This window comes from Trachemys scripta, chromosome 5 (genome assembly GCF_013100865.1).
Source record: "Trachemys scripta elegans isolate TJP31775 chromosome 5, CAS_Tse_1.0, whole genome shotgun sequence".
Lineage (NCBI taxonomy): Eukaryota > Metazoa > Chordata > Testudines > Emydidae > Trachemys > Trachemys scripta.
The window spans coordinates 23,330,360-23,402,276 of record NC_048302.1 but is presented as its reverse complement, the minus strand read 5'-3'; the positions used below and the strand labels follow the sequence as shown (position 1 = coordinate 23,402,276).

Here is a 71,917-nt window from a genome sequence, read left to right as displayed (position 1 = left end):
GCTAAGGTGGGCTCCCTGCCTGCCCTAGCGCCGCACAGCTCCCAGAGCCAGCTGCCAGTTCCTTGTGGCCCCTAGGTGCATGGGCGGCCAGGGAAACTCCGTGTATTGCTCCCTCCCCTAGTGCTGCCTCCGCAGCTCCCATTGGGCCGGAACTGCGAGGGCAGCATGCGGAGCCTCCCTGGCCACCCATGCGCCTGGAGGCTGCTTCCTTGAAGCCATGGTAAGCACCGCTGGGACCCTGCACCTCTTCCTGCACCCCAATCCCCTGTGCCAGCCCGGAGTCCCCTCCTGCACCGAAACCCCTCCTGTACCTCGCACCCCCCCAACACCCTGCCCCAAGCCCCCTCCTGCACCTCAAACCCCTCATCCCTGGCCCCACCCCAGAGCCCACACCCCCGCCTGGATCCCTCACCTGAACCCCTGCCCCAGCCTGGAACCCCCTCCTTCACCCCAAACCCCTCATCCCCAGCCACACCCCCTCACACACTCCAAACCCCTCATCCCCAGCCGCACCCCAAAGCCCACACCCCCATCTGGGTCCCTCACCTGAACCCCCTGCCCCCGCCTGGAATCTTCTCCTTCACCCCAAACCCCTCATCCCCAGCTGTACCCCCTCCCGCACTCCAAACCCCTCAGCCGTACCCCAGAACTCCCTTCCGCACCTCAAACCCCTCATCCCCAGCCCCACCCCAGAGCCCACACCCTCACCTGTGTTGCTGGCACAGGGGCCCGAGGACAGCAACAGTGGGGTTCGTTGCCCGGAGTGCTTCGCGCCAATAAACATACCGGGGTGGAGAAACAATCAAAGTTTATTTGAGATCTCAAAGTGGTGCAAGGAGACAGGCAAGTCTCAAATCGAGCACACCAGCAAAAACAGTTTCTCTCTTCTTTATACATTTTACAACTAAGCCCCCACTCTCTCCCCCTCTCTACCACCTCCCCTCTACCACCTCCCCCTCTACTCCCCCTCCCCTCTCTACCGAAGGCATGTTTATACATTTAAGCAATTAAAATCATTCTAGGGCTATAAATCTAACTTGTTAGTAACTTCTCCCTAAACAGTTATTTGGTTCTGTTTACCCTTAGTTTATTACCCCTTCCCCAGCTAGAAACATGCAAACCTCATCATTAGCGTTTGGTACCTAGTATGAACAAGGTCCTAATTGCTAACTAGCTGTTTACACATTCCAATTCCTGTCCTTGGTTGTTGAGGCCGATTAGAGTTAAACATGGAAGGATAGAGTTTAAACATGGAAGAACTCTGGCTCAGGCAAGCCTAGTAACCCCAACACCTGAATCCCTCACCTGAACCCCCTCCTTCACCCCAAACCCCTCATCCCCAGCCACACCCCCTCCCGCACTCCAAACCCCTCAGCCTCACCCCCAAGCCCCCTCCTGTACCCCCAAACCCCTCACCCCAACCCCACCCCCTCTTGCACTCCAAACCTCTCAGCCGCACCCCAAACCCCTCATCCCCAGCCCCACCCAAGAGTCTGCACCCCCAGGCAATCATCTCCCCCCTGCACCCCAACCCCAGCCCACAGCCCTCTCCTGCACCCCAAACCCCTCATCTCCGGCCCCACCTGGAGACTGCACCCCCAGCCAGAGCCCTCCCCCTCCGAGGGTGGGGGCGAGCAAGCGAGCGACAGAGAGAGGGGGTTGGAGTGAGTGGGGGCAGGATTTGGCGAAGAGGCGGGTCGGGGGGGGTGTTCAATTTTGTGTGATTAAAAAGTTGGCAACCCTATTGCGGAGTAGCCCCGGGTTGTGGCCCCACAGCTGCATGGGGGCCGTGTACACATGTGCCCTGTGGCAGAGATAGGTGCGCGCTGGCCCTGGTGCACAGCACTTCCGCAACGCCCCAAGTGTCTGTACAGGGTAGATCACACACCGCTGGGACTATTTTTCTCTCAATCTCGGCGGCACACCTCCAGCCTAGAATGATCGCGGAGGGATCTCTACTGCGAGGCTCCAGCAGGCCAGGGCTGAGAAGGAGTGAACGCGTGCGCATCTCCCTACCGATGCGGAGAGCGCAGCCAATAGGAAGGGGTGTTCGCTACTCTGGCCGTGGGACTGGGAGGAGTCAAGCGCCGTCAGGTAGGGAGCAGGTAGCACGTCACAGCGGCTCGCGCGGTAGGTGCAGACGCGAGCGCCGGGGGGAAGCGGCAGCCAATTGCTGCCCTATCGTCGCGGTACGGAAGGCGCGAAGGTCAGGAGCAAAGCAGCTGACTTTTACCCGCCCGCTTCCGGATGTGGGGCTGTTCTCCAGCCAGAGCGAAGCTGGTGAGCGACGCCTTTCTCGTTTCCATGGCAGCTGGCCTGGCCCAATCGGCTGCCAGAATGAGGCTTGATTGACGCGGGCATTGCCCTATCGCTAGCGGAGTTTCAGCGCGAGGGGATGGTCCAGGCTAGTACCGCCTCCCTCTGAACCTGGCGGTGGGACGGAAGGAGGCAGCCCGCCTAGCCAGGTGGTAAGAGTCTCTCCCGGCCCGGCCCGGGGCGCAGGGGGAGTCAGCCGGGGAGCGGGGTGATTCCCGTCTTCCCTTCCGGGCCTGCACCCGCCCCCTGGGCCCCGGGGGGGCTGGGGACTAGCAACATCCCCGTGCCGGGCAGCTGGGCCCGTGACCGCGGTGGGCTCCCGGTCACTGGCGGTCAGGGGCGGAGGTGTTCCCCTAGGCGTGACTGTGGGGCGGCGTTAAGCAGGCGGGCAGACTCGATAACGGCACAGGCTAGCTGTAGACCCGAGCGCACAGCACGCTGCTTTGGTGTGTCTTGGCCTCCAGAGGCTCTTGCCTGTGTCAGCCTGTGGGGTTCTTGTAACGCTCCCCTCCTTTCCCCCAGTGGCTTGTAAGGCATTGGCTGGCGCCACTGCTCTCTTGGATGGCTTCTGAATTGTTGGCAGGGAGTCTAGCTCTAGGGATGGGGTCCTGCTCTTTTAGAGCCAGAGCATGTGAGTTGTATCCTTGCTGCATCTGGATTCCACGCGGCCACAGAAGGTTACCACATAGTGACAGCTGCCAGGTTCCTGGGTGACTGTGAATTTGTTAAGACTTTCAAAATAAGCAATTAAAGGAAACACTTGCAGGTCATATGGTCTCTCAGATAAACATACACAATGTGATAGTTTATCTGTGCCAAAAAACAACTTAAGCTCTGCCTTCTTCTTCTTCTTTTTTTTTTAAAGGCACCCTTAAAGACAGGTTGAGGAGTTTTGAAACCTACCAAAAACTTCTAGCTTATACCCTGTAGTAATCTTAAAAAAACAAACAAAACCAAAAAACCCCCACCACTTTTCCTTTGGATACTTATAAGGGGAGTGAACCTAGTGTTCAAAATGGAACCCTAGTTTTAACCTTTAACTATAGAGCTTGTGCATAGTGGCCCTGTTCAGGTTAATTCTTAATGATCTGCAACTCAAAAACAACAGTTTTTTTTTCTGGTATCCCATCTATTAATATTATGGTTTTGCAGGGTAGTGGAAACACCAGTCAGGAGCCACTTTGCAATTAAGGCACTACGATAAACATAATTACTAAATAATCCTGACAGACCTGCACAGCAGGGACTAGAATTGTGGTTCTTCACCTGTAAAAATACATGCCTTGAGCTAAAATAAAACCTCAGTCACATTGGCGAAGTACAGACTGACACTTGGACCTGATTCTCCACTGTCTTGGACCTTGCATAGTCATGTATACACATACATAGTATGTGTAAAATATTACCAGATCAGAATAGTCCTATTTTATGCCCACTTTGCACAGGAATAAATGATTACCCAAGGTCCAAGGCAGTTGTTTCCAAGCTTTAGCCAGCAATGACGGGGCACAGTGCTATCGCCCTGATCCTGCAAATACTTCATGTATGTACTTTTTTCATGTAAGTAATGCATGGTTAAATTTAAGCACACGTGTAAATCATTGCAGCATTAGGACATGTAACGCATTCCAATTAGATAAAACAATAATTAATAGCTTAGTCTTCAATTAAACCTTCTGCATGTGTTTTCAAGGAGATTTACCAGTGGAAAGGAGTAAAATAAGGCACTTTGATCATTAAATGTTATGCAGCCACCAGGTAGTTTGTTAGCACAATTCTGTTTGTTTAAATAGAAGATTTAAAATGTAGTTTTAAAATTGTTGGATCATTTGTCTAAATCTAGTGTGACTTCACTCAAATCAGTAGAGTTGCACCTCTACAAAACTGGAATATGTAAGAGTACAATCTGGTTTACTGTTTCTTTGTTTAGGATTCCCCCCCCCCTTCCAAAGAATTCAACTTAAGTTACAGAATAAATTATATGGCTGTTCCTTGTAGGGAGTGAGGCGGACAGGACGACACATCCTGCAATCAAATGTTTCCTACTTCATCTCCTGACAGTCCAGGTCACCGCATGGCTGTTGGGCACTGTGTTCTGGGGAGGCATAGTTTCCTGTGAGCATCCTGCATGTGATGGCAAGGTGGTGTCTGGCCCGGACTGTTACTGTGGTGTCCCTCACTGTAACTCTGTCTGCTGTTGGTGTCAGGTACCCTAGCTGCCGACTCCCTCACCCCCTGCTCCATCCCTTCAGAGAGCTTGCCTACAGGTATTTAAATTATAACATAGCAGTGACATAACCCTGCTACTTCTCATAAACGATAAAGCAAGGTTGAGGTCTAAGGCCTTGATCCCGCAACTATGTATGTGAGTGCTTAACTTTACATATATGAGTAGTCCCACTGAAGTTTCTCATGGGACTATTCATGTAAAGTTATGTATGTTTTGGCATCATCAGGGCTTATTTACCCCTGTTATTTACTTATTTACCCCTGTTACACTGCCACTCCATCAAAAGTGTATTTCAGATATTAAAATCAAAATTCTGCCATCAGATCTGTTGAACTCGGAGTTGCAAATATGTGAGTTGCACATACATATCCTGTGAGTGAATTTGGCGCTTAGTATGGTACATAGTTTTGGTAAAATCCCAAAAAGCAGCAGATGATTTTAATCCTGTAAACATGTATGCAAATATGTAAGTTTGTCACAAGTAGTTACCGTTAGAGACAAGTTACTCACTTGCATATGTTTACAGTTTTGGGCTTATATAATTTTACTGAAAGTCATGACAGTCTTGATGTATTAATTTTTCATACTTGTAGAGAGGAATTAATTTTACCAAATAATGGGAAATATAGCTAGGAAAAGAGATCTCGGATGGAAAGGTTGTGGGTCTAGTTGAGGAATGGGGCAATATTATTGCCTATTTATTCATTACACTTTTATAAATAAAATAAAAAGAAGTAATGTGACAATTCCTGGTGTGTGTATTCATAATACTTATGTAACACTATAATGTAATTCCGATGAGCTGAACTATGCTGTAATTTTGGAATGTCACCACTTCCTTACTCAAAAAGTATTTTTGGGCATGTAATGAGTTGTTATAATCATTTGAAGAATTATGCTGCAATTTTGCTCATACCATCTGATTTTTTTGAGGTTCTTTGGTTTCAGTAAAAGTGCGTTGCTTGGCTAGGGCTGAAAAGGTATCCAATATTCAGACCCTGGGAGTAGACAGATCAGAGGAAGAAATTTCTCTGGTTTACTCAACTACAGATAAGTCATTGGACGGGTGGGACTGGGTGTATATTTTTAGGCTTAATATGTTACTACTTCTTTAAAAATTTTAACACCATGTCTTTTTTTCTCTCTTTACAATCTGGAGTTGTAAAACTTGGAATTAAATAACTTCATTAATATTTTTTCAGGAGTATAACACTTACTCTTTTCCCCCCCCCCCCTCAATAGCTCAGTTCCAGTACATTGGTTTCATTTTTACCCTGTCAGCATGCTGAGCTGTTACAATCCAAATGAAAATGTCCAGAACAAAGCTCACACATCCCCATATCCAGGGTCAAAGGTTGAGCGCAGCAAAGTACCTACTGATAAAGTGGGCTGGCTAGTTGAGTGGGAGGATTACAAGCCTGTGGAATACACTGCAGCCTCTGTCTTGGCTGGACCCACGTGGGCAGATCCGCAAATCAGGTAAGCGGTGTCTGGCCAAAAGAAATTGTGGGTTCTTCTAGATAAATGTGGTTCTGCTGTAGAGAAAGGAAGGAATTTGTTTTGAATACGTCGGACAGAGAGAAGTTTGATCTACTTCTGCTTTAAATATCTTTCCTAAAATTACATGTACACCCGGTGCTTATGAAAGTGAAGGACTTAATAATGCTGGCTAGAGTACTGTATAACTTGGATAGGCTCCGTAAACCGTCCACACATCTTCTACTGCACTGCACCTGTGACTATGGATAGGTAGTAATTTTCTTCTAGAATGAATGGGATACCAGGCACAGCCGGATAGTCAAATGAAGCTAGTTCTGTAACATATGCCCATTTCTGTGGCAATGAAAGCGGTTAGTAACATGATGAGAGAGCTTTACTTCTGCATGGAATAAAGATGAGTAAAAACTCAGTCTTGCTACACTGTCCTTTCAGACATTATTGACATCAGGGCTAGAATGCTGCAGCAGCAGCTATATGGAGGTAGAGAAAGTGTTTAATAATATGTACGTTTCCATTTGTTTATATTGGTATATGAAATGCAAACACACAGTAATAATACACTGTTAGAATTCTAGAATTGACCACTTGGATTCAAGAAATGCAGAAGTTAAGGTTGAGTGCCCAGCTTTGACTCTGCTTGCTTGTACATGTGTATATCAATCCGGTTTAATGTAATTGTATATCATTTCTTAAAGAATGCAATCTACATGTTTTACAACACTAGATATGTATGTGTCTAAGATACCTTGTGATCCTGTATTTAAACTGTATGCGAACACGTGCACAAAAGGGGCAAAATAAAGTTAGTGCTTCAATCTTAATTTTCATGTTTCCTGACTTTCCATTAATATTTGATCGCATTTATTACTTATTATATTATTATTTGCATAGCATCTAATAGCAAGGGCTCTTGAAAGACTTAGGGTAGAAATGACTATATTGTGCTAGTGCGAAGTAGCCGTAGCACGGGTATATTCTCCCTCTAAATGTTCATAATTCTTAAAAGTGCTGATCCAGATGCTAGGTGTCAGTGCAATCTTCGAAGCAAGCCAGGTTTGAAGAAAATTGGGTCAATGGTTGTAAAGTTATGAATATTTGATGAAAAAACCTTTTGAAATATGCACATATGTCTGTCTGCATGCTCCTCTATAGACTCTTGGGGTGATTTTCAAAGGCACTCATAGGAATTAAATGCAAACTCCTACCAAAAGTCAGTGATGTAATTGGAAAAGTGTTTAGTATGTATTTTTCATATGCTCATAACTTTGATAAATCACAGCCAATTAAAGGTCTCCTCAGGGATTGTATCTGTGTCAAGTTTCAAAGCTTGGCTATTTTGTCCTCTAGACCTGGCTCAAAAAAAAATTGGTTAAAAATTTATAAAATGGGAAAAATAAATGTTTGCCAGGTTCAAAAGTGGACAAAGGGATTTTGTTCAAACTTTAAAACAAACACACATTTTTGGGCCGGAATCAGTAATGGACAGTATCATCCCCAAAGGTGGATATTTTAGAAACTTAAAATGTCAAATCCATATATCACCTGTTAGAAGTATTGAGAGATTCTGCAGTTTGCAAATGCTGACATTTTAATGGGGGCAGGAGCAAAGCTTAGAAAAATAGGGCTGCAATTCAGTTTTAGACTTTTTGGTGAACCAAGTGCCATCCCTGAGACATTTGGCGTTGCAGATCCTTTGGATGGCATTACAGCCTTTATAATTAACAGCTATTGGTTACTTAGTAACTTACTCTATACTACTCTTCCCTAAAACAGTGCCAAAAACTTTTCTCCCAAATTCAATGAGAAGGATGGACAAGTGGAGAGGAGGAGTCTGAGTGGCTTGTATGAGGTTGAAAATGGAAGGCCCAGGTAGGTATTTTTGCTCCTTAATCTTCTATGACAGTGTTGTGACACTGCACCCCATATTTGTCATAGTAATATTATGATATGATTGTGATTTAATTATGGTGCATTTTGAACAAGATAAGTCACATGAGATGTCATTGAAAAAGTTATGATTTGCTGAATATGATTAACATATTTGTATGCATGTATCATTTTTGTAGCTGAAGTTATGAATATTGACTGTATCTGTATTTCAAATGTAGTTACACCTGTGTAATGCCCACTAGACAAGATGCTTTCAATCTAGATTGCCCTGAATAGGCCCTTCCCAACCAGCTATGAGCCATTAGGGAAGACAATAGGCCTTAGGAGAAGCTTATCTCCTACCTGGTGAGCCTTCCTGAGAACACTCCAGACAGCCTGTAAATAACGGCTGCTATGACTCTACAAGGACATGTGACCCAAGCCACATAATTCTGGACTCCATCTTGAGATGTCGATATTTTTCCACAAACTGGTCTGGGAACCAAGTTTTGAAGCAAAGGGTTCCTGCCATAGCTAAAGCTATATAAGGCAGGGAGTGACCTCATCTGGGGTTCTTCACTCCCCACACAAGATAACTCCTGGAAACACCTGAGGAACAAAGACTGAACTGGGGGAAGTGTTGGACCCAGGCTAAAGGGATTTCTAGCCTGTATATGAAAGACCTGGGGATTCCAAGCTGTAAGGCAAGTGCAGCTTGTCCCTTAAGAATCTGCAGGCTGCTTGTATCATCAGCCAGGGTGAGAATTTGCCAATTCATGTCCTATCTTCCTAATATCTTAGATTTAGTTTGTGTTTTTGTTTATTTACTAGGTAATTTGCTTTGATCTGTTTGCTATGACTTATAATTACTTAAAATCTATCTTCAGTTAATAAACTTGTTTTTGCTTTATCTAAACCAGTGAGTTGGAGTGAAGTGCGTGGGAAATTGTAGTTCAAGGGGCAAAGGCTGTTGCATATTTCTCTCCACATTGAGGGGAGGCGGGGCGAACTCTGAGCTTACTCTGCACAGTTCCCTGTGCAGCGCAAGACGATATAATTTTGGGTTCGTACTCCAGAGGGGGTGTGTGCCTGGGTTGCTGAGAGTTACCTTGGCTGTAGCCTTTCTATTGTTGTTTCGTGCAGTGGCTAGGCAGAGAGCCTGCATGAAAGCTGATGGGTGTGTCTCTAGGGTGTATGCTGGTGGAAGTGTAGGACCGGGAGCATTCTGCAGCTTGTCACAACAGCACAGTGTGAGAGGGAGCCCAGGTTGGTGGTCAGAGGGCTCAGTGGTACCCCAGTTCCAGGTGGCACCCTGGGGGGAACTCCTCACAAATTTCATTTGAGAAGGTGTGGTTTTTAATGTTTTTTGTATCTGATTTAGCATGTGTTACATACTAGACCAGAATAGCACATTGTCTGTGCTGACTTAACTGGTGCAAAGTCCCACACCAGAAAGTTTGCTTAGAAGAGGACTGTAAAGGAGCAATATAGTGGTGGGCCTGTAGCTAACACAGCCCCCAAGATGGGAGGATGTGTTGGGTGTGGGAGAATGTGCTGTAGGGTGTGTTGCATCTGCTTTAGCGTCTGCTGGCAGAACTTCTAAGGAAACACCACCTCCCTCCCTGAGGTGAAAGTCTCTCAGTCTGGATGCAGCAGTTCTCATTGACGCAGGAAGGTACAGTTTGTACCTCTCTGCAGCAGAGGTGAATCTAGCACACTATATTTAAACTGTTTGTTTATTCTCTATAGATTAGTGTGTTTCACACATCAGAGATGAGATTGGAAAGCTGATTATCAAGCTGAGGGCAAGATTGTGACCTTCCCCTACTTGCTAGTATACAGTGTCTCCTTTCTCTTCTATATGGACTACCCACATAGCCAGCCCATGTGTGAGGCTAGAGAAGACTGTGAAGGGCTGCTACTTCCCCCCCCCCCCCAGCAAAATGGGGTTGGGACCTTGACCCCCATGCCCTGGCATGTAGAACTGCTCTTGCAAACCAGTCACAATTCCTTCCCTAGACTGCTCCTGGGATGGTGCAGCTATGTGCTCCATCCTCCTCACCATTTATCTTGGAGTAGGAACAATTTAGAACCCTCAGGAGAGTTGTAGTCATGATCTGGAGGTGAGACTACTTTAATTCTTTGACACCATTTCATTTTTCCCTGTGTTTGGTTATTTAGATCCCAAGGTAAAAGAACAAACCAAAGAATGTCCCTCCAAAGTTCCAGGATCTCTTGCCATATTTTGTAAACTCCTGTAATACTGTATTTTAAAAGAAAGTTTTGTGGTTTTACTTTTGTATCGTATTGTCAAATTTAGGAAATGTAATGGAGCTTGATCTCACTAAAATGTTTAATAATATTTTCTGTCCATACCTTGACAGAGAGGGAATGAGGTACATGTCAACACTAAGAACTTGACCAAATATACATTGTTATCTTCCTCTTTCCTCCTTCTGTCATTGCTTATTATTTGAATGAAGCTGGGAGTATTTGTACATATTGGGGATTTCATATGTACCACCTTCTCTTTCAGAAATCCGTCTGGCAGGACGGGATTGGTGGGTCGAGGATTATTAGGGCGCTGGGGACCAAACCATGCTGCAGATCCTATAATAACTAGGTAAGGGAGACAGGATCAGAGGATGATATGCCAGCAGAATGGAAAAATGTAGAACTTGCATTCATGTGTACATGTCAGGTACCTGTATCAAAATATAATCAAAATTTGTCATATACATTTATCTATTACATGGATGTTACCTATGTGCAATTAGGTTAATGAAATATTAGGCAAATGCTTTATTTTCATCTTTGGAGAGGTGAATGGGAAGTCATCAGTCAGGATAGACCATCACTTAAACTGGGGAAGCTGGTTTAAAAAAAGAGGAATAATGCAGCTGGTAAACCACTGTAGGAAAGTATTAACAAGATGACATATGGTAAAAACATCTGAAAGCACAATGGTGTTGCAGAATACCTTGCATGATTATCATCATCATCATATGCCAACAGGCCTTTCCAGTGCCCTGTGTAAAATTACTAGTTATCTTTTTTTAAAGATTGTAGGTTTGAAATTCACAACTGGTAATAACTGAAATTCAGCATGGCACGTTGCGAGATGTGTATTTCCACTGTACTGTTTGAGATGCTGTCTGATTTTAATGCCTTATATGAGGAGGTGCTCTCTCCTGTTCAGGTCAAAATACACAGCAATTTTATGATACTGTTGCATTCAAATTTAATATATATAACATTGCATACAAAAACACATTAAAGATTGTTAGGTGGCAAAGTCAAGCACTCAAAAGTTAGATGTCAGAATTATGGTTGTCTGTGCAACCTTAATTGGTCCTCCTTGGGCATATACATTGTGATAGTCTTTAATAACATGATCATATACCATTTTTTTAGCATCATACCATTGCCTAATCCAATTTACAGGATGGGTAGTCCTCGGGAAATGAGGCAACAGATCAATATTTCTTTTTATGGTCATGATTCAGTGTGTGGCCCTGTAGCTTATTTATTGCATACCATCCAAACCCGTCTCTAAGTACAAAATTATTACTTTTTTCTCGGGCTTTTTATGCTGCTCATCACCATATTAGGGTTATACTATCTGAATACTTCAGAAACATTGACCTGCACATGGAGATAAGAGAGCATTTTTATCCCCATTTCACAGATGAGGAAACTAAAATAAGGACATAGAAATTTATCAGGAAACACAGTGAATCAATGGAAGAACCAGGATTAGAACTCCCCGATAAGCAGTAACTAGCTCCCAAGCCTTTACTCATTGCTCCAGACCACGCTTTCTTAATTCCAGAGTGTCTGAGCAACCACAATTCCTATTGACTTCAGTTGCAATTGTGAGCACTAAGCACTCTTGTCTCAGGTATCTAAAAGTGGGCACCTAGAAAATAAGGAACGCACAACTTGTGTGAAAAGTTTTAAGTGACTTGCCCATCATCACCTAGGAACTCTGGAAAAGGCAGGGATTTAATCCAATTCTCTAGGGCAGCTTTCAGCTGCCTTATTACAAGACAATCTGTTCTGTTTTACAGTCCTCGGCCTCATTCACCACACCACACCTTCCAACCTCAAGAGCAAATAATGCAGGGGCAGAAACAGTCTCATTCACTTGACGACCTTGATTAATTCCAAAGAATGGAAAATAATTTTCCTTGTTTGTCATTCCCTGCAGGTGGAAGAGAGATAGCAGTGGCAATAAAATAGCTCACCCAATCTCTGGCAAGAACATTTTACAGTTTGTAGCAATCAAGAGGAAAGACTGTGGGGAATGGGCCATCCCAGGGGTAAGAACCAAAGCACGAAGCAGACATTACAATTACTGTCTAGTAAGACTATGAAAATGTAATTGATATTGATTTGATAGCTAGTGTGCATATCCTCTGAATGACATCCTCTTGTGAGGCACATGAGGTACTTTAGAAAGCATCAAGGAAAACTAAAATATTGTTTTACCAAAAAGCCATTAAACTTCTGTTTTCTTTTTATTGCCATGATACAAGACAGTATTTGCTTCTAACTAGGACTATTCTTTCTGACTTCATTTATTTACAGATGTCACACTTCTTTTATTATTGCTGATTACTGTTGGTGTCCATAACCCTTTACAAGTGCATTGTAGCTCCTTGAATGATTTACAGTCTAACACAGACCAATAGAACATACAGAATGAAGAGCAGATGGAATAATGAGAGCAGACAGGGCCTAAGAGGGATATCAGTATAGGGTGTTTTTGTTTTTGTTTAGGGTATGGTAGATCCAGGAGAGAAGATAAGTGCCACACTGAAACGAGAATTTAGTGAGGAGGCCTTAAACTGCTTACAGAAATCCAGAGCAGAGAAGGAAGAGATGGAGAAGCAAATGAATACACTCTTCAACCAGGAACATTTTGTGGTAAATCTTTTTCCTTCTATGATAATCTTGTATGCTTTTAAAAAACATACTCAAACATCAATAGAATTTATAGGGGACTGGAAAAAAAACAGTAGCAGAATGACAGGTTTCAGAGTAGCAGCCGTGTTAGTCTGTATCCGCAAAAAGAACAGGAGTACTTGTGGCACCTTAGAAACTAACAAATTTATTAGAGCATAAGCTTTCGTGGGCTACAGCCCACTTCTTCGGTTTCATCCATGGCGCCACTGCGTTCTACTGTGGGAGTGGATTCTACTTGGGTCCTTCCTCTCTTGGAAATATCCTTACAACTGAGGATTTCTGAACTTTAATATGTGGTTTCCTAGCAGGGAATTTTGCTTTCGTACCAGTCAGGTGCACGTTTGGGTGTAGAATCGTAGCATGAGAGAGAACTGGATAGAGTCCTGCTTATCTGGGATCTACACTCTGGAAAAGGCATATTCTGGAAAAGGTCAATTACATCCTCAGTTTATGTATCATTTTCTCAGAGAGACTTATGTGTTGTTTTGATGGCCAAGTAGAGTTACTGGAGGTAGGAGCCCCTGTGAATCTTTTGGCTAAAGCTTCCTTAAATCCTTGTCTAATGAGGGTAATTACAGTGCACTTACACCACATTCTGTGCCAGTGCATGTAAATAAATTGTTATCATTACGGTTCCTCCTCAGTTTTGCAGTAAAGGCTGTTTTGCATTGCTTGGCACCTCTGGAATGGAGATGGGGAATTGATAGGAAAGAGAGTTTGATAGTGATGCATTTGTTATGCCTCATCAACTACTAGTCTCTCAAGAGATAAATATCACTCTAGATGTGGAAGAACGCCCAGGATCATGGATTATTTTTCTCAGGAGACATTACATGGATTATAAAACTTAAATAATGGAGAGGGATCACACAAGAAACCATTCAGTTCAAAGGCCAGCAGTCAAAGCAGCTATCGAAAAAGAACTGAGACTGTTAACTGGAACTAGTTGTAATGTTTATAATAATTTAACCCCCCCCTTTCCCCCTTTGCAAATTTTCCCTGGAATTTTGAATTTCAGTGAAAAATGGTTCAGAGCTTTCAGGAAAACTTCCTTTAGGTTTTTCAGATTTTTAAATGTTTTGACCAGCTCTATTAACTTTTATGCCTCACCAATAGAGAGATGCAGACTGCTGCAATCATAGCGAGTCTGTGAAACTTGTTTAGAATGCCATTCTATTGAGCATTCCAGTCTTTATCCTGTGGATTAATTACCTTCCCGCGAACAATAATTAATGTGTCTGACTCAGTGGGTTCTAGTGATTAAATGATGAATACGATTTATTATTGTGGTAGCACTTAGGAGCCCCAGGTTGTGCTCGGCACAGAACAAAAAGACAGCCCCTGCCCTGGGGTGCTTACAATCGAAGCATAAGACAAGAGACACTATGGATACAGACTCGGGGGGCATAAGGAAACAATGAGAAAATATTGGTCAGCATGATAGCTGGTGTGCTGAGACCATTGCCTATGTAACTCAAGATTTTGTGTCAGTATTATGGGAAAGGAGTGTTTTAAGGAGGGATTTGAAGTAAAACAATGAAGTGGCTTTGAATGTTATAAGGAGCTCCTCCTCTGAGGGGCAGCATGGGAAAAAGCACACAGATGTTGTTTGCAAATTTAACAGGAAAAGCTTTTGAATGTGCTGACTCATTTGGGGGAGCAGATCATGTACTCCTCCAGAGCATTGCAAACTAGTACAATTTACAGTCATTCTTAACCAGCGGTGAAGCCTTTTAAGATTCTGCCTCATCTCATATAATGTTGTGGCCCTCAGCTTAGGCTGTCTGTCTTCTGCTTAGGTGTATAAGGGATATGTGGATGATCCTCGTAATACAGACAATGCCTGGATAGAGACAGAAGCTGTGAACTACCATGACGAACCTGGTGGGTATCCCCATTTTTACCTTTTAGCAGTTGCTCCCCTAAATATGCTGTTACAAACTAGGGGGAAGATGACAGAAAGGTGCTACAGGTTACTCAACTGTCGTCAAGTGTGAAAATTAGGTGTTAATCTATGGAACAAAAGTCTGTGGGTGAGGTTTTTTTCTCCCTAGAGCGGTTCACCCATGGCACATAGTAATCTTTCTTCTCCAGCTCAGCCTCTTCCAATAAATATTCACAAAGGTTAGTTGGCTAAATTATGTTAGGAAAAATAGGTGCTTTGGGAGGATATCTATTTCAATCAAAACATATTGGAAGAATCATGAAAATTTAACTTAATTTTTAAAATTATATATAGTATAACTTATTGGATAGAGTCCAGACATTTAGCTAAGCCTTGTTCTTGCTACAGTATCTCTTTAAATTTGGTTTAATCTTCTGTCCTGTCATGAAACTTGGGAAGAGAGATTTAAATTTTTCAGAACTATTCCAGTAACTAGCCAATGCAAAGGACTTGTTGCTTGTTTGAAGGTATTGTTTTTGGTGAAGCCCTATAAAGGCATCCAATTATTGTTGTCTTCACTCTTCATTATAGCATGGGATTAGGCCATTGGTATTTTCAGGTACCCTACTGAAATAGTAGTATCAGAATCTGGTTTACCTCCTGGTGAATGACACGTGAGATGGAAAGTTTCCAACCATCAGCTATATAAAGGGTATAAAAAACTGGAGTAATAGGGGCAGAGGAGAGCAGAGATCAGTTGAACCTAAAACTTATTTTAGCAGGAAGACAGTGCATGTAATCACATTAATTTTACTAGCTAGCCATGGCACTTGTGAAACTACAACAATGGTGACACAAGGGTTTAGGCTATCTATTCTGTTTCCAGCTAGACAGTATAATGTCAGTTATAATAATATAATGGAGATATACCTGTCTCATAGAACTGGAAGGGACCCTGAAAGGTCATCGAGTCCAGTCCCCTGCCTTCACTAGCAGGACCAAGTACTGATTTTTGCCCCAGATTCCTAAGTGGCCCCCTCAAGGATTGAACTCACAACCCTGGGTTTAGCAGGCCAGTGCTCAAACCACTGAGTCCCTCCCCCATTATGCATGTAAGTATGAGAGGTAATTGTAACACAGAGGAAGAATGTGCTTAATGTCCTAACTGCTGTTTAAAAACCTGACTGCTATTTTTATGGCAGTAGTTGGAGTGAAACTGGCATGAACAGGCCTCCTGCAGCAGAGAGTAATGGAGCATGTAGGATAGTGAGAGGGCAGAAAAGAAGATAAAATACTGTCTTAAATCTTTTGTTTGGCAATCAGGTGAGACAATGGATAACTTGCTTCTGGAAGCAGGAGATGATGCTGGGAAAGTGAAATGGGTTGACATCAGTGAGAAACTCAAGTTATATGCAAATCATGGTGACTTCATCAAACTTGTAGCTGAGAAATGGGGAGCACACTGGAATGAAGACCCTGTTCCTGGCTACCATAAATGATGCTTCTGGAATCCAAATATAAACTGAAAACCGATGTAAGTATAAAAAAGAAAAGAACATGTTACTTTATTTAGAGAGAGGCCATCTTTTGTATCTTCGGTTTTGTTAGTCTTCAGTACTAAGAATAAATTGGTACACTAATTGCCTTTTGGTCAGAAATCCGTGCTGTCCATGGGACATAATGGTAAATACATCAGACATGAGGGGCAGAAAGCATATAGAAGTTCTCCAGTTAAAGAGCAGGAATATTTTATGATTGCAGTTAGGCGTGGCCTAAACCAAAGCATCTATAAGACTTTCTCTTCACATAATTCTAGTATCCAAACTGTGATGAACTCAGACTAAAAACAAACTGTGCTATCACGTTCTCCATTGCCTTCTCCTTAGTGATTTCCATTCAGCTCTTAACAACTGCAGACAGACATGGCAGTGTTGAGATTCTAAATTGTCTTGATTTTTATACTAATTTGTAGGCTTGGAATTTAGTTTTGTGTGCATTTGTGATACCTGTCTGGAAGAGAAACCTTTCAGGTAGGCATGAGGTTTAGTGTGATGAACTAAGTGATTTATTAATTGTGATTTGAAAGTTATATAATAAACCAGAAACTAAATGAATTCACTTTAGGAAACCACTGTCCAAAAAAAAAGTCTTGTCTGAGAAATGAGTACTCCTGATGTTGAGTATCATGAGTATTTTGCTAGACTGAATTGTTGTGTTATTCACTCATGAACAAATCCAAGAATGAATTTGAGTTGGGAGGAACCTCTAACACAAGGTTGCCCAAATATTATGACACAAAGGGTCAAACTGCTAATTTGCCAGGAAGCCAAGGGTAGGATCCAATATGCATGTATTTTGTTCTAAGACACATTTATAAGTGCACATAACCAGAATATTTGCTTGTACTTGTGCCTTCCTTGATAAGAGAGACAAATGTTTGGTTGAATTTGCCAGCAACTTAAGAACCTGCCTCTGATCTGCTTGTATCTTCCTGCTGTTACAGCATGAAAATGGCTTTCTGGGCTATATTTTAGGACTTTGTGGGCTGAATTTTACTCTTGGGCTACTCTTCAGGCAACTTTTGCTATGAATCATCTCATCTTTCCCCGTGCACTGTGGTAGAGCTGATCTTTGTTTTCTTTTTTAGATCCTCCATAGACCATCCCTGATTGATGGGTATCGTGTCTGGCTAATTGAATATCTCCAATAATGCTAACCCTGATAATGCTGCATTTGGTTGCTGACAATCTCTCAATGTTGAGTTGCAGTACTCTCAGGGATAGCCTGATGGCTCCAACATTGGGGAGCGGAATTGCATCAAGAATGTCTGCTTGCAAGTGACTGAGATTCAGCTCTAGAAAGGACGTTGAATGTGGTCTGCTGATAGGACACACAATTACATTCAACCATGAGCATCATAACTGAGACAATTCGACCAGCCCAGTACCATGGTTCCCCGTGTTATGCAACATCACTCCTCCACACATCCATTGTGAGGATGCTATAGTCTGAATGGTTGAGAAGATCAGGGCAAAACTGAGCCTACCAATATACACAGACATCTTTGACCACCCAACAGTATGTTTGTTGTCAAGGCACCTGTTGTGGGCCCACTTGTCCTGTCCAGATTTCTCTGTGATGTTGATGTGGTTTGAAGAATGGTCTGCAGCTGATGTCAGAAACCATTCTCTTATAACTGACCCGACCATGTGTGTACCCAGCCTTGATTTGCCACACTTGCTCATGTGTTCTTCTGAACCAATTTCAAATGGGCCAGGGTAAATATGCCGCCAGCCTTCACATCTTAGCTCTTTTAGTATTTCATCACCATCTAGCTCTTTATTTTCATCTGAACTTTACTACAAGTACAGTAGGGAACAATTCTGTATGGGTAGGGAGATGGTCTGGATGTTCCATCTCCAACTTCTATGGATTGTGTCCTATTGCCACCTTTCTAGTTGTTTGGTGCCCAGTACTGAATACAATGTCCTTATTTCATTTCATCTGGAAACTAGTCATGCCACAATTACGTTAATAGAAAATCAAGGACAATAAGGAAGTGAAAATGTTTTGATTTAAAAAACAAAAACGAGGAAGGCACAAATTGTGGCTCAGTCATTTAAGCTTTCAAATAAAAATTGCTTATAAATAGATCTAGGTGTACATTTCTTATTGAGTAGGTGTAAGTTTGGCTCATCTTTAAGAGCAGTCCTTTAAACAAACTCGAAGTCAGAAAAGAAAATGTTCAGTCAATGCTCAGTCTCTATTAAAGCAAAATGACGTGGAACATATGGTTTGGATGAGTAGAATCATCTACTGTTAAGGGGTTAGGCAAAGAACACAGATGAATGTTAGAGGCATGTATAGGTGTACTGTTATTTATCTCCAGAATTTTCAGTGCACCAGTAACATTAAAGATGTGTGAGAGAATAATAGAAATTCAAACAAACAAAAATAACCTTGTTGACTGGTTAGAAGTAGATAAGATGGATGGAGGACATCGTTAAATTCCCAGTGTCATCTGCAGAATGAGAAAACAGAATCTCAGATGAGAATTAACAGCTGTTTCCACTGTTCTTTATCGTTAAATACATTAAATAGAGCATAGGTTAAGTCATAGCAGTAGCCGTGAAGTAAACTATTGTAAATTAATGACCACACGAGCAAAAGCAGGTCTCTTATTTATATCAACGGGAGATGGTTGAGGAGCAGCTCCATACATAAAATATGAATGTACTGTAGTATTGTTTAGTAACTTTAACAGAGTTATTAACATTACAAATAACAAAATCCATGCTGTTTTCATAGAATTATAAACATTTCACAAAGTATTCATTAACCAACAAAACAAACAATAAATACGACAATGTGATTTACCCACTCTGAACAAGGGTGCTGGAACCTTTGTAGAAGTGGGGGGGCCAAAGCCCAAGTGGATTCCTATGTCCCTTCTCCCCTATCCCTGCACTCCCTTGTGGCCCTAGCGCCCTGTGTCCTCTACCCACACAGCATCCTGCACCTTCTAGTCACCTGGTCCAGCCAGTCTCCTACCTCCAGCGGTTGCCTGTAGCTCGCCGGGAACTAGCCGCACAGCCCATCCTCCTTCTGCTCTTCCCACCAGCCACCGTCTGGCACATGCAGCACCGTGATCAGCTCCCCCATTGCAAAGCGCAGCCCCTTCCAGCGTTGCTCTGTGCCTGCCTGAGACTTGCAGCTTGGGGGTGTGTGATGGGGCATCTGCCTCACACTGGCCCATAATGGGTTAATAGAGCCCTGGGGAGGCTGTGCAGGAGGCAGCCAATTAGAGCTGGGCTTGTCCATATAAAAAGGGCTGGGGAGCAGAGCTGCTTCAGTCTCTCTGTGGAGCTTGAGGAGGATTGGCTCCCTTGCAGACTGAAGGCTGCAAGCACCTGGGACAGAGCAGTGCTGCAGGCAGAGACCTGGGGAGCTAAAGGCAGCTCCTGGCGGGCTGCAGGGCTCCGTAGGCTGAGGCAAGGGTAAAGAGGGTGCTGGGGCTGCGGGGAAATGGCCCAGGGAGATCTACAGAGGAGTCAGAGGGAGCGCCTCAAGCAGCAGCCATCTACAGGGTCCCTGGGCTGGGACCCAGAATAGTGGGTGGGCCCAGGTCCCCCCCACTCGCCACTGAGGAAGTGGCTGGACAGTGGACTGCAGGTCCCCTGGAAGGGGGAGCACAGAGTGCAGCACAGCTGGAGGGCTGTGTCACGAAGAGGACATGGCAGTCCTGGGAGTGACGTGGGTCCCTGTAGCAGAAGTCATGGCAAGATGCCACCAGAGGATGGCACACTGGCATACAGAGCTAATCCCCAGGACAGCCAGCCAGAGGCGCCACAGTGGTGAATCGCACCCTGTCACAGGGAGCAATGTCCACTCTGCCCCCCAAACTACGCTTATGTTAAAAAGTGGGGGGCCCTGGCTTCCCTTGTTCTGGCACCAGTGACTCTGAAAGTACAATTCTTAAACTGAGAGGGGAAAACTCCAGTTCCACAGACAGCCTGTTATTTCTCTCAAAGAAAGTGACAGAACATCCCTTGAATCAAAATTATTTATTTATTGTTTCAATTAAGACTTATTAATGCACCGTTCTGTTAGCTGAAGTAGACTTTAGTATATATTTTTGCCATGTTTTTCCCAGGAAGTTTTCCAGTTAGACTGAGCTTCCTCTTTGATCCGGATGCTTGATCCTAGATTGTAAACTCTTTGTGTTAGACAGGATCTTTCCATTTTGCGTGTTTGATACAGTGCCTAGCACAATAAGGCCCTGACCAGGCCTCTAGCTAATACTGCTTTAACTTTCAACAATACTATTAAATATTTGTAATGTACAAATTAGGCCAACTTTAATGTTTAGGATTTTTGTAGCTGTTTTTAGGATTTTTTGGTAAATCTATGCAAATCACTTGAAATACAGTAAGTTTTTAATTGCAGATGAAGAGTCTGTTGCCTTTACACTAAAGCCGGGAAAACGTTCGGTGGGGTAGGGGGCAAAAAGGGGAATGAATGCTTTCTCCTGCTTCTGCCTTCATCTATCTAACATTCTCTCTTTTTATACTGCACTTATCAGTGTGTTATCTGAATGTCTAAGATACTTCCATGCAGTGGTAGATTAAGACTATATGGGGAATGGATCCAACATAACTAAAATGCCTCTACCAAATCAAAGGGACTCCCACAAGAGATTAGTGTTGCAAAAGTGCTTGTGGTGCTCCTTGCCCTACCAATTCTACTTCCTGCTCCCCAGCCCCCATGGAAAGTGTCCTCTGGGAAATCAACCAAAATATGCAGGTTTTGGGAGGTGGAACCCCTCGTCTACTTTTGTGTGTCTGTCCGTCTTTGACCTCTCCACCCCGATCTGATCTAAGAAATTTTGTAAGTTGAAATTCATGAGGCCCCAGTTCTCTGTTGTTCTGCACCTGGTGCAATCCTGAACACCAGAGCAAAGTGGGTATAAAATGCTGCCAGATCAGAATGGCAGGATTTAATAGCCGCTTTGCACTGGTGTAAATGACGGCCCAGCGCAGGGCGATGGAAGAAGAGCCCCATGAAGTTTCCACTCCCTTATGGGGTCGAATCCCCACAGGGCAACAATGGGCTGAAATACTTAAAATCTCCTCCGTTAGCTTTCTTTGCAACAGGAGTGTGAGAACTTCTGCGGATATTTCTTACTTTACTAATTTTAATAACACCAGAAATGATCCTCCACAAAACCAGTCAAAGTGCAACCTATGTTTACTGTTTTTAATTGTACAGCAATAATCGTTATAAATACAAAAACATGGACTTACCCCCATTGAATGTTGGAAACTACAAATGAAACCAAATAAGTTCCTGTATTTTTTTTAAAGGGAAATTGTCAGATTTAATCTAAAATAAGGTGTCTTTGGAATAAAGAGGACTTAAAAATAGACCATCATGTAAACATTTAATTAAGTGCAGGACTGCAAGCCAGGACCTCCTGATTGCTAATCTGAATTCTGATACTGACTTGCTCTATGGCCTTGGGCAAGTCACTTAACTTTATTGCCGAATTTTCCCTGTCTCTAAGCAGGAAATAATAATAGTCTCTTATCTGGGTACCGAGGATTAATTACTTAATGCTTTCTACAATGCTTTGTAGATGCCTACACTGCAATTAAAAACCTCGGGCTGGCCCATGCCAGCTGCCTCGGGTTCACAGGGCTCAGGCTAAGGGGCTGTGAAATTGCAGTGTAGGTGTTCAGACTGGAGGCGGAGCCCAGTTCCCAGATACTCTGTGTGTGTGTGTGTGTGTGTGTGTGTGTGTACAGTCTAATATGTTCATTATTTTATCCCATTTGGACCTTAGCCTCACTGGAGAAAACATGGGTATTATTAACATGTTAAAATCCTAGTGTAGGGCAAGGCAGTTGTGGTTTTAACACCTGTTAGGTGGTTGAGGTAAATTCTAGATTCTCTCCCTAGAAATTACCTTGAGCTGCTAACACACTTTTAGAACTACAACTGCCTTGTGTATGCTAGAATTTTAACGTTAGCATCACACATTTTTCCTAATATAGACATGGTCATAGTCAGAGTCCAATCCTGCAATCACTTAAACATGTACCCAGCTTTATTCCTGGGTGTATCCCTAATGAAGTCAATGGAGCTTCTTACATGGTTAAAATAAGGCATGTGCTTGTGTGTTCACAGAAGTGGAGCCCTAGTTTCTCATCTGAGTTGTGTGTGTGTGTGTGTGTGTGTGTGTGTGTGTGTATCAACTAGATTCTCTAGTAGTCCAGAGGACTTGTGCTTGAGCCAGGGAATGGGATGATGGAGAAAAGGGGGATTTAACCCACCTATAAGATCCGCAGAGCTTGACAAAGTGTTGACTTGTTTGAAGCTGCAGTGCCATCTAGTGGTATGAGTGTTATTATTACTGCAGGTTTCAGAGAGGTAGCTGTGTTAGTCTGTATCAGCAAAAACAACGAGGAGTCCTTGGGGGATCTTAGAGACTAACCATTTTATTTAGGCAGAAGCTTTCAAGCTTTTCAAAATCAGAAACTACTGTGGTGTATGTATCTCAGGCTTTGTCTACACTGGCAAGTGAAAGACACAACTTTTGTCATTCAGAGATGTAAACCCCTCTTCCCTCCCACCCCCGAAAGACGCATGTTTTGTCAATGACAAGCTCCAGCGTGAACAGCGCTTTGTTGGCGGGAGCATTCTCCTGCCGACAACGCTAACTCCTCTCGGTGGGGTTGGATGTTTTTTGTCGGCAGGAGACCTCTCTCCTGCCAACAAACACTGGCTACACCGCATGCCTTTTAGCAGCATGGCTGTAGCGGCACAGCCATGTCGCTAAAAGCTGCGTAGTGTAGACATGGGCTCAGTTTCACCAGGGTAAATCCAGAGTAACGCTGGATTTTTACAGATGCATATGAGATCAGACTCTCCCCCAGTACCTTACCTTTCAAGAGTTTCACAGCTCATGTTGGTAGTGTTTTCTTTCATTTAAAATGTAAATATGTGATTAAAATTTCAGTATAACAATGTGAGGTTGGTTTCTGTTACCACATTTGGGACTAACAAAAGGACCCCTTCGAATTATCTTGGGCACTGCAAAAAGAAACTGACACACCAATGGAAATTATTTTAAAGGTCTCTGACATTATTATCCACAGATACAGTTATTACTAAACCTACAGGATGCACCCTTGTCCCAACTCAAAGTAATTTTCACCACTGCTGTGTGAGCTCCATTTTACGGTGATCCTAAGATAATGTCATAGTAGCGTATAACTGTAATGGTAATTATTTTGCCTCCTATTTTATAAGACAGAGATGGGACACGGAGAAGATCCTGGGATCCAGATTAGGTTTGGGCTTGGGTTGTTGTAGAATTAGATTTCTCTACAAACTTCCAAAAGCTTGAAAAATAATAATAAACATGGTGAAAAAATACCTTGATGGTAACCTGTCAATCAAAGAGTGGACTATTAGAAATGGAAAATATGTTGCTTCTCATTATTGGAAGAACTTCCTTAAAATATATTTTTTCTAAACCTGATAGATGGTAAAGAAATAGTTTCTTATGTTATTCCTATTCTACCTCAAAGCTTTACTGACAACAAGCAAATAGACCACAAGCACCTGCAAGGAATCTCCCCATAGGTCATCAGCACTGCATATTTCACCTTTCAGGAAGCAGGTTTCCTGCTCTACTAGGGTGAAGTTCCAATGAGTTCCTCTTTTAAAATGTCACTCCTTTGCTAGTGCTGCTTGTTCAGTACTTACAGGGACTGGTACAGCAATGGCCATGCTCAGAACACAGGAGGAGAAATAGAAATCTCAGTCTGATGGAGAAACCTATGAAAATGGAGATTAGAAATAAACAAGTGTGACTCAGGAGTTTTGGAGAAAGGAGAAGAGGATGCTGTCCTGTGAGTAGGGCACCAGAGTATGGAATCAGGCAAAGTGAGTTCTGCCATATTTCTGCCTGTGTCTTGCTGTGACACCTTGGGAAAGTCACTTAATCCCTGTCCCTTGGTTTCCCCATCTGTAAAGTGGGGCTAACATATGATGGTAAATGGTTTGCAATTTAAAAATGCAAAGAGCTATACAAGGGTTAAGCATTATTTTAAATTTGAGTAGAGTTGAGTAGTAGCCTCCCTATCCAGGCTACTACTTACTATGTTAAATTCCTTAGCACAGTTTATAAGCACGAGTAAGGTGGTGACAATTTTTAAGGCTTGCTTCTCTTGTGTAATTGAACTATATTCAGGCCCTGTCCCTGACTGACAATTTAATGCCTGCAGCATGGCCCCTGGAAAATGTAGCATGAACACACAAACATCTGAAAAAGCACAGTGTGACTAGTAACACTTGGGAGTTCTCTGGGGATATTATTGCCGCAGTAGTTGAGGGAAATTAATTGCAAGTCATTCACTGCAAGGCACTGAGTGCTGTCAACATTGCCTCAATTGAGACTTGAGCTCCCAGAGCCCCTTGTGTCTGGTACAAAGCATCTCACAGGACCAAGCCCTAAATTTAGACCTTTTAGATATTATTAATCATCACTAATTTAAGATCGGGTCCAGTGCTTTCTGAAAATTCACACATACACATCCCCTGAATTTCCCTCAGATATTGTGGACGTAATACCTTCAAAGAACTCCAGTGTGTAAGTTAATCAAACTGCGTTGTTGCAGATGTTCTCTAACTTTTCTCCACAAATGGCCCTGAATCTAGTTAAACTCTCTGACCTATGATTCCTTTGTTTATATTGGTTCCTATCCAGAATATTGGAGTTATAGATAATTGCCAGTTTCCAGCATTTTGGAATATCTCCCAAAAGGACTGGCTGCTTTTCTTGCTTACTTCCTTCATACTCCTAGATTAATGTTACATAGATCTTTCTTTCACTACATTTAGAGTGACAGAGATGTGATGTGTATGGCTAATAATGCCACAGTTTTATCACTGCCCTGAACAATTGGAAACGAGCAAGAAACAGGAGCCAAGGTTTTCAAAAGTGACTAGTGATTTTGGATGCCCAGCTTGAGCCCCTGGTAAGTTCTTAGCACTTTTTGAAAATCAGGCCCCTTTAAGGCATCTCAACACATAAATTAATGTACTCAAAATTACTAGTCAGTTTTGAAAACATTGGCTGAGATCATGAGGTAAAAGCTCCTGTTTGCAAGCTTGCTGACATGTCGGCTTCACTACAGGATACTTGTATTTAATTTGTGGGATGGCAGTCTCCCTTATGCTACTGTAAACGTGCTAAGGCCTCATCCAGAGATTCTGAACCTCCTCACCTTGTTCACCAGAAGCGGGTCATTCTTTCTCTATTGCATCATCTATATTTTGGGGGAAAAATGCTTAATTTTCATTGAGATTTTCTGCAATTTGTTTCTCGTTATTTCTGTTCCTTCTTTTTACTTCTGAAGCTTTTTCTAACATTACCATCCTTCCCTTCTCCCATCTAATGCCCAGTGAGATCCTATATATAAAATTAATGTCTAATGATTATTTAAACTCATCCCAAGTTATTTAAATGCTGTTTCTAATGCCTTGGCTTTAATCAGAAAACCACAGTCCACTATGAATCACAAATTCTTAATACCTGTTGGAGAATTAGCAGTTGACAAGAAATTAAACTAAGATTACAGTAATGCCAGAGACTCGCACTGGAGCATGTTAAAGGGCTAGCAACGGGTATGAATGCAGAGGTTATTGCATACACAGCATGTTTTATGTTCTCAGTACTGGTGCTGTTCTGACCTGTGGAAAAAGACTTCAGAAGCTGGTCTCGTTAGATCCCCAGTCTCCTTGTTATTGGGGCAGGAATAATAAAGGGTTGCTGTCCTTGTGTGAACCAAGGGCAGCAGAACTTACCTGGCATACCCCAATGGAGGGACTCACCCTCAACTGAACAGCACTCGCTAGGCAGGGTATATGGGTTCCAAAGCCCAATGAGTTGAGAGCGGGTGGGGACAGGTACTTGTACCTGGTGGTGTGGGCCCTGTTTAAGGGTCCTAGGCACCATTTGACTCTTCCTCTCTCCATGGTATAATAAAAAAGCTAATTTAGAATCAATTGAGAGTCTTGTTACATACTGCAGAGCTGAAATCACTGATACCTAGGTCTAAGTATTAGACCTACTTTGGGACAGTTGACAGTAGATCAGCCTCTGAATTCTGGGGCTGCACTGGCCAAGGGCAGCAACTGTGAGTGGGGTGCAGAGAAGGGACGGGCATGTTAAATGGACTTTTGGGTTGCTGGACTTAAGACCTTGAGGGGAAAAGGACACTGCCCAACTTACTTGGCGGTGGGTCTTTTGCTCATGGTTTGTGTTTGAGTTCTGGTTGTGGTGTTTTCCCAAATTAATGCTGAGTAAATTCCCTCCTTTTATTCAAAGTTTTTGCTACACTCCGACTCTGTGCTTGCGAGAGGGGAAATATTGCCTCTTAGAGGCGCCCAGGAGGTGGTGTGTAATTGTCCCAGGTCACTGGGTGGGGGCTCGAGCCGGTTTTGTGTTGTATTGTTGAAAAGGAATCCCTAGATACTGAACCCAGCCCTTGTTGCTGCTGGCTTCATCTGGCAGAAGGGTTACATATGAATGAACATATACTAAAAACAAAACAAAACCTCACAACCTTAGCATTTGCTTCGACTTGTATCTTTCTTGATAGATGAAGAGAAATTGTGTATTGGTTGAATTCACTAGTTAAAAGTAAGTAAATAATAAATGAACCAACCAAAAACTATTCGGGGGGGGGGGGGGGAAAACTATCACTCGGGGTGGGATTTTCAAAAGCATTCAGCATTAGCATAACTTTGCTTCCCCCTCAAGCTTAATTGTAATGAAAGAGGTGCTGGGGCTCAAGCAATTTTTTACTTTCTAACTGTTGCAGCAAGGCCAGAGGTGCTTGGGCGATGAACTGCCAAGCCCAGAGTTTCCAGGGCTTAGCCCTGGCACAAATGAAGCGCTGGCCAACACACATTGACTTCATTTGGAGTGGAGTGAGGTGATTGACATCAATAGGAACAGAGTTAGACCAATACTGAACTATTTGAAAATCCCACTCTCTTTCCAGTTTTTGATTAACTGGAATAGAATTTATACCTAACTCTGATAGGACAGGAAGTGAAATATATGCTGGAATATATTAAAAACATTATAATGAAAATTAATTATTATTGTGATATTAGGCATAGTGTAAAGATTGTAACTCTCAGGAGTCACCATATTGAAGTCAGCAGGGTTACACTGGGGTAAAAGTGGAGTAGAAACAGAATCAGATCCCATCTATTTAAAAATGTACTTCTAGTTGTATTTATAATGACTAGACATGTCTGTGAACGACATAGAGCTTAATGGACTGCCAGTAATTTTGAAGCTTGTAATTGAGTAGACAGTTGAGAGTGGGGAATGTGGTAATTATACAAAGCCACTTTAGCAAGTTTTTATTAAAGATGACTTGGTAGGCTCAGTACAGACCAAAACGTTGGATTTTTGACCTCACTGCTTGTTAAGAATTAATGTTAAAATTATTATAATCAATCTGAAAGTCAAGTGTGCTGTGGATAAGCCTCTTTAATCTGTCTGTCTATCTTTGAGTTTTAAACTGCTGCCTATTACCAAAATATCTGAGCGTTTTTATCTACTTCCATGTAAAGTAGATAACAATAGGGTAGTCCCTCGTAGACTTCATGGGGTATCTGGCTCTTCTCCCCTGTGGGCTAAAATCTCTGCATAGGGTAGAATTTTGTTTTTGACTTTTTTTAGATTTCATTAATTTACTTTATCCCCCTTTAGGCCGATTTATTTCAGTGTGTTTTGTTTTTAATATTTATTTATCGATTGGTTGGGTGTTTTGGGTCAAAAAGGATGTCAAGTGTTGTAGCACAATCTCATCCCACTCATTTGGGAATCATGGGACCAGATCCTCTCAAGACTGGTCCATCTGCTCCCAGTGCAGTTTGGTCAGGGGATGAGCCAAGGGAAATTGCAAAGGTGGCATGATCAGGTGCTGGGCTGGTCCCACTGAGAACTTAGAATAGCCTCAGGGCTGTTCTATCATACACTGGTTTCAGTAACCCCAAAGGGGTTTGTACTAAATGTTTGGGCAATCCAGTAAAGTTGGTTATGTCATGACCGGGACAAGGGTGTTCAGACCTAGTGGTTGGAGCAGGAGTTGGGAGTCAGGTACCGGGAGGTCAGAGTCTCAGTCAGGCCAGAGGGCAAAGTGAGAGTCAGGGTTAGGTTACCAGGAGATCAGGGCCAGGCGCCAGGTTACAGATAGCAATCGAAGAGCAAAGCTGAGGACAAACTAGGGTCAGAAGCCGAAATATAAGGTCTGGAGAGGAGACAGACAGGCACACACAGCTTCCTATCATGGTTTCCTGATTTAAGTATCGGTACCAGCCAATCAGTGGGCTGCGAGAGGGTGCCACTCAGGTCCTGCTGGGCCGTACTTCCTGCCAAGCCCAGCCTCACGGGATCCTCCCATGGGAGCCCAACCTAAGCCTGCAGCGGCAATGCAGCACCATCAGCAGCACAGAACTTCCCAGTTTTTACAAGTTAATTACCTTCACTGTTAAAAATGTACACCTTATTTCCAGTCTGAATTTGTCTATCTTCAACTTCCAGCCATTGGCGCGTGTTATACCTTTCTCTGAGCCCATTGTCAAATATTTGTTTCCCATGTAGCTACTTATAGATGGTAATCAAGTCACCCCGTAATCTTCTCTTTGTTAAGCTAAACAGATGGAGCTACATGAGGCTATCACTATATAACCCTTTAATCATTCTTGTGGCTCGACTCTGAGCCCTTTCCAATTTTTCAACATTCTTCTTGAGTTGTGGATACTAGAACTGGACACAGTGTTCCAGCAGTGGTTGCACCAGTGCCAAATACAGAAGTAAAATAACATTTCTATTCTTACTCGGGATTCCTCTTTCTATGCATCCAAGGATTGCATTAGCCCTTTTGGCTACAACGTCACACTGGAAGCTCATGTTCGACTGATTATCCACCACAACCCCCAAATCTTTTTTCAGTTTCCTGGGATAGACTCCTCCCTCCTGTAAGGGTAGGTCTACACTTACCTCCGGGTCCGGCGGTAAGCAATCGATCTTCTGGGATCGATTTATCACGTCTTGTCTAGACGTGATAAATCTTGTCTAGACGTGATAAATCGATCCCGGATCGATCCCGGAAGTGCTCGCCGTCGACGCCGGTACTCCAGCTCAGCGAGAGGAGTACACGGCATCGACGGGGGAGCCTGCCTGCCGCGTCTGGACCCGCGGTAAGTTTGAACTAAGGTACTTCGAATTCAGCTACGTTATTAATGTAGCTGAATTTGCGTACCTTAATTCGAAGTGAGGGGTTAGTGTGGACCAGGCCTAAGTATCACCTACATTCTGTGTCCCTAGATGTATACATTTAGCCATATTAAAACACATATTGTTTGCTTGCGCCCTGCTCACCAAGTGATCCAGCTCACTCTGTATCAGTGACCTGTCCTCTTCATTATTTACCACTCCCCCAATTTTTGTGTCACAATGCCCTCTTTCTGTTCTGCACCTTTGGGGCTATAGAGTGGCCATGAAGCTATTTGTGCTACCTCTCTGTGACCTGGAAGGTTACAGGAGGATTCCTTCCCCATAACCTCTATAAAACTCCCCCTTCCACCAGGTGTGGGTTATAGCGATTGGTGTGGGATGGAGTGGTGGTGGTAGGAGGATTTAGCTGCTATAGAGAGCAGGATAGATCCTTTATGTATAATTATTTCATAAAAGTGTCAACAAACTATGCCTCTAATTCATTGAAGCTGGTTAGGTGACTCATAGCCGTGGAAAGAGCAGACAAGTAATGGTGTACTGTGGTCAGACAGAAACAAAAATGCAGACAGAAAATTATATCCTCTATAAGAGATTTCAAGCTAAGAGTCCCATGGAAGGGATCCTTCTTCATGGGAATAGCATAGGCAAAGTGCTGTGTAAAAGTAATATGCTTATAAGAAGCACACGGGATTTATTTTAGGGAAAAAGGCAATACGCCACATTTATTGAAGATACAACAATTAGCATATGTATTTAATTACACTCCGCCAACCCCCCCACACACTGTTCCGCCAGTCGATGTTATAGTGACCAGTTTAGAGTCCAGATCAATCTAGTGGCCAGCTAGGTTGATCACGGGTAGGGAGGAGCCAGGTTCTGTTGGTTGTGACATGATGCTTTGAGGAAGTCTTGGCAGGATGAACCCAAAGTTTTATGGCAAGGCACCCTGTTTATATAGTGATTTTTTTTTTATTGGGACCAATGAGTTTTGCACCGTTATGCTGTAATTAATTGTTGTTTGACGTGTGCTTGTTTTTTTTTTAATTGTTTTTATTTTTTATTACAGATTTTTTTTTTATTGATAGGTGCTTGTTTTATTTTTAGAGTTGTTAATTTGCCTTTTTTTGACATTTTAATAAGGGTGTGTTGCAGCCTTTTGGTGCCCTTGCATTTGTGTTTTTTTTATATATTTGGCTTAGCAATAGCTTTTATACTTTTTTTTTTACGCATATTTTTTATGTATATAAAACAGAATTAATTTACACAGAACATTTTAAACAGGAACATTGTTGCATTGCACCAGAAAACAATTATGGCATCTTTTTATTTATTTTAAAATGCTAAATCTACAATAAAATAGTGACCTTAAAACGTTTGTTACTGCCTTGAATCAGCCCAGACACAGATTCCGGCTGATGCATTTTTACCAAATGGCCCATTAGGCCATTCCTTTCTGCTATTTAAAAAGGGTGGCTGGCAGGATATGATTAAATTATACACCAATACATTTAATACAGGCTACATTATTAATTTATTATAAATTATACAAAATACAAATATAATTTTATTACTATATGTCCCCCTTTTGACCCTCAATAACAATTTTTGAGTGGGTCACATTTTATACAATTATTTTATTGCAATGTATTGAGAGACAATTTGAGCTTGTGGTTGTAATTTAACAAACTTTTTTTGTTTAATAGCACATACAACACATTTTTAGCAAGCCAACACAGGACAATATTAACACAATTAGTAATGGATGGAACATAATAGACAATATGCTTTTAAAGGTTGGGGACCAGCCTGTAAAAACGTACCAGTGATAGGCTTTTAGTTTTTTTTAGATTTAGCAATCTTAGCATGTTTTTATTTGCATGTAATATTTGAATGACACGCTTTTTAATATTTTTTTGTTTGTTGTAAAAATTGAGTTATTTTTGTTTTTTATAACAAGTGATTAGTTAGATTGTGCTAATTTAGGCTAAGGGTAACAGACAAATTAACCAGGACAGTGGTTATAGTGCTTTGTGCTTTTTTTATTTTTGGTAAATAGTACATGTGATTGCTAGTATATAATACGTGGGCATTACATTTACATTTATTTATTGGGGGTTGGCTGATATTTGTATTTTTTTAAAATACTGTTTTTTAGGATGTAACACACATACATTGTTTGTATAAAACATGTGTTACATTTTTTAGTTTGTTTTACACGTGTTTTTAATGAGGTATTTTTGCTACATGGTTTTGTGGTGACAGATAGGGACAAGCACACCCATTTTTGAGGTCTTTATTTTGTACATTTTTGGGTATTTAATAATTTTTTTTTAGTTTATTAATTTATAACCATGGGTAGCCAAAAGGATTTTATGGTTAATTTTGGGAGCAGGCTTACTTTTTAATATTTTTCTTTTTATAGCATGTTGGTGAGTAATTATTATTAAAAATTTTACCTAATAATAAATTAGGCTTATTTATGCTGGAAACATACTGCATTTATTTATATTTGTAGGTGTTAAATAAGGATTGTTTTTATTGTTTTAAAAGATGCGTTAATACCGGAACATTTTTAGATATTACCCAAAACATTTTGTGTTTAAAGTGATGCTAAATTAAGAATTTGCATTTTAGTACATTTTATGGCTAAGGCAGTTTTATTTTTTAATTTAATTTTTTGTTTCTATAGCAGCTAGGAGGTGGTGGTTAGCCACTGCCACATATTTTATGTTGCTTTTAGGTTTTTTAGATTTATTTGTATTAAGTTTATAGTAGTATTTGCCTGCTTGTGCATGAGACTAGTTTGCAGTAGTGACAAGGAACTTAATTTATTTTTAATTACCTTTAGGTTTATAGTATTTATAATTTTTGCTTTAAAACCAATTTTTTTTAATATGGTGTTTGCTACATGAGGATTTTTTTTGTTAACAGATTGGCATGTTTGATTTTTGCCTTTTTGCAATATTGTAAATTTTTGTAAATATAGTTAAAATGCTTATTAATTTTTTTTTCTTAATGCAGTAGGGGTTTTTTTTGTAATATAATATATAACAATGCTAGCAATAAGACAAACACAAGACAAAACACAATTTTTGTTGCGATGTAGGTTTATGGTATTTTGGGTTGCTTTTTAGCTGGTACCAGCTTTTTTTGAATTTTTGAAAGACAAAAAGAACTTTTTTTTTTATCCCTTTTTGGGTGGCAGATTATTTCTTAATTTATTTTTATAAATATTTTTGCTGGTTGCAGGCAAAACAGAGGAATTACCCCCATACTTTGTTGTGTTTTTGTTTTATAGGCAGGCCATGTTTTAATGGCTTTTATAGTTATTAAATTTATGAGGGAGGATAAAAAACCCTGTAAGGGTTGCTACTTTATTAACCTTGGTCAAAGAAAAATATATCATGAGTTAATGTACAGTACAGACACAAACTGGCAGGTCACCTATGTGGGTGCTGAACTTCTAAGGATGGAAGTTAAAGTGATGGTGACGACGCTTTTAAAGAGGTCACTTGAAACATCATGCATGCTATATTTTGTCTTCTCACCTTATGATTAGTTTAAAATAATATGTACATTAAACATTTGTGCTGATGCCTATTCTTTTAAACAAGGTTTTAAAAAAATAATGAATCCAAATACACTTTTATTTCATGCTTTCTTTATTAGAATATTAAGAAACTAGCAATACAGTACACAGACAATAAAATAAAATTGTCCTATTTCTAGTTTTCTACAGTATACAACACAATCCACACTATATGTGTCAACGTGAAGAACAGTATTCTGAACAATTCTATCATGTGCACAATTCTTTCTATTGTGTACAGAGAGATATTCTGGATTGTTAAACTCCAGGCAGGAAACAAATGTTTAGATATGTCACGCGAGAAGTTCTTAGATTCTGCTACTGTTAATTGATTTAGAATTTTTATTTTTTTGTTTTCTTTTGGAGTAACCCTGTCAATCTACAAAAATCTTTATGTAAACTCTCTGTTCAAAAGTGTTAATCGATCAGTGTCTTGGAAATACAATGGCTTCACTGATTTGACTGGTATGCAGACAGGATGCTGGAACTCTGTCCTGCTAGGTTTAGAACAGGAGGTTTTCATCTGTGTCTTCTGTGAAATAGAAAAGAAGGGAAAAAATGTTACCATCATGATTGAACCTTTAATATGAAAGACCCATGACTGTATCATGAATGGTTTATGAGCTAGTCAGCACTTTAGAAAGAAAGTTTTAGAGGGCTCAGATGCTGGCCTATTTTATTCACACCTCTATGCAAACACAGATGCTCATATCAAATTGAGGTGCCATCCATCCTATATCTTCTCTAGTCAAGCTGCTCTCTCATTATGCAATATATTCCCAATGTGTTTGTTGTTCAGTAATCATCTCCTGCCTTTTCAAAATCACTAAGGACACCCCAACCCACAAAGGACAAACAGAACCATTAGTAACAGCACATGCCATTGACTATTACTCCTTTTAGTAATAGTACCTTCATCCCCACCCTTCTCCCTCAGTCCTAGGGCTGATGTGGGACCGAAATGGCCCCTGCATAACTTACAGCAGTCTCAGGGCTACAGTAAATTACACCTGCAGGACTGAGACCATTCCACCATTTGGGGATTGCCAGAGTACAAGGCACCCCAGTCGTTCCCCTCACCATTCCAGGACATGGACCGGAATGTCCCTTGCCTGGAAAGGGGGATAGTATAGAACCATCTACGGTGGCTTTATTTCACGTGGGGAGTCCCCTATGTCAGAGGAACCTCCAGCTTTCTAGAGCAGCACGAAGTACATTGAACAGGAACTGAGAACCTGGCCCAAAGAGTTTGGGGACCTGTCTGTGACAAGTTTTAAAAGATGACTATGATTCTCCTATGCAAAATCAAGTTCTATTGCTGAAAAGAGGTTTGGGGTTTTTTTTACTTCTGCATCTCTCTGCTACTTTTAGTATTTTTTTAAAAAATGACCCTCCATATTTTGAGGGGGGGGGCAGGAGGTGGCAAAGTTTCCAGTTTCTTTTTATTTCTTATCTTTGCATCCTGCTGCCTATCTCTGTCTAATGTGGAATCTGGCCAAAAAGATCTTTGAGTTTCATCTGCTGTCGGTATTTTAATACTGACGCTTAAGTGGCTCAGTCTCTGAACACTTCTAAATGGAAAACACATTTATTCATAACTCAGGTGAAACCCTTATTCTTATTTAGAAAGAAACAACACCATAGTGTTTTGGAAAACTCTTCTATAAAAAAAGATGAGTGAGACCAAACTGTAGGTAAGGGACATGAAACAGTAACCATACTGTCAATGGTTTCAAAAGGATGGGGTGCAATACCATTGCAGGAGGAAATAGGCAGGGTCCAAAATAAGGAGGTTTTTTGATTGAACACTGATAGATTTCCTAGAGAGTTATATGGGGATGAAGAAGATACCAACAAGACATTATATGCAAAGTGAGCTGTGCTGTAAATGTGGGTGTTATAAATAGGATATCTCCATTTATTTATTTTATCTCCTAGAACTGGAAGGGACCTTGAAAGGTCATCGAGTCCAGCCCCCTGCCTTCACTAGCAGGACCAAGTACTGATTTTTGCCCCAGATCCCTAAGTGGCCCCCTCAAGGATTGAACTCACAACTCTGGGTTTAGCAGGCCAGTTATGGAGCACCAGATTCTGATTCTAGGCCTGATTCTCCTCTCACTTAAATCAGTGTGAATCAGGAGGTTAATGGACCAGTGTAAAACAGGAGAGGAATTACGATTGGAGAATCAGGCCATGAGCATCCAATATTTAGCCTGACTGCGACCAACTGCAGATATCCAAAATACAGATGCCAAAGCAAGAGTTCCTCCGCAGGTCTCTGCTATTGGACTGGAATCTAAAGAGTGGGGCACGGGGTTGAACAGCACCATTAAAGGCCAAATTCTCTTGTTTATATAGTTACAAACTGGAAATCAATAAGATTTTGACCTATAGTCTATATATAGACCTATAGAGCTCCTGCTCTGATCTTGCATGCATGGCTCAAGCTAGGTTGCTGTGTATATGATTAGATATTTCACCCACTGCAAAATAAATTGGAAATTATTCCTAATGTAAAACTTAAGCATGATTTTGGAACCAACCCAGAATGCTGCACCTTCTGAGGTTCTGTCATCCCTACAGCCATTTAATTCACCTCAGAACACTGCTAACTTGATATTCAGGCCAGAGTGTCTTACCTTCTGTGTATGAACGGAGATACTCTCTGCCTAGTCTGGAAGGAAGCAATTCTCCCTACCCACCTGCCTCTCAACCTTATGACTTTACCTTCTTTAATTCCAAAACAGTGGCACCACTCCTTCAAAGAGACATGCTTATTCCTGTCAGCATCACACTCCTGGAAAAAACGAGTTATGCAGTGTTCCATGGGAACTAGAGAAGCTCGCAAAGGAGCAAGCTCTGAGTGCGTCAATAACCTGAAATGAAATAAAGGTAGCATATGATCTCTGTTTCTGAGGGTAAGACATCAGGGTCAGTGAAGAATGTCAAGGTTACAAGGAGATAAGAAACATGTCCAATATTAACTATCTTAAGGATTTTGAATATCTTTAATATTGTGAAAATTCAGTTCATAGAAGCTTTAAAACTACAAATAAGCCAATAATACATCACTGGTGACTAACCACTATGGATTACTCCCTTGTTCTTACAGTCTCACTAACACCCAACCCAGGTGAGTTTGGTGTTTTTTTTCCAGGATTAGGCCCTTAATATTTTCTGTGAAATCCTATAATTAAATATATATATATATATATATATATATATATATATATATATATATATAGTATGAAATTTGTGCAGGTAGTTGCAGCTAAATCCCATGTCCTTGTAAAACCAGATAAGTATCATACAGAGGAAGTCTGTGAGGTGAAGGATCCCATTTACAAGTTCCACAGAAGTTCCTATAGAGTGGCCAATTTACACTAGCAGAGAATCTGGCCCAGTATTTATGCCATTGAGAATAGTTGCACTTTTTGAAAGACATAGTAAAGTAGAACAATCATGATCTAAAAAATGAATCAGAACTGAGCATAGAAACAGTTTCTACCTGTCGCCAGGGTGCCGATCAAGCTGGCTAAACTGCCAGTGCACTGAGTACACATACATATGATAGTTCTTCTCAAAGTCATGTAACAGAAGTTCAACTGGATGATCTCCAGCCATCAGACGTTTTTCATTCTGGTAGATTTTCTTGACCTACACCAATAAAGGAGTGGATTGTTGTTTAGTGACAGAAGGACTAGTCTGAATACAGTTCACACATCCTCATTCACACACACCACACCCCCTCTCTCTTCACTGAAATATCACCAGAAAGTTGTTTTTGCAGTATTTGTGGCTGGAAGTTGAGCTGCTGGAAATTGCACTAAACAGTCTGTCCTTGTATGTTTACCAGCACATTTCTTCAGACCTAAGCAATATGGGTATTTCAGATAAGCTTTGGATACTTATCTGAGCTGAACCTGAAATCCTAGCACCTGATCTTCAGGTCTAGCTATGATGTGTATCAATGCAGGATACAGGTGTTTGTGGGAAGTAAAGTGGCTGTATGTCACTTTACTGTCACCCTGATGCTGGGACTGCTGGGTGTTGGTTCAGTCTCTGGTATAAGATTCCCCTGTACTAGAGCATCTTTGACCACTCATTTATGGCAGCTTTACAGTCTGCCTGTATGTTATAGGTGGGTGGAGAGGGAAAAGAGAGAAAGGACCAGGTTGTGCCTCCTCAATCCTGCACTAGTCTGCCCCAACTGGGGGCTTGATCTAACTTCTCACCTGTACAAAATCTGTAACTTAGTGGTGAATAGGCATAGCAGAGCTCGGCAATGCTAAAACCCGACTACTCACTTTCCTCTCATGACAAATCCACTATGCTGGGGAAAGGGGCAGCTGGCACAGGAGAGGGCTCTGCCAGTCTTGTCAGTTGTATGCCAATTAAGTTGTATCCCCTATGCAACAGGAATCCTCCATTGACTAGCTAAGGCCAGATCCGTCCACTTTGCACCTTCTGAGCAACACCAAGTGGCAGTAGCGCGTTTGAGAATCTGGCCACCGTCTCCATGGTTTTAGAGCTGAATCCTACAAGGTGCGGAGTATCTCCCATTTGCTCAGCAGCACCTTGCAAGAGATGTTCAGCATCTTGCAGGCGCAAACACTTAGAAAGTAGCTCAGTGTTCACGCCAGCTCAGTCCTTGGCTTCTCTGTTCAGCCTGCCAGCAAGATTGCCAATTATAGTGGCACTTCTAATGATGATCACCCCTATTCATGAGGAACTAGACTCTGGCCACCAACTCTTGTCGCATAAATCGCTGACCTGCCAGAAGATGGTGCAAAGATATTATTAATAGAACTGGAATAGACCCACTGGGATAACATCCTTACCCCATACTAATCCTCTGTAATCTCCAGTGATATGACAATGCCAGAATAATAGTAATACAATTATACAGGATAGTTGAAATCGCTCTCTCCCTCTCTAACGAACAATGAATATCAACCACACCTTGCAGTTTCAGAGCTCTCAAACATATCATTAATGAGTACTGGTTTTGTTTAATTGTAGATTATTAGTGTATAGATCTGGATGAGTTCCGCAAACAATTTCCCATGATTATTCAATCCAATTTTAAATTAACTTTTGCATTGATTGTGTTTGCCCACTCTTTTGTGTTCACTTTCTCTGAGTATCATGGCAGGCATTTCTTTGGAAAGAGCAAATTGATGCAAATATTGGGGATTCTTCATGGAAAGCAGATTTTGAACTTGTAAAAGTGAGAATTTGCACCAAAAATCAGTTTAGAAGAGTTACAGTTATTTAGCTGGGGAAGAGAAATGTATCATGTAACCTGGGTATCTAATGAAAACATACAGCTCACATTCTAAATTTCATATACTAAATAGTCACAAAGAACTTCGCACAACCAATCCACAGACTAAGAATTATTGACAGAAAAATCCCAAACTGTTCGCGGACATTTCACTAACAGAAAAAAGGGGCAATGTTTATTAAGTAAATTACGTGTCACACATGATTTGCCCAGCTCAAGTGACATGGCTGCAGCTATGTTTTATTTGATAAGAACAGATACTCACTTTACTCCTCTGTTTGTCAGACAGAAATCCAGACCTGTCCAGATCACGCTCATAGAGCTGCATGAGGATGTTCTTGAGCCAGTCTCTCATCCGGAGAGGGAACTGATCCACTTCATAGTCAGTGCAAGGAGGAATGTCTGTTTCAAACCACAAAGGATTCTAGTCGCATTATCAAGAGGTGCATTAAGTCTCCAGATTCAAGCATCTCCAAGCAAAATCTGAGTCTTACAAACCAAATGTTCAGCTCAACCTTAAATTGGCATCTGCTTTTGTGATGTAAAATTGGGAATGCCATTGTAATTTTGTGCTGCAGCTATTTACAATCACACTTTAGGTTACTTGGATGCCCAATTCCCTGATTATCTATGTAAGACAGTTGCTTAGTTGTCTGTGTGAATTAAACTCCCATCAGAAATAATTATGAGCACAGAATTGCACCAAAAAGTATTTTTACTTGCAAAAATGTGCCCCTTACCGTCTTTGGCCCTAATTCTGCAAATGCTTAAACATATGCTTAATTTTAAGCATATGAGAAGTCCCATTGACTTCATAGGACCTATTCAGAGGACTACTCCTATGTCTAAAATTGAGCATATACATAGTGTTTACATGATTGGGGTCATAGGGTATGTCTACACTGCAGTTGAAGGTGTGATTGCAGCTTGGGTAGGCATACCAGCACTAGTTTTAATCTAGCTAAATTAGCAATGGCTAAAAATAGCAATGGGAATGACTGTGTACCTCGTGGTTAGAGCCCTCACATGGGAGATCCAGGATCCAGTCCCCCTGCTCCAAACTGGAACAGCTTCCACAGGAGAGATGAGGGTGCCCCCCATCAGAGTATCCCAGAGCCCAGTGGCTGGGGCACTCACCTGAGCGGTGGCAGATCCCAGATAAAATTCCTTCTCCCCCTCTGATGGATGGGGAGCATACACCAGTAGTTGCCCACCCCTTGGTGAGTATCCTAACCCCAGGCTACAAGCTAAGAGGGGGGGGCTTCCCCCTCACTAAAGCAGCATAGATGCCTCGCACTAAGAGACGGTTTACAGCTGAGAATCCCAAGCAGATGGAGGCACCTCCCTGAAGCCCAAATTTGGATGCCTATCTCTGAGAGAGGGGCGGAGCTTAGCAAACTTCCTTTGACTTGGCACCTCCCATTGGCTATCTTAGGCATGGAGTTGACTAGTGTTCTGGCTTTTATGAATCCCATTCTAAGGCACCAATCTCTCTCCTTTCATTGTATAGGTGCCTGATTTAGGCTTTGTGAATCCAGTGCTTTTCTAGGCACTTAGAAGATTGGCGGGGTGATGTTCAGCCTGCCCATGCCTGCGTTCCTTTGTGAATCTAGTCCTTAGTCTCTTTGTGCCTTAGGTTCCCATCTGTAAAATGGGAATGATAATTCTTCTCTACCACACAGGGGTAGTTGTGAGGATAAATACATTAATGACTGTGAGGTGCTCAGATATTATAGTAATGAAGGCCATGTAAGCACCTTAGATAGACAGAAAGAGAGCCAGAGATGGTAACTGGGATGGAGGAGGGCCCAAGGCATATTGCAGGTAGAAAAGTGCTTGAACCACAAAGGTAGCCAACAGTGCCGGTGCAAGGATGTTTTGCACCCTAGGCAAAACTTCCACCTTGCGCCCTCCCTCCTCCCCGAGCCCTGCGGCAGCTCCCCCCCTGCCCTGAAGTGCCCCCCCCGTGGCAGCTCCCCCCCCGGCCTGGGGAGCCGTGCGGCAGCTCGCCACCCCAACTCATCTCTGCTCTGCCCCCTCCCTGAGCCCTGCAGCAACTCCCCATCCCCCCCCGCCCTGAGGCGCTCCCCCCATGGCAGCTCCCCTCCCCACCCCAGCTTCCCTCTGCTGCACCTCCTCCCTGAGCATGCCGTTGCTGCTCCACTTCTCCCGTCTCCCAGGCTTGTGGCGCCAATCAGGTGTTTGGCGCTGCAAGCCTGGGAGGGAGAGAAGCAAAGTGGGGCGGCGTGCTCAGGGGAGGAGGCAGAGCAGAGGTGAGCCGGGGCGGGGAGTTCCCCTGCGTGCCCCCCCCTTACTTTCTGCAGACAGCCCTCCCTGCCCCAGCTCCCTCCGCCTAAATGTCGGCGGCGACTGGGGTGGCCGAAGATCCGGCTGCCATGGTCGCTGCCGAAGAAAATGCCACTCCCCAAATCCTAGCGCCCTAGGTCGCCTAATAGGTTGCACTGGCCCTGGTTGCCAGGGCTTTTGTGCAGCTTATTATAGAAAATGGACCTGTCTAGGGTTCTGAGCTTATTTCTAACTGGTCACTGATACAAAAGAAGGATGTAGGACAAGAGCTTATGTCCAATGTCTAGATACTAAAATGATGGGCCCTGTATATATAGGTAAATTATATACTTAAATAGAGCCTTACATTTGCAGGATCCCATATAGTCCAAATGCAGCTGGTGTCCCATTTTTGTCCCTTCAAGTTTACACTTAGTACCAAAGAGCTGACATGTGCCATTGTAGGTTTTATTATCAGTGCCACAAACCTAGATAGCAAAAAAAAAATCTCGTCAATAACACTGTCAGATCATATGAACATTAATGACCAGCAAATAAAACACATGGCCATTGATGTGTGAGTGCTCAAAGGAAAAGGGTGCTGGGAACTTCTGAAAACCATCCCTTTTATTTAGGCATCAAAATATGGATTTGGGTGCCTAACTTTAGGCACCCATGTAGGAACCCCATAGCAACTCTGTTGGAAACATAACTAAATAGTGTCCAAAATACATAACCCTGTGTATGTGTTTGCACATGCTAAAACCTCACAGAGGCAAATGTAACTTTTAATTTTATTCTTGGAGTAGCTGTAGAGTTATTGCTGAGCAATTGTAATTTATTTTTTATTCAAGTAGTGTATTGATAGTTCTAAATCCCATCAAATAGCAATCAAGAATATTTTGGGTGAATTCTGCCCTTTGGGTATATGATTATTAAAATAATTGGGAACTATTCACAAGCTCCCTAGAATTGCACTAATTAATGTCAGAGGAATGGGGTATCAGGCAAGTGCTACAGTTAGTTCTTTCTGTGCTTGTGTACTCCATGGAATACTTACATGCTCATGATCATTAGTTGGAGGGCAAGCAGCCGGATCTTGGCAAACACAACTAAGTTTTTCTTGTTCATCTGCTTGGCAGACCTTGCCCCTTTTACAGTGGAAGTTCCTACAAGGATCTAGAAAAATATCAGACCAGCCTATTAGAAGAAAAGGACATTAGGGCTGAACTGAGTATTTGAGCCAAATGTAACTGACAACTGTATTTAAACCAAAGTTGAGCAAATTTCAAAATATACCAAAGCTCAGTTCCAATAAGCACCCAAATGTTTGAGTGTTTATCGAAAGTTTATCAAAACACAGTTGAATCTCTTTAATCAAGAAATCTCATTAGAACAAGATTTTTAGTACTTACTGGTTGCAGTTGGACTGGAAGTATCTCCTCCTGTCATTCCCCCCTCATCCCACCCCCTCCCCCCCCAAAAAAAACCCCAAACCCATTCTCAGTAGTTTTATATTTATACTTCCCAGCCCAGGTCAAGCAGTGGAAAAACGTGAAAAAGAAAGAAACAAAAAAAGTTTAGACTCCGTTTCAGTATTTGTTTATGGTGAAATTTCATATCTGTTCTTGTTGAATCCAAATCATGTTGCCATTTCATGATTTAAATCAAACTAAGATCACATCCTCCCCCAAGGTGATATGTTTCAGTGGAAAATAACTCCAACTTTTATACAGATGTCGCAAAAAGCAAGGGTTCTGTCTGCGACTTTTTTTTTACCGTTTTTACAATTCTTTCAACATTTAAATAAATAAATCCAAGGGCATGCAGAACAGATTCTTCCTTGTACACAACTCAGTAATATACAGGATCAAGTGCAAACAAAATTCAGTCATGTGAAATCACATCATGAATACAGCAGAAAAAAATCCACACAGCAAATTCCACAGCTTGATAGTGTTAGTAGTATTCTAATTGCTTTGCAGATAGATTACTCACTGAGAAGAACCTTCAAACGGCTATCACTGGAACTTCCATCCTCATTATATGAACTGCCTGTCATCTTAACCTTTACAATCACAAAAACAAAAGTAGAAGTTATAATAGATCTCTTGAAGGGAAAACACATTCAGCCAACATTTGCCCCCAGCTACAAATGTGCGACTTCATTAACTTAATTTAAGGTAAAATCTGTTCCAGTGCTGAAAAAAATACAATCAATATTTCCTTTTTCCTAAATACACCGCTATCTCGATATAACGCGACCCGATATAACACGAATTCGGATATAACGCGGTAAAGCTGTGCTCCAAGGGAGCGGGGCTGCGCATTCCGGTGGATCAAAGCAAGTTCAATATAACGTGGTTTCACCTATAATGCGGTAAGATTTTTTGGCTCCTGAGGACAACGTTATATCGAGGTAGAGGTGTATATGAAAGGACAATACCCCCACAGTAGGAGGTAGCCCTGTTTTCAGAAAAAGATACGGTATAAAAACACTAAAGCCCCAGTTCCACAAAGTGTTTAGGCATGTGCTTAAGTCCAACCTATCTACAAAACACAAATACATACTTAACTGCTTTGCTTAGTAGAGATGAATGGCTGAATTGGGTCCTAAGTCCCTATGCATGCACATTACTGAGACCAAATTCTACTCTGATTTACACCTGGCATAAACACACAAAGTCAATGGTACTCCACTAGCTATAAGTCAGTGAAAAATCTGTCTCAAAGAGTCTATACCAGAGGTGCCCAACCTCTGTGACACCAAGGGCCCTAATGCAACTTGTCAGGAGCTGAGGGCTATATCTAATTTACATACAAGTATAATACTTAAAAATGAAAAGTAAACCTGTGCAACTATTGTATAATATTTGCTTGTGCTTAGACTGTATCTTCCTTTATAGATTAATACAAATGTATCAAGAATTAACCAATAATAAAAACTTGAAGTGGATCAGCTATGCTCTTATGCTGCAGACACCAGGGAAAATGAAGGATTGTTACCTATAATATGAGGACAGTCTAATCTTAAAATACATTGTAAACAACAAAAACTGCAAGGCATTCACAGAGCAATTAGAGAAGGACAGTAGATGCCTTTTAGAATAATTATCTCTCTGAGCCACATTTACATGTAGGAAACAGCAGTGGTTTATTTTTTAGGACATTGATTTAATCCTCACTCACAGAGCAGACATTTGTTAGATTGGTATCCTGGTTGAAATTCACTATCTGTGTTCACAATGAAGACCTGACTCTCAAAAAACACTGGAAATACACAAATGTATAGTGTTCTGGTACTACTAGTCCAATCAGATCATTGAAGTAAATAGTCAAATTGAAGATTGCTTTGTGTGATGAATAAACTAGGATGAAATATATCCCATTGATGTGAAAAGGAAGATTTGGATAAAAAATCCTGTTTATGTAATTTATGAACTCTCTTGGACTTAAGTTTGGCTACAGCTTTACTTTTTTATCACCCATATTTTTTAAGACACTTACATTATCTTCAGGTTCCATTGTGTTCACACTCCTTTGCACAAGACTGGTTATTTTCTCATGTTCCTCATGGTCAGAAATGGTTGGCTCATGACTATAATAGTCTTGTTCAAAGTGAATGAGGTGTTTAATGTTGATATTTTGGTCATCCTCTGTCTCATTCGTCACCATACTTTCATCTTCATCCTTTCCTTCCCCCTGCTCCTCAGAACTGATGCTTCTGTGATCATTACTTTGAATTTGTTCACCCTTGTGGTAGGCTGTTTCCTTTTGGCTTTTGTTGAAATCATCTTCTTCACTGTCAGCATCATTATCAGAATCATCATCATTGTTATCATGACTGTTGTCCTCAACATTGCTGGCCTCCATATATGCAGCAGCTTTTTTTAGATTCTGTCTTTTCACCACTTCCTCGTGGTCACTAATGCTCTGGGTATTGTCTTGGAACCTATCTTCATCCTCCTGGCTTTGCCACTCAGCATTCTGATCTTGTTCAGTACTTTTTGGTGAGATAGTCACCTCTTCTCCTTTATGTGACTGTGCTGGGGTATTATTCTCCTCATCATCATCTTCTTCTTTTTGGTCAGCCTCTTCAAATTCCTCATCCTGTCTCTTAATTATCTGGAGAGGCTGATTGGCATCTCTCAGCATTTCATCCGATTGGCTGCTATCTTCATTCTGCTCACTCCTGTAGAGATCCTCTTGAATTTTCACATGGGTTTTTTGCCTCTTGTCTCTGTAGCCAGTTTCATCCCATTCCTCTGTCTTCTCCTCCTTCTCTTCCTCCTCCTCTTCTTCATCACCTTCACTGTTGTTTTCAAATAATACAACAGGATTTTTATTGTATTTCCATGTGTCCTGTTCCTGACCAACAGTGAGACCCTGCCCTGGGTTTTCCTGATCATCCTGATCGTCACTAGCCATATTGCTTTTCTTAATGTCATTCTTGAACTGATGCTCACGATTAGATTGATGGCTGCTGCTTCTCTCAAAGACACTCTCCTGCTTGTCAGAAGCCAGCATTACACCCATGTTCTGAGCAAGGAAGTTAATACGCCCTAAGCTTCTTTTCACTTGATGCTCACTACTGTTTCTTTCCTGACTGTTAGTGTTCCTATGCTCATCCTTGTCTTCATCATCCATCATCAATGCCTGCTCCTCCCTGTCACTGCTGCTCTGAACTGAGAGTAAATCATCATTGCTGTTCATATATTGCTCAGACTCTGTGTTTTTCTTCTTTGAAGATTCAGAAGTATCTCGAACCTTCCAAAGAAAAATGAATGTTTATTGAACAGTATAATAGAGACTTCATTTTATAACTCTATTTCTAAGTCAATATTTAATATACTATTTTCACTTAATACATAGGATGAAATGTATCAGTGCATAGATTAGTGGGACTCCCTGTGACATCAGTGGATTTGTGGGTGCTCAGCAAGTTTGACAATCCATCCATTTTTTGGGGGGGAGGCTGTGATTTCCAATGGAGTTAGACACCTAAATCCTACTGAGACCTGATAGGAGTTGGATCTCTGACTTATTTAGGCTCCTTTGGAAATCTCAGCTTAGATGCCTAAATATTGACTAACATTAGATCCTGTATTTGCAAACATTGTCAGCAGTAATTATCAGTTATCCTAGAAGATAAATACTGTGCTAGCAGTAATAGCTTTGGAAGAAATGCTCAACAGGCAGGTTGGGAGGAGAGGAGATTAAAATACTTGACTAGGTATCTTCCTGGGTAGTGAACTGTGCCTTATCATTTCAGGATCACCATATCTATCCTGTATGATGGTGATACAGCTCTGCTTCCTTGCTGAGTTAAGCAGGAGTCCCATTTGATTTGATGGCACCAGCAATACCTTCCCAAAACCAGCTGTGAGCATCAATGTGTGCATTGAGGGGATGATGCTACAACCAATGAAGATAATGGCAAAACTGGAGGATCAAGCCTAATGTAAGTGTGGGACCCAAGGGTGTAAAGTGGGAGTGGGAGGAATGATTGAATATCAGAACTGACCCAAAGCTTTTTACTCTACATTGACCTGAACCAACATTGGACCTTTTTAAGATGAAAAAAGTATGGTTTAAGGATCCCATCCATCTCCTTTCATTTACCTACCAGCCAGGGAAAGGAAGGAGCTGAGAGAAGGTCATGAGGGAAGTTTAAGATGTTGGTCACTCTCAATTATCTTCCCTACAGCCCTGCAATAGGGAAGTCTCTTCTGTTGGCAGGGTCTGCTAAAGAATTACAAGTAAAGGAGTTTGCAGACCATTCACATTAACATGTAGAACTCTTTATGTTTTTGTGAACCAAGTCTCCAGACCTTCAGAGGTTTGCTTATCACTAAGCAAAACCATAGAGCTTGACCCTGATCCTATTTAAAGCCCAGACTTCATTGCTCTCAATGGATTACTCATGTGCATGGGATTACTGTATTTACAAATGCCTAAGCTACTGGCAAAACACTCCCATTGACTTCTGTGGATACAGGATTGGAACCATTTTATAATGAACACTTAATGCTATAGGACTTTATGTGACTCAACTGCATTCTATTTTGTAAAGCCAAGCTGGTATCAAAAGTATTTCATTAGCATTTCCCTCTAACCCAATGCACCTTCTGATATAGTTGGGACTGTATGAAATATTCAAAATGAAATTCACAATTCTATTTTTTAAATGGGGAATAAGTACATCTTTCCTCAAACATACTATTTTTGAGTCAAAATCTTTTGGCATTAAACTACAAAAATTTGCATATGCATTTTTGCATATTTTGACTGTAAACTGGTTATCTTGCAACAGTTGAATAAAAAGCAAAATTTCTATGTTGCAAAATGGTCAAGACAAAATTAGTGCAATGTTTCATGAATATCATTGACATCTTTTCACCTTTTTCTACAACATTAGTTACAACACACTCTCTATATGTTTTGAGCTAGGCAATTTTTAAAGGAACCATATGGGAACTTTTTTGGTTATGTGAAAACAAATAGCTGATCTAGGAAATGTACCTGCAATTGACTACCATTAGAGGGAAACTGGTCTGCTATAAATGTTGTGTATTTGCTTGCAACTAGTGAATCACCCAGTATTGGTACTGCAATATTTTGTCGTGCTGCAGATGTCTTCTCTGTATCTTGTTTCTCGGAGACAGTTGCAGCCTGGAAATTGTCTGGCATGAACCTGAAATTTATCTGAAAAAAAAAAAATTAATTATACTGTAAATTGTTCTGATGGATACATTATGAAATACTAAAAGTCATTCCCCCCCCCCCCATAACCTGTAAAACAATCCAGAACACCACGTGTAATGGTAGGTAACTTACCTGGAAACACGTTAGGAGCAAGACATAACTCATGATAACAAAAGATAGGTGGAGGGAGGCTGGATTTTGCATTTGGTTCTACAAAAATTTGGTTGGATTTTGTTTTTACAAAACGTAACAGTTAGTTTGGCACCAGACTCCATTTTTTCTGAACCACCAAAGTTCAGAGGGTGGGGGAGTAAGAGACAGAGGTCTGGTTTGGGCCCATCTCTAAATATAAAAGCATGAGACAGAACTTCAATTGGTGTAAATTTACACCAGAGAATAGTCTAGCTCAACAGCAGCATTCTGCCCATCTTGGATGAGACTCACCTGTTTCAAATCTGAACAATCAGCAATAAAAGCTACGTTCGATCAAAATGACATTTTCATGTACAGTAACTGTTATGATACCTTTGAGAGTCTCCACTCTATGATTGTTCATATAATAGTTTCTCAGTAGGGCCCAAATCCTGCTAGCTTTCCCAGGGGTGTGTGGGTAAGGCAACCAGGATTTGACCCTGGGTTTGATCCACTATTTCCTACAATAAATACACAGATATAATGTTTAAATTTATTAATGGGTTGTGGGAATTTCTCCAAATGCTATGAAAACAGCTCTTAGGATGCATAAGAGACCTTGTCAGGATCTTTGAGCATGCTTCTCTGCCATTGGCTAACTGACATGTGAAGGGTGAGGAGTTTCATAGTAATTCACATGAGAGAACAACTTTACCTAAATGAATCTGTGAACAAATACATATACAGAAATGTGTTTCATGTATTGGAACTCAGTATTATATTGTGGTCTGGTACTTAAAGAAGAAGAAACAAATACCTTTTCTGAATTTTTCTGTCCACGGATTCCAAGTTTGTACATTAAAGGATAAGTCTAGAATAGAAAATGGGATTAAAACCTGCATATAAACAAAATCTTCAACAGGTCACTGGGAGACACTAGAGCACAATGATCTCAATACATGAAAATTCAAATGCATGGTAAATGATAGATTGAAGAGAACTTACCGGAATAGCAAAAGCTGATCCCATGAGGCAAATGAAGAAAGTCACAGTCTTCATGTTTTCCAGGTCTCTAAAAGGACAATTTTAAACACTAGAATGGTGGAATTTGGAGGTTTTCTTTCAGAAAAAGTGTGTCAAGGTTCGGTTATAACTATTTGAAGCTGTCTGATGCAAACCATTTAGTGGACATTTGGGTGGGGGGGCAGTTGGGGGAGGGGAACACAAATCAAAAGTCACAAAGTTCCCCCACAGAGTCTAGTAGTGTGTGATTTCAATGGAGTTGTGCCTGCTTATGCCAGTAGTTACTTTGGCCCAGTTCTTTTACAGTACGGTGTGTGACGGAATACAGGGTTGGGTCCTGGGGGGCTCATGCGCTATATTGTGAGACCAGCTCTTCTGAGTGCCCAGATTTTTGCCAAGTGGCCCCTCTGTCCAGTTCCTAGACCCTGTTCTGTGTCTGTCACACTAACTGACTATATTTCAGAGTATAGTAACTGACTATAGACTCTTTTACAGCCACTGCTTCCTCCATTCCACGGATCAGCTTCTGGAAGGCCCCAGCTCTGTCCCTGCTCTGCTTGATTCAGACCTTTCCGACCTGGGACTTGAACATCAGTCTCCCACATCCCAAGTGAGTGCCTGGAACATCACGTGACTGGTTATTTGGATTGGGGTCTCTCTCTCTCTCTCTTATATATATATAATTCATGAAAAACTGTGAAAGATCTTGGTTTTGTCCAGGTGCAGAATATATATATTTTTTAAATCTCAAAAAGTTCTATGAGATGGGAGAACCATTTCCTGCCTGGCTCTCGTGCTGACATCATGGGAAGCTTTCCTTGCTTTATTTATGCTAATGTCAACCTGTAAGCGAAACAGAGACAGCTCATTTATTTTGCTTGCTGAGGTAACCTGCACAACTAGAACTTAAATCTTATACCTGTGTAGTGCATCTGTAGTGGCAGTTTGTGTGTGTGTAGCTACATCTGTGCAAAAAACCCCACAACCCTCTGGGGACTCAGTATTTTCTATTTCTTTTCTATTATCTTATATTTATTTCCCTTCTCTTATTCTGGTTCTTTTATTTTTTTATATGCTCTTCTTAGGCTTTCTCTCCACTTTCTCACCTTTTTTCTTTCCTCTGCTGCTTTTCTTCATATCTCAGCTTTCACTTCACATTTCTCTGCCCTGTTTTTCTCCCCGTCCATCTTTCTCCAGACCTCACTTCTTTGATTCCCCCCACACCTTTTCCCATTATCTGTATAAATGGAGCATGTATTGCCCTATTTTTAATTAAACGAAACAGCGTCTCAATTTGCTGGTTGAACTCACTGGCACATGAATAAATTGGCTGTACCCTCGGTCAGTAAGGTTGGGAATGTCAACTACAATAAGCTTCTGAGACTCAGTGCATGGTATAAGAATATTATTTATCCAGGCAGTTGTTTGCCAGTGCTTGGAAAAAAACATCAAAGACCATAAGGAAGAGTTCCAGGCAAGTCTCTGTTCTGGGAGCTAGTTCATACAGTGAGGAAACAATGGCTTACATTGATTATTGTATTTAGTTTGGTAGGAGAGCATCCTAGCCACTACACCTCCCACCCCCGCACAGAAGGAATATATGTTGGAAGTTGCTTTTGGGTTGATGTTTTTAATTCCTTAATATCTACATTTTCCTCATAGTTTATACAGAACAAAACACTTCCTGAATATGTGCCACTAATGATGCAAACCTCCCCTCTCAAACCGCACAATTAGCCTCCGGTTGTAGTGCAGCATACTAAAGAGCTTCAATTGTCTGTCTAGTTTGCAGGGTTTCGCTTTTTCAGGTGCACTCAGTAGAGACAAATAGAATACAACAGACAGCACAAGGGAAAGCGTGTGAGATTCCTAACACATATCTGCATGGAAGCGAGTGATTCAGATCAGTGCTGTCCAAATTCTTTTGTAGTGAGGGTCACTTTGGCAGCATGCCAGAAACACAAGGGCAGAAACTAATTTACATGTGAATTTCCATACATTTTTTTTTTACATGACAGAGCCCTAGTATTTGTTTGCATTTCAGTATTTCTTGGTACAAGAATCAAGGAAGAATCAAGTGTTATCTAAATAACACTTCCTTCCTTGATTCTTGTACCAAGAAATACTGAAATGCTAACTAGCTGTTAGAGCACAGGACTGGGCTTCAAGCAATTTGAGTTCTATTCCCATCTGACCTGCAGTGTGGCTTTGTGTCTAAGTTTACCCATTTCTAAAATGAAATTAATGACATGGACCTTCTTCTGTCAAGCGCTCTGAGATCTACAGAGGAACAGCACTAGATAAGAGATGTATTATTATGTCTAGCTCCACCATGGACTTTGACTTTTCTGGGGTTTGATTCTGCCACCTTTACTCAAATTAAGCCGTTGTTACTGGAATGAATGGGACACAGGGAAATTGTGACTCATTATCAGTAAAATGGGGATAATAGCACTTACCAACTCACAGAGGCCTTTGTGAGGCTTAAATCTTTATCATTTGAGGCATTTTGAGAGTCTTTGATGGAACATAGGAATTGCCAAGCTGAATCAGACCTGAGGTCCATCCAGTCCAGAAGCCTGTCTGTGACAGAGGCCAATGCCAGATGCTTCAGAGGAAATGTAAGAACCCTGCAGTAGGCAGATGTGGGATAATCTGACTCCCCCGCCCGATGTCAGGTCTCATCCTGATCTCTAATAGTTGGAGATTGGCTTAAACCCTGAAACATGAGGTTTAATATCCCTTCCAAAATAAAGATAGTGTAGAAGTGCAAGTATTATTATTATTTGCCTTTGCAAATTCATCAACAATAAAAATCTCCAGTTCATCAAGTTGTGTTTCCTCAATAGTTACAGAGAAAGATGGCCTGGACTGAATTAGATCCCCACCCGTGCATTTTGAACCTCCCTGCTCACTGGGCACTCATATGCCTTGGGTCCCATCATTTATAGCTTTACCTTTTGGAAGCAGTTCTTATTTAGCGCCCAATTCAAAGTGCATTGAAATAAAGGGGAGCCATACCTCTTACTTTAGTGGGCCCTTAGTTTCTGTATCAACAGTAAACTTTTCAGAAGTGGCTCGGGCACTTAGGAGAATAAGGCCAGGTGTACACTAAGAGCGCTTTGGCTGTATAGCTAAATGGGTATACTGAGCCAGCAAAGCATTCCTAATGTGGACGCAACTTACATTTGCAAAACTGGGCTTTTGCTGGCATAGGTTATTCTGGCTTCCTACAAGTGAAATAAACTATACCAGCAAAAGTGCAGTTTTGCTGGTATAACCACGTTTCTGCTCTGGGTTTCTGCTGGAGGGATCACACCTCATCACCCCCCCTGACTGACCTAGGTATGCCAGAAAAAGTTTGTAGCGCAGACCAGATCTTAAGTATCATAGAAAGTCAATGGGTGTTAGGAGCCTAAGTTCCTTGAGCTACTTTTGAAAATGGGAAAATAGGCTTCTAAGTGCTTCTGACTTTTTGCTCCAGGCTTTTTGGATCTCTAGCACCATGGTACAAATCAGTATGGCTCTGTGGACAACAATGGAGCGACCCTGAGTTACGCCAGCTGAAAGGACTGGCCTTTTATGTGGACTTAGCGGAATGGGTTCCACAGTAATAACTACAATGTTACCTTTGTAGCTGAACAGAGTGTGATAGGCTCTATTTTTCCATTGGCATATTGGGATTATTTCTGTGGCGCAGCTGTAATTTTGACAGCTATTTTCATTGTAATGCAGCACTGACATCAGCCCTTTTTAGCACATACAGACATTCTAGGAGAGGTATACACACTACTGAATTCCAACATCTGATTGATATTTGTGGGACGGAAAAACTTGTTAATGAAAATCTACCTGGGCATGAAAAGAGGTAAGACAGTAAACAGAAACAGGCCAATAGGACTGGATTTTACCAACTGATAATTTATTGCATTGACTTTACTGCGTACAGAAACAAGTTATACTTTCCTCTACTTTCTGTAATTATTTATTTTATATGAGATGTGTAACATACGTTCATGTTCCTACAAATTATAAGAACAATGGGAAAACAGATCCCTGTTGTGATATTTGGGGATTAACTGACTACATCAGAGACTGGTATATTACCCTTAACAGGCACAAAACAGACAGGCTTAAGAACATAGGGTGAGAAAATCAATGGGACTTGAGTGCGATCGGCGGCAGCTCTAGCGCTGCTTCATTCTATGGCGGCAATTCAGCGGGAGGTCCTTTGCTCCCAGAGGGAGTGATGGCCCCGTTGTCGAATTGCCGCCGAACTGCCGGACATGTCGCCCCCCTCTTCATTGGCTGCCCCAGGCACCTGCTTGCTATCCTAGAGTCTGGAGCCGGTCCTGCCGCCTGCTTGTTGGTCAATATTTATCCTTACAGAGTTATTCCATTAAAATCCATTCAGAAAGCGTTAGGAATTTAGGACTAAATCCTCACTGCCTGCCTGTGAGTATGAAGCATGATTTTTTTTTTCTTTTAAAGGAGATATCCTATCTCCTAGAACTGGAAGGGACCTTGAAAGGTCATTGAGTCCAGCCCGCTACCTTCACTAGCGGGACCAAGCACTGATTTTGCCCCAGATCCCTAAGTGCAGGGCTGGTTCCAGGAACCAGCCTGGCAAGCAGGTGCTTGGGGCGGCCGCTCCGGAGAGGGGCGGCATGTCCAGGTATTCGGCGGACGGTCCCTCACTCCTGCTGGGAGCAAGGGAGCAAAGGACCTCCTGCCGAATTGCCGCCGCAAATCGCGATCGCGGCTTTTTTTTGTTTTTTTTGGCTGCTTGGGGCGGCCAAAACCCTGGAGCCGGCCCTGCCTAAGTGGCCCCCTCAAGGATTGAGCTCACAACCCTGGGTTTAGCAGGCCAATGCTCAAACCACTGAGCTATCCCTCCCCCCATCTTTGGTGACTATGTGTCCCGTGTATTAGCTTCAGCAGCCATTACATGGGAGACATAGCCAATGGACTTCTGCAGCTTGCAGATCTGTGGCCTGTTCTGTCCTATCCCAGAAGTCCTTTCTGCACTACCGCCGATAGAGCCCACAAGGAGCATGGCTCTGTGACATGTAGGTGGGTAAACATTACTATTCCGCTGATTCTCTGTGGTTTGGGACTCCTGTGCTGTGAATGCACATCATTCCTGCTGCTCTTCAGCCCCAAGAGGGAAAGAAGATTTGGGCCTTGGAAAAATATGTGGGAACTGGAATGCTCATCCTAGTGTAGGAAAAACAAATCATCAGCTGATTTAAAAAAAAATCAGGCTTCTCATTGCAGCAAACTCTTACACAATTTTGGTTACACTGAGATGAAGGTACCGTAGGGTTCAGTGGTATCTTCCTGCTCAAACAACTCCACTGAAACCATTGGGGCTGCAGAGTACGGTACTATGCACATGAGAATCTTGCCTGATATTAACTGTGCACCAAAGCTCCATCAGCCAAACTTTTAATTGTAAGCATGTGTGTAAGTGCTTTGAATTGGGGACTATAATTCTCTGAATTACACCACATTGATTTTGTGATGACTTCAGTGTACATTAAATAAATAATTGACATGCATTTGCTGATCAATCTGTTGTTATAATGTCCTAAACGAAAGACTTCCAGATTCCTGCACGGCGTGAGAGCACTTCCAAATGACTTTCCCCTGATGAGAGAAAAGGGTCACTGTCATTTCAAATTTGGCCCGCGGTTTAGACTTTCTAAAAACAGGCCGATGTAAACCGTAAAACCAATAGAAATATTTCCATCAAAAATATTCCAGGGGGAACAAGTTGAAAAACAAACATTCTCTTGCAGTCTTTGCAACCCAAATGTTGCAGCATTGCACTAGTGCAGGAGACTTTGTAAGTGCAATTGACAAAAGGCTGCCTATAAAGAAAAGGCATGGGGGCAACAAAAGGGGAAGCTGACATTTTCATTGTCCAAGCTGAGAAGAATACAATGAGCATAAACACTCAGAATTAAATTATATATTAAAAATTAATTCACAAGATCTTTCCTTCTCTCAGTGCAAATGGGTCAGCTTTATTTCTCCAGTCTATCTTTAGAGCCCTCTTAAAAAAATAGTGCTTCTTAATTCTACTAAACTTTCCATTTTGCACGATAAATGATCTTTTAAATGCCGCTGAGATTTTACTGGGAATGATAATCAGGTAAGTATTTTTGTATCAACTTTTCTCCCTTAAGAATTAATTGTCTCATGCCCTTTGGTACTGTGCAGTGTGCACAGGGACTTGCACAATGGTAGAAAAATGGGCAAGGACAACACTGTAGGGTTTATCTCCTAAAGCAAGTTTTAATATAAGAGTCACTTTCCTAAGCTGTCATGGGACTCTCTCTCTCTACTCTTTCATTGCCATGACTACAGTGAGCCCCTGCTACGCACAGCAGAGTAAACAGCTAACATTTTTGGACTAGCAACATGAAATAGTAACAATACCTCCGCTTGTGAGGTAGAGAAAGAAACACCAATAAAAAATCCTTTTCTTGTCTCTGAAAAGGGAAGACATTTTGGGCTTTCCTCCTTAAATCTAAAGCAGGCACTGCTTGTCTGGATTATATAACACTGGGCTCTTGTGGTATTCATACAGCTTTGTTTAAAATGGAAAAATCCTTTTTGGCTTCTTTTGACATTGCTATTATGGTGCTGCTAATTAATTAATCAATCCGTAATGGCCATTTCTCAGTAGTCTTCCACATAGAGGAGTTAAAGAGCTGAGATGAAGCCAAAGATGCTTTCATGCACTTAATCCAGTCAGAACTGGGTACATTGGGCAACATGAAACTATGCCGAAGCTGAATCCTGCAATCCTTCCCTAGCTGAGTAGTCCTGACTCTCATAGTGAGGTCAGTGGGACTGCTTGCATGAATAAAGATGGCCGGTGTGAGTGAGGGATGCAGCATAAGGTGGGAGATCACGTGATACCGAACCCTGAGTTAGTGTCCACCTTGGCCTGTGATCGGCCATTCATCTTTATGTGGAGAAAGTGGGTGAAAGAATGTGTGAAATCACCCACTGATCAATAGTTTTTAAACCACTCGTTGGTTGGATGTTTACAGCCCACTTTGGTTGGCCAATGTGCAAGCAATAACATTTTTTATCCTATAATGCAGAGGAGGGCAAACTACGGCCTGCGGGCCAGATCCGGCCTGTCAGGGCTTTGGACCCGGCCCTCGGGATTGCTACCCCTGTGGTGCTGCGGGCCCAGCGCCACTCCCGGAAGCGGCTGGCACCACGTCCCTGCAGCCCCTGGGGGGAGGGGGTCAGAGGGCTCCGCACGCTGCTCTCACCTGCAGGCACTGCCCTCCGCCGCTCCAATTGGCTGGGAACAGGGAACCACAGCCAATGGGAGCTTCAGGGGAGGTACCTGCAGGTGAACTCAGCGCACGGAGGCTTCTGCCCCCTCCTCCCACAGAGGCTGCAGGAATGTGATGCCGGACGCTTCTGGGAGTGGTGCGGGGCCAGGGCAGGCAGGGAGCCTGTCTTAGCCCTGCTGCGTGCCGCTGCCACCCTGGAGCCACTCCAGGTAAGCGGCACTGGGCTGGAGCCCAAACCCTGAACTCCTCCTGCACCCAGCACCCCAGCCCTGAGCCCCCTGCTGTACCCTGCACCCCAACCCCCTGCCCTGAGCCCCCTCCTGCACTCCACACCCCCACCCGCGAGCCCCCTCATACATCCCGCACCCCTCCTCCCCCAACCCCTTGCTCTGAGCCCCTTCCTGCACCCTGCACCCCCTCCTGCACTCCCCACCCCCTGCCCTGAGCCCTCTTGTACATCCCGCATCCCTTCTCCCCCTTGCCCTGAGCCCCTTCCTGCACACCCCACCCCCTCCCACACCTCGCACTCCCTCCCGCATCCTAACCCCTTGCCCCAGCCCTTACTACATTCATGGCCCTGCATGCAATTTCCCCACCAAGATGTGGCCCTCGGGCCAGAAAGTTTGCTCACCCCTGCTGTAATGCGTATTAGCTAACTGGTTTGCCATCCAGGGGCCAGACCATGAATGGCTTTTCCTTGGCCTCTCAGTGCAGAGGCAGACAAGAAGACTCCTCTCCACTCTTGCACAGCTGTGCAAGAGTTTCTAACAATAGCAGATACTGTGGAGCTGATCCTGGCCTTGCAACAGCTCCTATGGATTATTCCCGTAGTGTATAGGGGCTGCTAAGGGCTGTGAGAAAATTACCCTGGCACAGAACAGGTTAGGTACTGTTGACATAAGCAACTCTGTTATTTCTTCTTGCAATCTTCAGGGTAGGAGGTATGCCTAGGCAGGGTTGGAGGGGACAGATCAGGGCAAGATGGGGCATATATGCACCACTTTGCATTACATGGGATTCTGGGATGCAGAGCAGCCATTAGGTAGCCCAGACAAGACTGCCATAGGTTAGAGCAGCCAGCGGGGCTACTCTACATTACCCTGGGGATGGTCACACAGCACAGAATCTGTCCCTATACTTTCTATATGCTTGGGGCACCATCTGCCTGCTTGAGGTCCAATCTACATGGTTCGTTGTTCCTTGGTGATATAGAGCCAGACCGTCCCCTACTGAGGGCTGTGGCATAAATGATACAGTCTCTCCTCAAGAGGTTGATAGAGACTCAAGTTTGGCCAAAACCCTGAATTCACACACACGCACACACACACACATTCATGCTCACACACCCTACACTTCAAATTCTGCATTTGTTCCCTATCCCTAAAATGGGCTGAACCAAAAGTGCTTTGGGATAGTTCATATCTCAACTATGTAGCTTGAGCTCTTTCCTAATGTGTACAAACCATGTATATGTCAAATGTAACTCTCACCTTGGCCAGGATATCTACAAAATACACGTCAATGACTAGACATATGGTGTGCTGTGACCAGCGCTGATTACAGTAATAATTCTGACTGCACTGCTACCTTGTGGTACCCTATCTGTTTGCTATATCCCTCTGTTGTCTCTCTCATCAGACACTTAGTCCCACACCTGCATTAAAGTCAGTGGGTGCAGCGGTCTGCCTGCGCAGATGACATTGCAGGACTGGGGCCTTAGGAAGCTTTTTGGGGGTAGGGACAACGTTTCCATTATATACATGTCCAGTGCCTAGCAAAATGGATTTCTGATCCTGACTGGGGCCTTCAGGTGCTACAACAATACAAACAATCATAATGCAATGTTAATGGGAACACCACCAACAAAGCGAAAGCAGGCTAGGAAAGCATGGCATGTAGGCATGAGTTCATATAAATATGTATATAAAAACAACCCCCACGTGCCTACCAAACTGACTCATGGCGTGACCTTACTATCTGAATTCTTGTTCGACCTCACCTCTTTCCCATTTACCATCTGTCACCTCATCATTCCACCATTGCTAAAAATTAGGGCCTGATCCTGCAAACTATTATGCATACTGGTGACTTTACACATGTGAGTGGCCAATGGGATTATCCACATGAGTACATTCATGTGTGTAAGTGTTTTCAGGAGTGGGCCTTTAAGCCTTGATGCTGTAAAGTCTTACGCAGGTGCTTAATTTTACAAACTGCGAGTAGTCTAATTGGGACTAATAATGCATATAAAGTTAAGCAAGTGCATAAGCCTTTGCAGGATCAGCACATTAAACTGTAAGGCCCATATCCTCATAGGTATTTAGGTACCAAACAACCATCAATTTCAATGGGCTAAATACCTTTGAGGATTTTGGCCTATGGTCTTTGGGCAGGATTCTTGGCATTTAATATCTCTGTAAAGTGCCCACAACACTCTGGCAAATAAACATGGAAATAATAATAAAAATAATTAATAATAAGGTGCATCATATTCTGATACAGCATCACTCAGTTTGTACTTGACATTTCTGATGGTGTTTCAAGCCTCAAATTCTTTGCTGTGGCAGAACCCAAAAAACTGCCTTTTCCCCCCAGCTGAAAAAGTGTCTGAAGTTTGAGTCTGACCAACATGGTAGATTCTTCAGATTAGTGTCCTCCAAAATCAGTAAAGGAAAACAAAATATTCCTCAGCTCATGGGTCCTATCTTGAGGGAGGTAGTGCAGTTTGGGAGATCAAGATGAAATATCATTACACAGCCCTTTTATCTATGGTCAAAACTGAATCTTCAGGAGGGCCCCTGGAATGCTGTTGCTATTCAGCATAGTTTACAGAAGCAAGGGAAGGCGAATTACATAGTAACTTCATTCCATCTGCCCCACGCTGTAGGGCACTGTCACTGGCTGGATGGCCTTTTGAAACAACCTGGGTACAGCCTTGCCCATGACTTGGCAGCTGTCTCTCAGCCTAGCTGGTGAGCTGGCAACATGAGGCCAATTACACACAGCTGAGTGACCTCAGCTGCGTGTAATGGGGCTTAATTAGACTGACCCCCAGCTGTGGTGGTGGAGTAAGGTGAGCACTGCTTAAATAGAGCTGGGCCCTTAGAAGAGGGAGCAGTAGAATTTCTGGTCCCTGGGGAGGGTGGAGAGGAAGTAGTTTGGAGTTGGCTGTGGTTAGAAAGTAGAGCTACAGGAGTAGGGTTAAAGCTGGGGGGCCTAGAGTGGAAAGGATCCCTGAGTTAGGGTCTGTGATGAGCCAAAAAAATAAGAGTGAGTGAGTGTGTGTGTGTGTGTGTAAAAAAGGCCAGCTTAAGTAATACTTGGACTCCTAACAGGAATAAGTCTGGGGGAATCAGCACCCTGATAAGGGGGAAGAATTGCAGTTGATCTCAGTGAGGTGAAGGACCATTTTGTTTGGAGTCAAGCCCCAGATGGGGTGAAGGAACCTGTTTTAACTTACAGCTGAGTCCCACAAAGGGACTGAACTGTTGTATGAGTTGGCTTGAGAGCTGAGTTACAAGGGAGTCTGGGGAAGAGACCAGCTGGGAGTAGGCCACCAGAGGAAGATGTGAGAGGTGAAGTCTTCTGCAATGCTGTGCCTAATGAGTCCCATAGCATTTATAGGAGGCATGAGATTTGCTTGATGCATAGTAGAAATGACATGGGGCCTCAAGGTTAAAGGATCATAAGTGGGAATCTCAGGGCTCTAATAGTAAACTGGAGGATCACCTCAAATTATTAAGATCCAGCACTCTTTATTCAGTGGAACACAGTTATAAATACCAGTATCAGCCACAAATGTTGAGATTCTGGAATATTTTCATTTATCATTTGAACAGTCCATAAAGATTCCAAGCATTTCCCAAGATATGAAATGTTCAAAGGATCAGATGCAAGAGATATCAAGATATCTGTAAATTAAACAAAGTAACTATATCAGCAGTGGAACGGATCCTCCTGCTGGGTTAACCACTGATGAATTGGAAACTTTTGATACACATAGAAAGATGCTTCCATTTTTTGTGGTTTATCTTAATATATAATACGGCTCAACTCTGCATGACTAGGTGTTTTGCTATTGACTTTCATGGGAGTGGAATCAAGCCCTAATTATCTAAGCACAACTAAAGAAAATATCTCTAAATAGAGACCCATAGGAGGGGGAAGAGAATTAGTTTAATTCTGCTGAGTTGCATTGAATCAATATGACTATTCAGAGTTTGTGGGCTTTGGGCCAGTGGAACTCAGCCACGATGCAGCACTGATGTATTTAGCCTTTTTGTGGGGAGTAGCAAGGATGCAATGTTTTCTGCAACACTCCTTGCTAACTGGCTGCAGAAAACCTGTCCTAAGAAATTATCACTGGTGATATCTCAGTGCAGGTTGGTCTTTGCCCTTAGAAGAAGGGGGGGAGGGATAGCTCAGTGGTTTGAGCATTGGCCTGCTAAACCCAGGGTTGTGAGTTCAATCCTTGAGGGGGCAATTTAGGGTACTGGGGTAAAAAAATCTGTCTGGGGATGGGGTTGGACTAGATGATCTCCTGAGGTCCCTTCCAACCCTGATATTCTATGATTCTATGATAAGAAATAAAATGTGGAGCATTCTAGATGCCAGCACATCAAACCAGGGTTGATAGTTGTACAGAGAGCAATAAACATTAAACCTCTCTCTCTCTCTTTCCTTCCTAACTTTCTCAGTGTTCTGTGAATGCAGTGGGAATAGGGTATGTGTGTCTACAAATAGGTAGGAAAGTGGAGAGAATGGAAAGGAGAGAGAGAGAGAGTTTGGATCTATATAAAAAAGATGAAAAAATCAACTGGAGAGTCTCATATAAATCTGGAGGAGCAAAGAGTGTTCACTAGTTTCTAAGTCATTGCCATGGCTGCATTGTCTCTGTGATAGGATTGTATAACAGAACAGAACAAGCTGTTAATGCATGGAAACTTTACAGACAAGATCTACATGGATCATTCTCTGTAACAGTTGGTTCCTGTAATGATTCAGCTGTAATTTGTTAATCCCTTTTTATTTCTGTTCCATGAATCACATCATATATTTCAAGCCTCCCCAAAAGTTCTTACTTCAGAACATAACTAATTATTGAGCTTGATTCTGATCTCACATGCAGCAATGTAAATCAGGAGCAATTCCAGTGAAATCATACCAGTGTAAATCCAAAGTAAATTGGATCAGAATCAGGCCTGGTATATTTAACCTTCTTCCAAAATACTGTAATCTTCTTACTAGGCAGGGCATTTTAGACATTGTGCTGACAGAAGTGGAACAAAGATAAAAATGAAAAAAAAGTTGCGTTACCAGTGTGTTCCCCCTGTGCAAACTCTGAAAAGAAATTTATTTAACATTGTTTTTGACAAAGCAGCTATCCCACTAGCATCTGCCCTGAGTATACCCAAAGGCTACAGACCAATACACACAATCAGAGAAGATATAAGTAGTAAATGTAGTAAAATTTACCTTGACTTATGTAGCCAAGTCCAGAATTTATTCAGTAACAAGTTAGAAAATACCCGAGGTTGAAATTGCAGCTGAGCCCTTTCTCTCTGGACCAGCCAGGAGAAAAAACTTTGACAAAAACCCAGAGAAACTCTATAAATCCCTTCCCCTTTTATCTCTGCCTCTTTGCCTGGAAACTAATTCAAGCCTATTGGAGTTGAAATTCTGCTGCTCTGTCAACCAGTCAGTGTCTGAAGTGTGAGATGAGAATTCAGCGCGTTACATGAATTTTTTTCCCCCCAGCAATGAACCATAATAGTTTTTGTTATAAATTTTTGCAGTACTCAGGGGGAGGAGGGGGGGGGGAGACATCCTCATGTGCAATTAGTTTCAATAGAACAAGACAAGACTCCCTTCATATGTACTCCTATGGGTATGATCATGTCAAGTTTTCCAATATTGGGCCAGATCTCTAGTTAAATTGGTGTAGTTCCACTGAAGTTAACACAGCTATGCCAATCTACACTAGCTAAGAATCTGGCCAATTAACTCTAATTTTCAGGTTCATAGATTCTAAGGCCAGAAAGGACCACTGTGATTATCTAGGCTGACCACCTGCATAACACAGGCCATAGGACTTCCCTGAAACATTTTCTGTTTAACTAGAGAATGTCTTTTAGTAAAAAATCCAATCTTGATTTTAAAATTGCCAGTGATGGACAATCCACCACACCCGTTGGCAAACTGTTCCAATGCTTAATTACCCTCACTAGTAAAAAAAAAAAAAAAAAAAAAAAAAGTCTTATTTTCAGTCTGACTCTGTTGAGGTGTTTGGATCTTGACTGTAACCCTGGATTGACACTTGACTAACAAAAGGCCAGATTTGACTCTCAGTTGTAGCAGTGGCACTATTCAGTAATACTGCTGCAGCCAATGGAGTTGCACTGAAATCCAGTAAGGTTCAAATTTTCATAAAAAGGACTTTTATTTCTTTATTTTATAAACATTTGAAAGTTTAAAATTGTAGCGATATTTGTTATCAGAATGTAGGAAAATAAGATATAGCAATTTTAGATGCATCATTGCATGAGTGTGTCTCTAAACAGATTTATTTAGGTTGATTGGATTGGCCAAAGTATTGGTAATGGTGCATGCAGCCTTTCATCTTTAGGGTCCTGATCCAAAGCCCATCGAATGTAATAGAAGTCTTTCCATTGACTTCAGTGGGTTTTGGATCAAGCCCTAGTTCTTCATTTCCAATATAGTCCATAGAATTGGTGACTGAATCAATTGAAATTCAAGAACATAGGATGCATTTGTGTTCCCTGATTGGATGTGCATAACTCTGAGGATCAGTGCAAATATCCGTGGTTATGTCTTGTTTCCGATATTCTCTTAAAATCCACTCTTGCTGTGAATGTTCTGCTAGTAAACTCATTGCTAGAATATTTGGGGAAAGCAAACATAAAAGGGGTGTGAACATGGTCAAAACAAGTTCATTAAAAAATTCTAATGAATATTTACTTAAGTATTTGACCAGCTCTATTGAAAAATATTCCCTTTTCAGCAAGGTAGCAAAAGCAAGCTAAGAAAAGACCACCCCTTGGCTTCAGCGTAGCAAGTTCAGAGTTCTCTCTGATCGACATGATGTGCAACTCCTTCTACTCACGAGCTTCAAATGCAACTTCCCTCATCTCTGCACTTTTTCTGCTTGCCTCTTAATACACAAAGCCCTTTCCTCCTGGCCTGACCGCTAGGACAGCCTTTGCAGGGTGAGGCAGGATCTTTTTCCTTATCCCAGTGAAGAGATTCAGTGCCTACAGTCATTTTGAAGAGTAACTCGTTAAAGAGATTCTCCCCCATTTACCAGGATCATTGTGTTACTCATTCAGCAATAACTCCCTAACTCCTCCTGCACTTACTGATATCCATCCTAGGATCCTCTCTGTTGTCATTTAGGACAATTCAGAGTGTGACAAAAACTCTGGCCAAAGTTTTTGGCATATCCACAACTTGCCTGTGAGTCATGCAGCAGCAGCAGTTTGAGCACAGCTTAGTTTACTGCTCCATACTTCTGAAATGCACTTGTATGGAATGGAAGTCATGCTTTCTGTGTATCTCTTGTTGCCGGGAGGGAAGTTTGTTTCCATGGTGAGGTAACCCTGACACAGTTGGCCAAAAATGGTCCTTTGAAAAAAGGACAAAAGTTCTTTGGCTATGGGCTGTCAGTCTCCAGGGCGTACCATGTAGCTATTTTAAAAGAAACAGCAAATGGTCCAATTCAGCAGATTTGTGCTAGGAATGGTAAGATAGACTGATGCATTCTCAGGGGCTGTTGTGAAGGAGAAGAAGGTTCTCCATCTTTACAGATGTGGAAAGAAAAAGGTTTAAAACAAAACATTATGTTAAATGAACCATGTTAGCATATATATAAGGTATATGTCAGTATGAACATGATTCATTTGACATATATGTAGAGGAAGAGTGGAGGATGAAAGGAGTAACAACAGCTCCTCCCATCTGATTAGTGCACTGGCATTTGTGCCTGTCAGAGGAACAGAGATCACATGTTGAAAGCAAGGGGTGATGTTATACAGGGATTTGAATACAAAGAGGTAAATCATGAATTAGGTTCTTTGGGGAAAAGGGTGTTAGTGGAGACCAGTGAGGCTAGAGCTGACATACACATGTTTCTGACAAAATAATAGCATTTTAATCAGTTTAGAGTGAACTGTCTTTAATGAACTCAGGACAAGGAAAGTGCCTTTGTCTGCACTAGTGTCCCATTTAACTGTGTCAGAATTTACCTTGGAATTACTTTGAGGTTCTACATTAATCACAAAAGGTGAAATTCATCCCCGTGCACAGAACCCGTGCACCAAATAAGTCCTGTTTCAGCTCTATTTCGAGGATTTATGTGGTGCTTGGGCCTTGCATGAGTCTTCAAAATGGGGCTGAAATGGGATTTATATGGTGCATGTGCCTGGTGCCAACCCTGTGCACAGGGATGAAATTCACCCAAAGTCCTTAATCCTATGCCAGTCAAAACTATTGTTTTCCTTTAATATGTTAACAATTAAACAATCCCCTAATCCCAGGGCATGGCAGTGATCCAGGACAGTATGACATTATGTTAAGTGTGGTAGCAGATCTTTGTTCAACGCAGGAAGATGCATGAATATACTGTCTCAGCAACTATCCACCAAGACAGAAAGAAGTCTGAAGGTACTGGACTTCAGAGTTGGCCATGTCTTGGAAAATGGGTGGAGGAGATCAGCGCTGGCTGATAAATACCATACTCCAGGAGGCTTAGCTGACTCCTGACACTTAGGCTGCAGTGGGAGAAGAGAGATGGGGGCAGATGGAAGGAAGCAAAGAAACTAGACAGAGAAACAGTATGGAAATTATAGGAGCAAATCAAAATAGGAGATGGTAGGAAAGAAAGAGAAGGGAACAGAGAAATGAAAAATCCAATTTGTCCATAAGCATTGCTAAAACACATCTCACAATAGTATATAGACACTGAAAATAGAGGAAAAATGAGAAAAGGAACAGAAATGTTGATTAAATTGGTGGTTTTCATTTCATTGTGAAGGGATGTTTGTTTGTGAGGGGGATGAAGAATTTAGACTGAAGAAAACAATTTCATTTCCCAGCCGAGTTAGCTGTACATTTGCACTTATAGTACTGCTATGTTCATTCAGATCATGCACACACAAGTGAGTGGTAGTGAGCCAGTTCACTCAGACAGCCACACCCCAGAAATTTACTTCCAGTTTTATGAATGAAACATGTAATGTTTGTTATAACCCTACTCCTACTCACATTTGATTATGACTCAAATAGTCTGACACAATTAGAGTTTACAATTTTTTTTAGAACAGCTTAATCCAGACTGAATTGAAAAAAATAAATTAAATCATTTCTGAATTCATACTACAGAATAAAATATATTTCTATATGATGCTCCAAAACCTTATGGAAAGTTAATAATTTTCTATTAATCCTATATAGGAATTTTCACAGGTGTTGCCATAACCTTCCTGTGTCTTATTTCCCTATCAGGATAATAGTACTTATCTGCCTCACAGCCCAGGGGCTTTGTGAATCTTAGTTCATTAATGGCAATGTCAGTGTTCATGCGCGTTCATTCCCTCATGGTACTTCTGTCATTGTTATTCTGGAAGAGTATGTGGACGTTATTTCAGACTTTGCCCATCAGGCTTCTGTAGAAGTATATATACAGGTATAGGTAAATGTAAGCCATGTGGGCTTCATTACCTCTCCCACTTACTGAGAGCTTGAGGAGTGGAGGGTGAGGGTGAGGCCAAATTTTCAACTGCTCAGCACCCACAGTTGGGGCAAGATTTTCAAAAAAGCTCAGCATTCAGCAGCTCCCACTAACAGAAATGGCGAATCCTGCCCTCTCTTCCCTATTTAAAAACAATTGCCTAGCTTGAGTAGGCCAGGATGAGGGAGGGTCAGAGAAGGATGTAGTATAAGGTGATGGGCTATGTATTGTGGGCAGGGAGGCAGCACTGGAGAACAGAAGTAGTTGGTGCATCTGGCCAGTTGTGTCAGTTTCTCTTTGGAAAGTTCAGTTACATTACGAGGCATGAAAGGGATAAGTGTGGTTGTATACTTTATGTACCTTATCCCTGAGGAGTTATGAGAATGTCTTGTGTGCAGTTTGAAGTTTGTGGTCCTTTAGCCACTTGGACCTGAATTAATGAGAGAGACTTTCAAGAGGAAGTTCTCCAAAAGCTTCCCTTGCAAACATGAGTAAAGATTTTACCAAAAATAAACAAATGAGAAACTCCATTGTCCTCTGAAGAGTTAGTGTGGTAAACAGGCATTAACCATTGAAGTACGAGAGAGATGTTTTAATGTGGCTTTAATTGCAAACACTCACTCCAGTCTTAACCATTGATTGGAATGGGCATCTCCATAATACTGTGCACATGTATGGATAATCTAACAGAGATGCGTTGGATTTTCAAAAGCACCAAAGTGATTTAGGAGCTTTTAAAAATGCTACAAATACAAATACTACTCACAGACACACTGTATGGTGGAGAAAATGCTGAGGGGGGGAGACTTTCATAGTCAAAGCATTAAGAGTCCAACTCCCATTGAAAGTCAATGAGATTTAGGTCCCTAACTCCTATTTATGCATTTAGAAACCTTCCCCTGGACTCTTAGCTGACAGTGATTTGGGTTTATTATACACAATGGCTGACTCCCACCACTCAGCACTAATTATGTTGAAGGAATAAATAAGTATTTAAACAATTAGGGTTATGGTAGAGGGAAAACTTGTTGGGAAAAGTGCTTTGTCTGAAACTAGCTAGAATATATTTGATTGCCATGGTACTTCATTCAGCAAGTGTGCCTTAATTCTTGTAGACAAACTTACCCATTTAGAGAGAACTGTATTTAATAAATAGCAGCTGCACAGTCTGTGGGAGGAGAAACCCCCATAAATAGTATAGGAAGTTAATATAGGGCGCCCCCAGATCACTCTGGTAATCGTGTACACACACACACACACAAACACACACACACACACACACGTAAATGAACTGGTTAGCCTTTATTGGCAACATAAGACTAAGCTACACCACCAGCTACTGCTCCTGGACACCTCCTCACCTCTAGCTGGTGACTCACACAGCTTGCTCAGAATGAATTTCAACAGAACACAAATCAAAAAGAGAGAAAACACACGAAACACTAAGTTTTGGTCAGGCAGATTAGGAAGTAAATATTATAGCTGGAAAACGTGTGGTTAGATCCTGTGATCTTTCATAGAAGCAGTGGACTTTTAAGTAAATGTTGGGGAAAATTAATAGAAATGAATTTGAATATATAAATGTGAGTATTTGCACAAGGATCCCGTTTCTAAGAATTATGCTTACCAAATTAGGGAACAGAAATGTACAATATTATGGAATCTCCCTCTCTGGAGATATTTAAGAGTAGGATAGATAAATGTCTATCAGGGATGGTCTAGACAGTATTTGGTCCTGCCATGAGGGCAGGGGACTGGACTCGATGAGGTCCCTTCCAGTCCTAGAATCTATGAAAATATGATCTGTGTCCAATTAAAATTAAAGAGCACTTGAATCTGAATTTCAGATACTAACAATGAACTCAGTGTGAATAATTGACCAGTCGAGTTACTTGCAGAAGTAAATCTGTGAATAATTTCAAAAAATGAAAAAAGTGATATTTCCTTACAAAAAAAAAATTCACAAACCGAGAAAAAGAACTCATCATATAAACTGTTTGCTACAAATTATTCATTCAGCTGTTTAGAACCTGGCATCTGAGATAAATTACAGCAAAATATAGACTAATCACATGCAAATTTTAGTATGATGCAGGTGTTCAGATGTGAGGGTGTAGTTCAGGCCCATCTCTACTGTGACTTGGAGCTAAACTTTTTCGTGGTTCTAAAATTCATTTTCATGAATACATAGATTATAGGGCCAGACGGGACCATTGCAATCATGTAGTCTGACCTCCTGCATCCCCCAGGCCATAGCACCCCCTGGATTAATTCCTGTTTGTACTAGAGCATCATTCAGGAAAAACATCCAATGTTGATTTAAAAACTTCCAATGATGCAGAATCCACTGCAGCCCTTAGTAGGTGGTTCCAATAGTTAACTGTCCTAATAAAAATGTCTAGTCTAAATTTGTCTAGTTTCAGCGTCCAACCAATCTTGTTGTCTGCTAGATTGAAGAGCCCTCTCAGTTTTCTGTGTCCCATGTAGATATTTGTCACCCCTTAACCTTTTCTTTGTTAAACTAAATAACTGAGCTCCTGAAGCCCTTCACTATAAGACATTTTCCAATCCTTTAATCATTCTGATGGCTCTTATCTGGATCCCCTCTAACTCCAGCAATTGACACGTTTCCCAGTAGTGGTTGCTCCAGTGTCAAATCGAGGTAATATAGCCTCTCCACTCCTATTTGATAGTCTCATGTTTTTACAGCATCACACTGGGAGCTCATGTTCAGATGAGTATCCGCCATGATCCCCAATCTTTTTCAGAGTCACTGCTTCCCATAATAGTCACCCATGTACGTATGGCCTGCATTCTTTGTTCCTAGATGTATACATTTAGGACCATATTAGAATGCATATTATTTGCTTGTGCCCAGATTACCAAGCAATACAGATCCACTGACATGTTCTCTTCAGTACTAATCACTCCCCTAATCTTTGGGTCATCCGCCATCTTTATTAGCAATGAGTTTGTTTTCTTCCAGGTTGTAGCAGGATGGCCATTTACTGAGCACCTCCTCATGGCCAGCAGTCACTTTTCAGGCACTCATTTAGTTCAAAGGTAGTTCAACCAATCCCCTTCTGGGGGTCCAATTTATTGAGTCCTCTGGTACATACTGGCCCTCTAGATCCCAAGCCTAGTTCAGTCTCTCTCCTCATAGTCCAAAATAAGTCTTTCATATAAAAAACAGACACTCACAGTCATCATCCCAGTTTGAGCTGGGCACAGTCCTTCCTCCCTGAGGGATGATCTTTCTGTTTCTCAGCATTTCCTGCTTGGAGTCTGCCTTCCTCAGGCTTTCTCAGCAGCAGTCACTCTGTTGACTTAGGGCCCTCCAGGAGCCTTCTTACTACTGTCTACGGGTATAACTGCAGTTTCCTAATCTTCCCCCCTTCACTGCAACTTCTGGCTCCTTCTGTACTGGAATCACCTGATTTCTCTCTGGTGGGGCTTATTTTGTAACCAGGGTTGGCTTAGCTCCAATACTCTGTAGCTGATGGGGCAAGCCGCCCTATAACTCAGGTCGTTGATAAAAGTGTTAAATAGCATAGGGCCAAAACCTCACTCGAAACACACCCCCTCGGTGATGATTCCCTGTTTATAATGCAACAGAGAGTCCTGTGGCACCTTTAAGCCTAACAGATGTATTGGAGCATAAGCTTTCATGGGTGAATACGCATGCGTCTGACGAAGTGGGTATTCACCCACGAAAGCTTATGCTCCGAAACATCTGTTAGGCTTAAAGGTGCCACAGGACTCTGTTGCTTTTTACAGATGCAGACTAACACGGCTACCCCTCTGATACTAGAAACCTGTTTATAACCACATTTTCAGACCTATCAGTAAGCCAGTTTTTCATCTACTTAATGTGGGCCATGTTGACTTTGTATCGTTTTAGTTTCTTAATCAAAATGTCATGCAGCATCAGCTAAAATGCTTTATGGAAGTCTATACATCAACACCTTTATCTTTATCAACCAAATCTGTAATCACATCAAAAAAGCCATTGTTAGTTTGACAAGATTTATTTCCATAATCACATGTTGACTGGCATTAACTATGTTACCCTTCTTTAAATGTTTACTAATCATGCTTTATTAAATGCTTGAATAAATGTTATTTTTTTCATGTCCAGTTTTCAGACATGACTAGAAATAAAAGTTTTGGAGTTCAGACTTGGGCTCATTTCTAATAAAACTAGATAAGACGTGCATCAATGCACTGACAGGCCGCTAGAAGGAAAGGACTGACAAAGTGGTAGAAGTCTTATTAATCTGCTTGTATATTTCTGCTGATTAGAATGAGGTATCACACAGTTAATGGATATACAGGATGTAACTACACCTTCTATATGCACTTGTAACCTTTCCAAGTACAGCTATACGAGCTGAGCTCCTTCAGTTGGCTGGGTTGCTTTTGACCACGCCGCCTACTCAAGCCAAAATTAAACATTAAAAAACGAAAGAGAGAAATAAACATCGTTTACAGCTTGGAAACATTTTGCTCTTGTTAGGGGGAAACTATTTTAAAGTTCAGACTCAGGAATGGCTATTTTTGCACTTCAGCCAGACAGACTTAACTAATGGACTGTAGTTATTGTTTTGTTGACCAGATCTTTAGAAAGCAAAAAAAGAGGGAATCGAGATAGATCAGTGCTGCAAAGTTCTTATCTGTATCTGAATCTTTCCAGGGTTCAGAGGTGCCAAGATAAAGCGCTTTGTCACATTATTATAGATATGGGAGCCAGCTACAAATTCAGATCCAGATCTGAAATTTTTCCAAAGTACTGGAATGTGCAGGTTTTAGTTTGGGTTCATTTCGTAAAAATTCCCCAGTATCCACCCCTAGCAAACTTGAAAATATGGATATAGTAATCTACTGATCTGTTTTAATGAATAGGAGCAAATAGTGTGGCAAATTCAGATAAGCAATGAGAGCAACGTCATTAACACTAGTAGTTGCATTATTTACACCATCTCTCAATTTGGCCCACTGGTTTTAGAATTATTGAACACACCCATCTGAGAGGAAGTCAGCAATTTTCTGACAGGCAAATGAAAAAAAGACACACAGCAGAAAGTTATCCACCAGCAGTCCCTATACGTGTGCTGGTAGATGTTTAAATGCATTGGGTCTAAAGTATACTGTATACGGATGGTCCATTTCAATATTTACGAATGTAAGGCTTACTATGTACAGTGTTTTTCATCCTGACAGGCCATAAGGGGACTTCGCAATTTACATATGAGAGTCATTTCATCCAGCATTGAAATTCAGCTTCATGCAGGGTGAAATGCAACCACTGTTAGCAATGAATAGTGATACTTACAAAGTATAGGACAGGAAGTAAAGCAAAATACTAGATCTAATTGAAACTGCAGTGGCGATTTCTGTAAAAAGAGTGTCAATATTCAAATGGGAATTTGGCCAAGACACTGTGGTTAATATCTCAACTTTTGTGAAAAGTGTTTTGGGATCTTTAATGAGCACAAGCAGTCAGTCTTACTGCTTGTCTAATTGCAAAATCAGGCATAAAGAGAGAAAAATATTTCACTTTAGCTTAATCTATTCATTTTTCATTCATTGGGGGTGGGGGCAGAACAGTCTAGTATGTAGGGCTCTGGACTGGGAGTCGAGAGATCTGAGTTTGATTTCTGGATCTGTCGCTGACCTGCTCTGTGACCTCAGGCAAGTCACTTCATTTCTCTGTGACTCTGTTTCCCTTCTTGGCCTTGAGCTGATCTCCACACAGTTTTAGCACCGACTTAGCTAAACTGATTCTAAAACCAGGTCAGCTAAATGGTGGAACTCCCCACCCTGGATGCACACATCAATTTAAGCTGAACTGATATAAACAATTTAAAATCGACGTGAGTGCACCCAAAACAAGGGAATTGTACTGATTTAACAAGATCAGTATTAGTTAAATCAGTGCAAAAACTGTGTGTAGATAAGCCCTTTGCTTGTCTTATGTATTTAGACTGCAAGTTCTTCAGAGCATAGACTATATAGAATAAAGGGCTCCGAGTCTCAGTTGGGGCCTCTAAATACTACTGTGACACAAATAATACATACTAATAACCTAGAATAAACATCTTTAGTGTCTAGTGACTAAAATAAGGGCCAGATTCTGTCACCTTTAATCATCCTGAGTAGTACATGACATTTGACCAACTAGTTATTTCTTATGTAGTCCCATTAAATCTATGGGCTTTTTCATAGAGTAATGA

At 41.8% G+C, this 71,917-nt stretch overlaps 2 protein-coding genes across 10 annotated transcripts; one reads left to right on the top strand and one right to left on the bottom strand.

The window, feature by feature from the left end:
* Positions 1 to 2,069: 2,069 nt before the first annotated feature.
* NUDT9 (nudix hydrolase 9) lies at positions 2,070 to 19,153 on the top strand. Of its 8 annotated transcripts, none has more exons than XM_034772112.1 (10): positions 2,133 to 2,280; positions 4,315 to 4,583; positions 5,789 to 6,025; positions 7,820 to 7,915; positions 10,452 to 10,538; positions 12,126 to 12,237; positions 12,698 to 12,844; positions 14,683 to 14,767; positions 16,092 to 16,302; positions 17,416 to 19,153. In XM_034772112.1, exons 2-9 carry the CDS (start codon positions 4,450 to 4,452, stop codon positions 16,265 to 16,267), a joined length of 1,074 nt encoding a protein of 357 aa, XP_034628003.1. In that variant the 5' UTR covers positions 2,133 to 2,280; positions 4,315 to 4,449; the 3' UTR covers positions 16,268 to 16,302; positions 17,416 to 19,153. The 8 variants fall into 8 exon arrangements, with proteins under 8 accessions (XP_034628009.1, XP_034628003.1, XP_034628007.1 ...); XM_034772113.1 differs by lacking the exon at positions 2,133 to 2,280 and adding an exon at positions 2,366 to 2,468 and having other exon boundaries at positions 5,828 to 6,025; XM_034772110.1 differs by lacking the exon at positions 2,133 to 2,280 and adding an exon at positions 2,366 to 2,468.
* Positions 19,154 to 33,239: 14,086 nt separating this feature from the next.
* SPARCL1 (SPARC like 1) lies at positions 33,240 to 61,625 on the bottom strand. Of its 2 annotated transcripts, none has more exons than XM_034772517.1 (12): positions 61,415 to 61,625; positions 48,600 to 48,666; positions 48,412 to 48,465; positions 47,280 to 47,462; positions 44,265 to 45,524; positions 42,756 to 42,825; positions 41,818 to 41,957; positions 41,125 to 41,245; positions 38,737 to 38,873; positions 36,693 to 36,841; positions 35,912 to 36,060; positions 33,240 to 33,716 (listed from the first exon to the last, which is right to left on the bottom strand). In XM_034772517.1, the coding sequence occupies exons 2-12, from the start codon at positions 48,651 to 48,653 to the stop codon at positions 33,688 to 33,690; spliced, it is 2,346 nt and encodes a 781-aa protein (XP_034628408.1). In that variant the 5' UTR covers positions 48,654 to 48,666; positions 61,415 to 61,625; the 3' UTR covers positions 33,240 to 33,687. The 2 variants fall into 2 exon arrangements, with proteins under 2 accessions (XP_034628408.1, XP_034628409.1); XM_034772518.1 differs by having other exon boundaries at positions 41,818 to 41,936; positions 61,415 to 61,621.
* Positions 61,626 to 71,917: the final 10,292 nt, after the last annotated feature.

Bases quoted from the DNA above. Each gene is read 5' to 3' on its own strand.
- NUDT9 (XM_034772112.1), top strand. From the start codon at position 4,450: ATGGCAAGGTGGTGTCTGGCCCGGACTGTTACTGTGGTGTCCCTCACT. The intron at 4,584-5,788 runs GTATTTAAATTA...CCCCCTCAATAG, and splicing joins TTCAGAGAGCTTGCCTACAG to CTCAGTTCCAGTACATTGGT. The intron at 14,768-16,091 runs GTGGGTATCCCC...TTTGGCAATCAG, and splicing joins GAACTACCATGACGAACCTG to GTGAGACAATGGATAACTTG.
- SPARCL1 (XM_034772517.1), bottom strand. From the start codon at position 48,653: ATGAAGACTGTGACTTTCTTCATTTGCCTCATGGGATCAGCTTTTGCT. The intron at 38,874-41,124 runs GTAAGGCTCTAT...GGTTTGAAACAG, and splicing joins CTATATGGGATCCTGCAAAT to ACATTCCTCCTTGCACTGAC. The intron at 33,717-35,911 runs GTAAAGTCATAA...TCTATTTCACAG, and splicing joins CTGTTTTGGAATTAAAGAAG to AAGACACAGATGAAAACCTC.